Source organism: Amblyomma mixtum, chromosome 3 (genome assembly GCF_055824585.1).
Source record: "Amblyomma mixtum isolate Tamu chromosome 3, ASM5582458v1, whole genome shotgun sequence".
NCBI lineage: Eukaryota > Metazoa > Arthropoda > Arachnida > Ixodida > Ixodidae > Amblyomma > Amblyomma mixtum.
The window spans coordinates 41,083,012-41,155,100 of record NC_143014.1 but is presented as its reverse complement, the minus strand read 5'-3'; the positions used below and the strand labels follow the sequence as shown (position 1 = coordinate 41,155,100).

Here is a 72,089-nt window from a genome sequence, read left to right as displayed (position 1 = left end):
CACACCACGCTGCTCGAAGCTGGCCCCGAGCCGAGCGAGATAGCACCACTTCGCCGCCACCCGCGGGGAGAGACTTGGGCATCCAGCGTGGGCACGTGACGCCAGGGCCTGATAGTTTTATTCGTGTTTTTGCCGTTTACGCAGGGCCCCGGCCACTCGGCTTTTTTTTTTTTTCTGCGCCCACCTTTGTTTCGCTCCGTTCTAGTATCTTATCCGCCTAACGTCCCCACGCCGCGTGGCACACGACGCGGTGAAGCGCGCCTGTTTAACCGGCCGCCTTGGGAGGACTGGCTGAGCGCGGGACTCGCGCGCGGCACGACACTTGTACGCGACGTTGTCGAGTGCGCTCTGTACACTAAAAACATCCTGTTGCAGAGTCAGTGCCATCTGGCGCGCCTCCCGTTATTCACTTCGTCCCTTTCTGGGCGCCTGTTTTTGTCTGCGCCCGTTTGTCTCTGTTTACTTTTTTTTTTTTCGTGCCACTGGAGCGTTCCGCATCGCTGGACGTCTTGACAGCTTGGGAGTTGAGCAAAGTACGGACTCGGCAAAAAGATTTTAGTTAATGAAGCACCCTTTCATACGCTGCCTAATGCTGCGTTAGCAGCGTCTCAACGAGATTGCTATGACGCCGAAAAAAAAAAAAAAACTCTGCCCAAATTCAACCATTTTCACAGTATCGGAATTCAAGCATTTTTCGTTAGTCTCGTACAGCGAACGAAGAAATATGGGACGTGTCGTGTGTTAGTATTGTTCCCACTGTCTTCCATAATTGTGACCCGAGAAATGGACTGCCAATCCCCCACCCCCACTTAATAAACAAATCCTCTGTCATTCCTCTAATAAAAAGAAAGAGCGGTATTTTAAATACAAATAAAAATTATAACAGCGGCGTTCGAAGCGCTTGTCATGACCGGAAAATATATATGCTACCTCCTATTACGCTCTACGTTTTAGGGTCACTTCCATGTATGTCTAAGTAATTTGGTATCAACTTCGTTACTTCAGGCACACACTATCTCCCGACTTGCCTCAATGTGGCGTAATGTGCTTAATGTACTCCTTCACAAGTTACTGTACAAAGGCCATAATTTGGGAATTTTATGTAAAGTACTATTGCTCCAAGGTACACTATACGTAGGAAAGTACTATTAATGCCTTTGCGGTGCTTTGCTCTTTTACGGTCTTAACGACCGTAAATGATCATGAACACTGCGCTTTGCGTGCAAACATGCACCGGCAGTATTTTCAGGAAGTATCTGAGAGCGGGATCACTGATACATCACCCGTCTATTTTGTTCTCCGTTACCTTAGCGGCGATATAGGGTCAGTCTATTTTTGGCTATGCGTTCTTCGCAGTGAACACAAGGCTTTATGAACGCTAACCGCAGATAGCAGCAATTTCCCGAAGCTCCTGCAGAGGATTTTTGCTGTTAACTGCCTCCGGCTCATAGCTGTCGGTTGCCTGAGATCCAGTGCACAGTAGATATTTCAGCCTCGCACGTTGCGTTGGAAATATAGCTGTTAAAGGCAATGGATATGTTAGCAACAAGATCTATTTACTTATAAGCGTTGCTGCCTGTATGAAGCAAACAGCCCCAGCTTACATCCATTCATCGTGTGCATGCAGTAATATGTAGATGCGCAATGAGTTTACCAAAAATTTGCATGTACTCGCCGATCATTTTAATTTTCACGGCACACTTGAACTTACACATGCTACCATTTTATTAAAAGTCAATACAGAATTGACAGAAAATACGCTCATGAAGTTATGGGTCCGTAAGTTTTGATTTGCCACCAGTTGCACCCATATTTATTAAAGAATCGCCAAAAAAATATGACCCCACTTTAAATGGCCGCTAGATGTTGCCATTGCAGTCTTGAAGCCACTTGCGTCTACTTGCATAAGATTACGTGTTCTTGCTGTGGTAACAGACTGCAATGTACGCCATTTGAGTTGGTTCTATCTGGACCGGGAATTTTCTTTAATCAGAGCCGCCGCGGTGGCTCAGTGGTTATGGCGCTCGGCTGCTGACCCGAAAGACGCGGGTTCGATCCCGGCCGCGGCGGTCGAATTTCGATGGAGGCGAAATTCTAGAGGCCCTTGTATTGTGCGATGTCAGTATGTGGTCGAAATTTCCGGAACCCTTCACTGCGGCGTCCCTCATAGCCTGAGTCGCTTTGCGACGTTAAACCCCATAAATGAAACGGCGAACGATTTATTTAATCAGTACCAGCCGAAACTACATAAATTGATCGACTAGTAGAGGAACATATGAACTAAAAAGTTCCGAAAGAACACTAAGCGAGTTACACGCTCACGATAAAATAAAGCTAGCTCGTCCAATCATCTGATGTCTGAAGCACAGCTTATGGACAACTATCCCCGCCGTTGCAGCTCAGAGGCTACGGTGTTCCGCTGACCACGAGATTGTGCAAGAATGACCAGGTGCTGAGATTTTGTGGCACGTTAAAGAAATCTAGGTGGTCGGAAATAATCCGAAGCTCATCCCCGAGGGCGCTTCTGCGGAGGGGCCCGCTGCGGGGACGAATGGTGGCTCAAGCTGGCGCATAATTCATAGAGTTTCTTAGTGCTACCTAGACGGAAAGCAGGCGGCGCTGCACTTCATTCACCATGGAGAGGCGCAGGGATTCCGGGGAGATGAGGTTTCGTTTTTGGCTTGGCTATTGCTGGGCACGAAACTTGGATTCAGCTGTAACAATACAACTCTTCTTGAGGCAAACCTAGTACTTGTTTTAAATTTATCGAAGAGAAAAGTGTACTATTAAAATAATTTCATCCGCGCAGACGAGAGCATCACGGCGCAGCTGCCGATTCAGAGGCAGAATCCACGCTTTTGGCCCGACACTAGCCAAGCCAAAAAAGAAGCTTTGTTCCCGGCATTCCCGCGATGAATCAAGTGCTTCTTTAAGAAGCTCGCGTAGACAGTGGCGCAAGCTTTCCCTCTAGGTAATATTGAGAAACTTTACGGCAAGACTGGGTTAATGGAACTATAGGTCACTATAATGGAAAATCACCAGCCTTCTGCTGGTATGATGATGATGATGATTATGATGTTGATGATGATGCTATAACAACACACAGTGACGAGTGAACATAAATGGAGGGCTATTAACTTTTAACTGCTAAGCACATTCTTCCGATCATACCATGCTGTTCGGAGTGTGGTACGCCGCATGTGAAAACACGATTAGCGACGGCCAGTCGCTTCTTGAACACGCGCGGCTGGCTTTGGAAGCTTTCCACATAAAGGAAAACGCTGTAGAATGTATCAGTGACACGTCCGTGGATCTGTACGTAGCCGAAGTCAATTTTTTGCGTTCTCGTCTGCGTTAACAGCCCTTGGCATGACTATTGTGGTTAAAGATTGCATTTTAGCATGCGTGGCCAGGTGTATAAGTATGCGTTCCCAGGAAGAAGTAAACAGTTGTTAGTGCGCTTGTGTGTGTCTATGTGTCTTTTCTTCGTGGTTCGTCCCGTGGTTGCGCAACCTACACCTTCACAACATCATGTACCAACTAGGCCCAACCCAAGTTTTGTTGAAGTCGCTTCTTCGTTCGCTGCGACATTTTACGACATAGAGCTGTGATAAAACTCCCCGCTAAAGAGAGTCCTAGCCAGACGAACCAGTGCAATCAGCGATGCTGAGCAATCAGCCACCGGCCCCTCCTGTACCAGACAGCTGCATTTCGAAACAACAAACGCTGTACACTCACGGTGTTTTGCAATCGGACGGATTCGCGAGTTCTTTTTCTGTCATTTCGCGCCGCAATGAGCGTTTCGAAACAGCAGATTTCTAAACCCCTCGTTGACGAACAATATACCGCAATGAAAGTGTTGCGCAGCAACCTTTCTATTGCGACACTTTGTTTAGTCGTCTCAACTGTGTTTGTGTCGTCTCGACAGTCACAAACCGGCGCCGATCGTATGTCGACATTAAGTCGGATAAGCATATAGAGCGGCTCAGGTGACAACGGAGTCCAAGCAAAATAATAGTTTTAGGGGAAAAAAAAGAGAACAGGAGGGTAATACCTTCGCAGTTTCGTTGTTTGCACCGGCAGACATTTAGAAACACTTGTAGCGCGAAGCTGATCGCGTAAAACCCGCGGAGTAGCTTTTTTACTCGACAATTTCTTACTGCAGACTGCAATCGTAAACGTTGAACGCGTACTTAACAGGGGCGAGCTCTGTTTAAGTTTCAATAAGGCCAGCCTGGCTATATCTAACTCAGAAAATCGAATTTTGCCGCTCTAAGTCGGAACTGACGTGCAGGGCATGCTCTGGCTTTCGTTCTTCACTCATGTTCGGCCGCGGTGACGTGCGGACCTAGTGTAAGGCAAACTGGGACAAAAAAAAAGGCCGACGAGCGATTGCGGAGCCTCTTCTCGGAGTCACGTGACTGCTGGCACCGTGCCTCGAACGGTGCAAGCGCATGTCTCAGCCCACGAGAGTACTCCCAGACGTGACACCCGGCAAAACTGTTCTTTTTATCAAAGCACCAAGGCGGGCCGGTCTGAATATAAGACGAGCCGGTATGAATATAAGACGAGTCGGTCTGAATATAAGACGGGCCACGTTACTCGCCCCGATTATTTACCGCCATTTTTTTTTTTTTTTGACGTTTGTTGCGCTATCGTTTTGCTGTAGTCAAAGCGCTTTGCCGCTAAGGTTGGCTTAACACCAAAGCAGGCGTGTAAACGGAGAAACTACCTTGCCGTCGCCGACGTAAACTGATCCTCTCTTACCGAAAGGTAGCGCCAGCTACATGGGCGTCCGGAGGGGGGGGCAAGGGGGGGCGGTTGCACCCCCCTGGAAAATCACTCACTCGAACCGTGAGTGATGGCCGCACACCAGGGGCGGTGGTGCGCTCAGTCAAAAGGGTAAAAGCAGCCCCGCATGGTCACATCTGCGAAATGCCGCGTCCGGGCGTGCGTCGTTCCGCCGTTTTCAAACCACGCCATCGTTAGCTCTACTGAAGGGCGACCTGTTCCAGACATACAGCGGCACCGGCGAGCATGTGTTTCGAGCCGCCTTGAGATGGGTGTCTGTTTCTTTGATCTCTAGAGAGATAGCGACACGGAGGCAGACAGTGCACGGGGCATCTTGTTTTCGCCTATGTCGTTACGCCGGTCACCGATGAATTCTTAAGGAGGGAAGGACAAATCAGCCGTGTCCACCCCCGCTTTGTCGGGCTGCTCAGGTGCAAACGGGCGATGAGTTGGCGCCGCCGCCGCTCGCTGTCTCCTCCGATCCACGGGACAGCGCAGTTCGGTAGAAGCGCCGCTTTCAGAATCTTCGGCAAAGGGGATTAGCTGCTTTTGTTCACGCCGACGCAGTCTCCAGAGGCGCCCCCACACCAGCGTTCCTTGCGCCTTCTCCCAAAACCAGCGCCTTGGGTCAACGCAGCCCGATGGCGCCTGCCTGGCTCGCCTGTCACCTCTGGCTGGGCCTCAAATCACAACAGCGCCCATGTACTGTGCGTGTCAGTGCATGGTAAAGAGACCCAGGTGGTCGACATTACCCGGAACTCTGTACTACTCCATCCCTCATAGCCTGAGTCGTTTTGGGGCTCTGAACCCCATAAAAACACAAAAACAAATTTTCCGACCGGAGTGGCGAGTGTCCCTTCCCCTCGGAAGTTGCGCGGCGTTCCTTTCACCCCCAAAGTGCGCATTCGGGGATACTGCGGCAAGTAAGCCCTCGCACGTGTGCGCGCCTCTGTGTTTGTGCTTGGGTGTTTTTAGCAGCCGGTTGTCAGCGAAGCTGAGAACAACCAAGACAGCGGACGAGAAAACGACGAGCGGCGAGCAGTGTGTGTGGGGTTGCTCGACTGTGCGGATGCGCAAGCAAGATGGAGCGAGGTGTATGAAGCTGCGAGCGTGCATTTATCTTGTAAATAAGTTTTCGTTGTATATATAGTCATCTTTTGTTTTCAACGTACGCGTTCAACAGTTTTTCCAATCAATGTGTATGATGAGTGTGCACCGAGAGCGTGTAATGAAGCACAGAAGTGAATTTATCACACGTGTAATTACGCAATTCGCCCAGAAAAATCCGAGGCGCCTACAGTTGCTGTTCAAGGAAGACTGACTGAGTGACTGTAGTTGCGTGTTTGCGAACATATTGTGCTGTGTGCTGGTCATCAATCCGGGTGAGTCGAGGACCCGTATGCAGGAAGACTCAGCACTCTTCTCCACGAAGTGATATAGCATCTTTTTGCATTTTTTATTAATTTTAGTTGTTTCTTCGTTGATAAACTCCAATGTACCTCTCCTAGCCGCGCTTTAATTTGCTGTTTGTAATTTTTCTTTCATGTGTGCATTTTGTTTAATTTTTATTTATATATAAATAAATAAATTTATTCCGCAAATAGCGCCTTTTTGCTACGAACATACCCCCCCCTCCCCCCCCCCCCCTCGGGGCACCAACGGGGCCCCCCCCTGCAAAAAGTTCTGCGGACGCCATTGGCCAGCTAGTGTGTTTGGCTGACAACTTCAGGCCGAGGAGTACTAACAAACCATGACAGTTCCAAAGGTAAACGGTGTGGTTACAGCCGTATGAAGCGTCGACGGCGACACAAAGGTAGAGCTAACTCACAGCGCGCATTCGGAAATTTCTGATTTGTGTACTTTTTGCGGCATTAATCCTTTCTATCCTGTACTTTGCTTCGCTTCGCGAATGCCGTTCCAGTATCGTACCCGCTGCACTCGTGGGCCCTTCGATGTTTTTATTTTTTCCTGCGTACGGCAGACTGCGACCGGCTTCTTATATTTGAGGTCTATTTCCTCAGAAGATAATAGTACGGTAACTCAACCACCTACTCAATGGCAAGCACCTGCGTTCGCGCCGCCCTTCTGTTTTGACAGTTTTTATGCTTGCGCTCACGCTGACTCTTGCACCCCTTCTCCCTCAGCCAATATGCCTTGCACTGTGGTGTAAACCACGCCGGCTTCGATCAAATCACATCGCAGTGCCAAGATGTGACGTGGCGGCGCAATAAAGTTTAGTCGAAGTCTGCGGGGCATATGCTCCATACAGTACAAGTCAAGCTAGCTGCCTGATTCGTGTTGTCGTACCAAAACGTGTCGTTTCTTCGCTTGCCTCCTTCTTGTGTGTCTACTCCAGTCCACTAGGCACCGCGGAGTCTAGTTCACATTAGAATGCTGTGCAGCTATAAGAGTACGGGGCTTTTACGCTAGTGACATTCATGCAGAGTAGTTCTGTTTTGTAGTGTTAGTTTACCAAGCGCACACAGCCTACATGAGGCACGTCACGCACGCTTGTATAACACAGAAGAACAACAACCTTGGCCCGTGTCCATGTTCGTCGTGAGCGATGTGGCATTGTCCTAGGAGCAGCGAACCTTTACTTGCATACTTATTTGCAGACGAACACCGACAGCAAGGCGCGGCCGACGACTCTCCGCCTTTTGCATTCTTTTTTAAGTTCCTTCACCTTCCTGTCCGCGCCGTGATGAGAAAGGACGACAAACCGTACCGCGGCGGGATCGCATCAGAAGAAAGGGTGGTTTAACTTTAGGGTGAAACCCAAAACCGGCCACTGTCTCGCATTTCGGCAGCCCGTGCCACGCAAAGCAACCGCTGTCGCCCCATTGGCGCCAGCGTCCGCAGTGAGCGCCAGCCGAAAGAAAGAAACCGTTTTTGCATAGTGGCTACGAGCCAGGAGGAAGCACTCCAGTCGACGCGGCGGTCAGACATGTTTACAGCGCAGAAGACAGGGTAACGAGACACACTCCTTGGCTACGAGCGAGCGGGGTAAACACGTCTGATATGACGCGCGATATCTACGCACCAGAGCGTGTGGCCGCGTTGTAACGGCGGAGAGCCAATTGATGCTCCGACCAAGGAGCGCTTATCACCGGGAAGCAAAAAAAGGTGTAGTTTTTCCTAAGCTCCAGATAACCGCTGCCTAAGGGACAGAAATCTCCGAGCGCTGAAAACGCGCTCACGCCACTATGCCGCGTAAGGCCACCTTGAAATTGGAGTGATTTCTATATTAGTGACCTGAGCGCCTGCTTACACCAGAAAGATAGTGAAACAGTGAGGCACCGAGTTTCCGGGTGGTTGGAAACTTTCCGCTCTCAGGACCTTGAGATTAACGCCAACTTTTAGGCACGCAATGAGAACAACCAAGCGATAAGACGGCAAAGAGACGTGGCGTGTCAAACCAAAGTTGCCTCACTCCCCACGATGTCCCAGGAATATGTGTGCCCTCGTGCACTCTCGTGTTACTCAAAATTTAAGGCGAAATTCGAAAGTATGCCAGCAGGTGAAACGCTATCATGCAGAACTACCTTGCTCCGAGACACTCAAGTCGTGGCCGACGAGACGTGGCGAAGAGAGAGAATCGGTATTTGTTGAATTATTAATTTATTTTGCTCTCGCGAGGTATGCGCATTAAAGGAGAGAGGGCCATAATAACACCCCAACGAGCAACAACAGTTGCTGTGAAATCGAGAAAAAAAGCAAAAACAAAAAGAAAAGAATAATCAGGCAAAGATAGAGAAATTCGTAAAAAGAAAGCAAGCCGGTAAAATTTGGTGCATCAGAGATAATAACTGTATGGAACAGATTATCTCTATAAGAGCATGCACAACTTAACACATTAGACAAATTAGTATACCAACGACGCGAAGCTCGCAGAGGGAATGCAAGCCTTTGTCACTGCACGCGTGTTCTCGTGGCTTACAAGGCTCTTAAATTATGCCAGTTGGAGGAGGAGCAGAAGGGGAGTTGTGAAACTCCGCTTCGAAAAGCGACTAGTCCCAACTAACACTTTCCGGGTGCTTACAGATGGTAGCGCCATCTGGAAGCTGCAAATAATAGCTGTTGCCACTTGTCGCCATTGTCTGAGAAAAACGTTTAATGCATACAAGAAATCGCAGTTAGCTGGCTGGGCCCTCATTCCAGCAGCGCATTGACTTTTTCCGCCGCTCTTGCCCAGTTCGCCAGCGAAAGCTGGTCTTCCGAACGTGAGCTGCGCCTCCTCCCACTCCTCAGTTGTTGGATTACTGATTCTTGGAATGCCTGGATTGTTCATTATAAAGATCAGAAAAGCAGCGGGCCAAAAACTAAGCCGTGAGAGACTCTCGAGGTAAAATTAGCAGCAGCTGAAGAGCGACTTGAGATCCGCCTTGATCCATTAAAGAAATATTACGCAAGCGCTACGATTGGGAATTAACAAATTTCGAAACTTTGGGGGTTATTAAGAAGGATGTCAAGTAAGTCATTGCTGTAAAATTTTCTTCGAGTGCTCCTCAGCAAATTAGTATAATTACGCAGGGAAATAAAATACGTTTGCCATTTAGATACTGAAACCGAATTCTACTCTTCCCTGGATAAAACACGTTGTTGCGCTAATGGGTGCATTGCATTAAGAAATTAAACCAGTGAAAAAGACGCATGCAGGAAAACTGAAAAGAAGAACAAGGGGAAGATAGGAAAGAGGCTGGACTACCAGCTGTTTATTCGAAAGTGTGAAGCTCAAAAATAGTATACAAGGCACTCAGTCACATGACCATCTCACAATCGCTATCACATCAACCTTCCGTCATGGAAACAAAATTTACAATGACTGCAACACCTTCTGTCTTACAATTGATCTCACAGTTACCGTTGCCTAACATCTTTGCAAATGCAGCTTCAGATAATCATTGCAAAAAACAGTCATACACAATAAAACAACAAAACAGCAAAAAAAAATGGAACGCTTTCAGCGCATAAGTGTCAAAAAATAAAGAACCAACACGCAGAACGGAATTTTTTTCTTAGAACACATACACTCACTATCATGGCCTGCTGATTATGAAAAAGATGCTATGAAAGCAATTTCCTTACTTTTAAGGGCAACAGAGCAATCACTACAGCATGCGTCTGCTTTCTTTGCAATCAGAAAGGCCTCTAGAACCTCACGCGCTGTCTTGTCGCGACTCCTGCCAATTATCTTGATACAATAAAGCGCCGGCTCACATTTGCACTCTTTGCACTGAAGGGGCAAATTGGACCCAGTTCCCTTTTCTAGCGATTTAGAGTGTTCCCATACTGTACCGTTAATACAACGACCGGTTTGGCCGATATAGACCCCGCCGCAAGTCAGTGGTATTTCATACACCACACCGACTGCACTGTCCACAAAGTGTTTGCTATGCCTCTCTTCGCACTGGGGCTTCTTTCTTCGCCCGATACGTGCGCACAGGCCATTCAGCTTTCTCGGGGCTGAGAAAACGAAAGGCATGTCATACCTGACAGCAACCTTTGTTTTTAGGCTGTGGGTCACACGGTGCGTATAAGGGACCACTTGTGGTCTTCCTTCTCGTGGTTTGGCTCTGGTGCTTTTCTTCCCTTTCATTTTTTGAACACGGTCTCTGCTACTGCAGACACAACAGAACACTGGAAGCCAGTCTTTTGAAGTCTCTTGATCTGATTGTTGAAACTACCCTCAACCATGTGAACACAGGACTTGATCAGCGCAGATTCTAAACAAAGAGAAGCGATAGCCATTTTCGACTTGTGTTGGAATACGTCGAAACATAAGGCAGCAGTTCTCTCTTTGCTCTGGGGAAATACTTCCAACAGGCATGCCCTCCTGAAAACTTGATGTTAATATCCAAAAACTGCAAACAGTTGCTCTCCGGTAGTTCATAAGTAAAAGCAGGGCCTTTCCCTAGTTGTCTAAGCAGGCATAGGATCCCTTCTACAGTACTAGCATGCGTCAAGATACGGTTAGTTTTTAAAATCACCAAAAAAAAATCGTCAACTTATCTAAAAATTCGCAGGAAGGAGCCGTTGCCAAAAGAAGATGCTAAGGCATGGTTAATGGAAAATAAAAATATGTTGCATAGCACTGGGGCAACACAGGATCCTATGCAAATGCCTCTTTTAAAGAAAACAGCGGTGGCTCAATGGCTATGGTGCTCGGCTACTGACCCGAAAGACGCGGGTTCGATTCCGGTCGCGGCAGTCGCATTTCGGTGGAGGCGAAATTCTAGAGGCCCGTGAGCTGTGCGATGTCAGTGCATGTTAAAGAACCCCAAGTGGTCGAAATTTCCGGAGCCCTTCACTACGGCGTCCCTCATAGCCCGAGTCGCTTTGAGACGTTAAACCTCCATAAACCTAACCTTTTTTTTTTTTAACAAACATGTCTAACACTGGAGTGAAAGTGAAACTCTAAAAGCGACAAGAAACTTTCCACCCTAATACCTGCTGAATTCTGAAATGATGTAGCCCCATTGAAATCAATACACTCGCGTACTGTCTCAAACAGTTCTGCATGCGGCGCGGAATAGAATAAATCTTCAACCTAAATGGAAACGAAAAACCCAACGTCCGCTAACGATAAAGTATGGGAGCACTCTAAATTGCTAGAAGAGGGAACTGGGTCCAATTTGCCCCCTCACTGCCAAGAGTGCAAACGTGAGCCGGCGTTTGACGGTATCAATATTCTTGGCAGGAGTCGCGATAAGACAGCGCGTGAGGTTCTAGAGGCCTTTCTGAATGCAAAGAAAGGAGACGCATACTGTAGTGATTGTTCTGTTGCCCTTCGAAGTAAGGAAATCGTCTTCGTGTAATCTTTTTCATGATCAACAGGCCTTGATAGTGAATGTGTGTGTTCTAAGAAAAAAAAATTCCGTTCTGCATGTCGCGTTGTTTATTGTTTGATACTTATGTGCTGAAAGCGTTACTTTTTTTCCCTCTCATATTCTATTGAGTATGACTGTTTTTTGCAATGATTATCTGACGCTGCTTTTATAAATATGTTTTTGCACTAGAAGAAGGCAACGGTAACTGCGAGATCGGTTGTAATATAGGTGATGCGGTCATTGTAAATTCTGTTTTCACGACGGAAGGTTGATGCGATAGCGATTGTGAGCGGGTCATGTGAATGAGTGCCCTGTGTATATTTGAGCCCCGAACTTTTGGATAAACAGTTGGTAGTCCAGTCTCTTCCCTATCTTCCCCTTCTTCAGAATTCTCATTTTTCCTGGGTGCGCCTTTTTGGCTGGTTTAATTTCTTAGTGCTTCCCTGGATAACCGTGATTTCTTATGGAATGATTTTCCTAATGAGTTTGCACACCACGGCTTTTCAACATCAGCGCGAATACAAACTTTGCGTACATAGGATTTGATTAGAAAAATAATTTGGTTCCTGTACAAAGAACAGTTCTAATCTATGGATCTGTTGGCTCTGAACACCTTCTGAGGAGAGGACATAAACTCTCTCAATCACTGCATTCTCTCGTCATGAACACCTGAGACAAATAATACACTTCTACACTCAGCAGAAAGCCAACAATCACGCGCGAAAGTTGGCGAGTCCTTTCCGGCGACTTTTCCATGTTTGTAGCTTCCTCTGTTGCAAGCTCGTGTGTAGTTCTGTTCAGAGATGGCTACTGCTTAAATTCTTTCAGACGTCACGCAGCTACCATATGGCCGCGACCAGTTAGTCAACAGCGTCGCTCCGATGGGTCAGGAGGCTCTGCCCCCCGGTCGGCGGAAGAGCGCCGCGTGCAAAAAGTGACGAGAGGAGAGGGAAAGGCTCGAAGACACTGAAATTAAAATTTTGACAACAGATAACTCAGATTCTACCAAATGCATTAAAAAAATTCTTGCTGATGGATATTCAAGAAGCAGCGTCCTTTAACATCCCGGGAATACCGCACCTTTTTTTTTGAAGACGCTCACGTACCTCCTGGCTCCATTCTTCTGTTTCAGGGCTTTCGAGTAACAACCACAATTTGCTGTCGTGGCCACACTGCTATAAATCAGACGTCCAGCTTCATGGTTGTGGAACCTCCTTGCTCGTTTTGTCGTTCTACTTATGCAGCCGTAATTATCTATATACCCTGTAGCCAACGACGTGATTCGTACCGATGCCCGTCGTTAAGTTCGCCTACTTTCATGCGCGACTGCAAGCCTCGCCCTACGCGAGATTACCCATCGTCTCGCGGCTCAGATCTCGCAGCGAATTCAAGCTGAGCGCGCCACGCGTGACCTCCTCAGTGAACACAAGAAGGCAGATTAAGGGACCCGGCTGGCGGCCGGTAGTCACCGCCTGCACTCCTCAGCTGTACGATTATCATCATCAGTCTAACTACTTCCACATGTACGTCAAAGCCCCCTCCCATATCTGAAATTAACCCTGTCCTTTGTAAGCTGCGGCCACCTTATTCCCGTATACTTCCCAATAACACCTGACTCTCTGCCAACCCCTGCTGTACGCTTGCCCTCTCTTGGAACCCACTCTACTACCTTGTAGTCGACCATGCGCTACGCCATCTTCTGGTGATAGATTTTAATGGCGCAATGGAAGCTTGGCTCTAGCGCCATTTTCTCTTCGCATTATATATGCCCTGACCATGAAAGCGCCAATAAATGTTGCCCTAGTTGAAATACTAGGGCAAAATTTACTGGTGCTTGCTCCCTGGCCCACTCTGCTCTCTTCCTGGCTCTTAACGTTGCACCTATAACTTCCCTTTCTTTATCTTGCTGCGCTGTTCTCAACTTACGTTCTAGCCTTATCGTTAGCCACCAAGTTTCCGCCCCATAGGCGAGTGCTGGCAAGGTACAACTGTTATGCGCTTTCTTCCTGTGAGATATCATACTGGAAAGCTGCTATTCGTGACCCGAGAGTTAGCACATGCCAAATGCACCCCACCCCATTCTCGTTCTCCTAGCTATTGAACTCTCGTGGTTCGGATCTGTGGTCGCTACCTGCCCTAAGTAGATGTGTGTTCCCTTACCAATTCCAGTGCTCCGCTGCCCATCGTGATACCGCCCTCCTTTTGACGAGAAATGAACACCGCCGACGCCGCACACATGCACTAATGCCTTCAGCGTACGGCAACCCTTCCCCGTGATCTTGCCCGTAGATAAGGTCACGCTTCGGAGGGTACCAGTTGGGAAGCCCCTAACTCCGGTGGTCACTCGAAACTCATCTCACTTCTGAGGTTTGTTTACACGACCTGGACGTCTTGTGTGACTTTGCCGCAGTGTCCAAATTTACACCTACCATTTCTAGTGAGTGGATGCCTTGCGCTGAGACCAACCATCGAAAGCCTCGCACCAACGTTTCTCGTTGGGCAGCAAAGCATGCTATGGCGCGTCCATTCCTCCAACGTATTAAAAAAAAAAACACGGACAACGACGGAACCAACGCGGACTCGCAGCTTCCAGTACGCACAAGAAGCCGACCCGTGCAAAGCTGTGAAAGACCGAAGATTGGAACTACACATGGGCAACGACACGAATAGGAGATTCGTTTTTTTTTGTTGTTGTTGTTCACGCGTTTTCTACAAAAATGGCGCAGACTGTGTCACATGGAAAGCAGAATTCAACTTTGCCCCACATAGGCCTAGTTGTAATTGCTGTGCTGCTTTGGGGATTTTTGTGGCTGCTCACATGTTCTGCTGTTCTGGCATACGTACGCTGTTAGGCTTCGTGAATCTGCTCGGCAGACTTTTGCGCATGATGAATACTGAAGCGAGTGTGGTTTCAGAACGTGCGTGCGCTCCTGCTATCTTGAGCGCCTATCAAACGCGTATTACTATTTCCTGTAGATTTAAATTTTCCCTGGTAAATTCGAGGGGTGGTAAATAAATTTGCTTCCGGGGCCGGCAATGCTTTAGTAAGTCGGAAGCCTTACTTGCCCCGTTGAGCAAAAGGCATATGTGTGTGCGTGTGTGAGAGAGGGAGAAAGAGATATAGAGGGTGTCCACGCTAACTTTAGCCAAGGGTTAAAAAATAAAATCTTTGAGGTAGGCCAGGGAAACCACTTACATACATCTACCAACCGGCTTGTGCATCATAGGCGATTTTTTGTTTTGCAATTAATTAATTAGCAATTAAGATAATTTTTCTAAATTCGTAAATATTGAATTTAGGCAGAAAATGTGAACAGCAAAGTTGGAGAGCACCTTGAGAAACCCCTATTCCATTTGTTTGCGGTAAAGAAAACCTCACGTGTATCTTTTTTCCGAGCTCCAAAGAAAGCCCGCGAAATACAAAAAAAAAATCACGTGACTAGCGCATTCGCGCGCCGCGATTGAGCTGCTCTCAACCGTGGCTTGAGGGAACGAAATCAGCTGCTGGCAAGGCGCGACGACCACAGCTAGTGCGCCGGCAGGTCTATATGTCAACGGTGCACGGCGCCCGCGCGAGCCAGTCTACAAGCGTGACGGTGTAAGTTGTGAGCTATGGAATGGCCAAAGGTGACAAACACAAATGCGACCAATTTTATTCGCCACTGAGAGGCAAAAGAAGATAGGCAAGTATTTTACTTATCTTCTTTTGCATCTCAGTGGCGAATAAAACTGGTCGAATTTGTGTTTGTCACCTCTGGCCATCCATGTCATAGCTCACAATGTCCGGCGCGTTCGCTGGCCACGATTTATAACATAGTGTGTCGCTAAGTCATAAGGGAGTGTTTGTGCTCGCCGTACGTTCCTTTTCGGCGTGTGGTGTCAGCGGAGGCGGGACATTACGGCGTGGCTAAGGCAACGGTCAGCGAGGCGCTTGGTATGGTGCTTTCGGTGGAGGGCGCGTTCTTCCAGGAGCTTGCAGCCATGAGGCCGGGGTTTTTTCTACACTATATTTCTCGAACTGCCTTCACCGAAACATACGGGGAATGCGGTGTTTCCGTAGAACGTTTTTTCCCTGAGACGGAGGGCTTAAATTAGGCGCCGACACTAAACTTTGGTTGTATGTCTTCTTTGTAATAACGCCCAACTCGGCATGAACCGCCGCGGGAAATTCGTCGACGCTCAGTAAGTAAATTATAAGTGATTTCTTTTCTCTCTCATGTTGTTTCAATATCACCAGCCAAACAGTGGCTGCGACGTCGAATTTGAGTTTGGGTCAAGTGAGACATGCAAAAACAGCGATATTTTAGCTGCTTTTTCATTCGTTGTCATTCCGGCTTTTGCAATGCAAAGGTTTTAGTGAATTAAAATGAAGCAGCAGCGAAGAAGCAGCGTGGGGCATTAACACAGAGAGTTTCCTCGAAGTGCTAGCCCTCTATCTGCATTCTAAGCCTATCACGTTTGATAATCACGTCTATCACGCTCGAGTACAATGAACCATCTAACCCAAATAGAAGTTCTTCTAAACTATACGTTTGATAAAGGGCATACGTTCAGAGGCAGGGAATGTGCACCGGCACTTGTTTTGCACCACTTAGTGACCTGCTTCCACGCTCCGATCGTCGGCTAACGGAAGCCTTGCACGACATCAACGTGATACAGACTTTTCGCTTTGTTGATGACTTCCTGGTGATCTACTAGCTGCCTGACCACGGCCCACATAAGGACGTGGGCGATATTTTCAAGGTCTTCTCCGAAAACCTCAGAGACTTTGAGCCGATGAAAGAATTGCCACATAAGGGTCAGCTCCAATATCTCGACTTACGAAGCACGAGTCACCTGTGCTGGTGCTATGCCCCGTGATCGAAGAAAGGCCTACCACCACACACACAGTTAGTGAAATGAGCAGTACTGGCTACGGGCATGGCTACGGGCACACTAAAGGTTAGCAGATAGTGTCAGCAAGGAAGGCTCGAAGCCCAACTAAAACGTCTACTCGAAGCGGGATTCCCGGATGCCCTCATATCCAGCCTTGGCTTCAAGATTTTGAAGGAAATGCACCAACTGAGCTACCCGAAGTTATATCATCATCAGCTTGACTATGCTCACTGCAGGGCAAAGGCCTCTCCCATGTCTCTCCAATTAACCCTGTCCTTTGCCAGCTGCGACCACCGTATCCCCGAAAACTGTTTAATCTCATCCGTTCATCTAACTTTCTGCCGCAACCAGCTAAGCTTGCCTTCTCTTGGGATACCACTCCGTTACCCTTAAGGACCAGCAGTTATCATGCCATCGCATTACATGCCCTGCCCTGCGAAGTTACGTAAGTAGAGAAAACAGCAGTCATGCGGTACGAGCTGTGACCTGAAGAAAGTAGCAGGGTGACCTGGCCTAAGTCTCGTGTTGGCTGCTCCCAAGAAGCTTCTAAGCTATGCCAGATGCTCAAAATTCAAGGGGGCACATTGTTGACCTAAAGTGCGGTGAGGCGGAAGCCTTCCTTAACCGCGGTGTTGCTGCTTGTGTCACTGATGGGTGGTTAAGATGTTAAGCTTCGCCTCTAAAAGTGGAACGCGACAGCATATGGCTGCGCTGCCAGGGAGTCCACAGAACGCCATCGCCCGTTCGGCTCTACACCTTGCTCGTCTGTAAATTGGTTTTTGAAAAAAGAAAATGTACCTGTCTCGCAAATCTCGGTGAACCTCGCCGTAACGGGAAGGGAGGAAGATGGGATTGAATGAAGACACCGTATCCACTAGACGCGCCTCTGTTCATTCCAAACCATCGAGCTGGCATGGTGGAGTGGTTAGCATGTTCGTCTTGCACTCCGGAGACCCTGGTTCGATTCCCCAACTCGACCAATTTCCTACTCGGCTTTATTTATCTGGTCTGATTAGAATGGTTAATTAGGCTAATTGGTCAATTAACTAAGTAACTAAGCTCAGTCCCACTTAATTGGAGTATCACTATGCCATCCCTTTAATTGGTTGCGTGATTACTAGCCAAAGTACAATTCGCCCCTTTTGAAATTCGCGCACTGTGACGTCACGATCATTTCGACCAATTGAAAAGCGTGACATTTCTGTCGACAACTCCTGCTTAGAACGATGAGGCATTAAAGGCTTCCGCCTTAATAACGTGGCCCAAGGGCAGCGCGGTGCGAAAAGCGGCACGAGAAAAAATTCACCCCATGCGATAGTGAATGAAATCCCGCTCTATTGCGGAGTGTCTTTTGTGGGTGAGACAGCTGACGCTGCATCAATGATCGCCTAAGAGAACATGCCGTCACTATCGATAAACGCGGGATATGGCAGCACACTGGCTGAGCACTTGTCTGAATGTGATTGTTCTCTACACCTTGGATACTGCAAGATCCTGCGGAGATATAACCATCAGCATAAGCACGAGCTATATGAAGCCCGCGTCGCTGAAATGATAGGTTCGACATGTGGAAGCATCCCATCAATGGCTATTTCAAGAAAAGAAATAGAATATCTTGCAAACTAATGACGACAAGAAGTGACAAAAGGACTTATTCTTGCCTTTCGTTGTTATGTGAATGAGTCTTCCGGTATTTATTGCGAGCACTGAAATAAATTTTCAGTTGTTAATCAGCGCTTGTGCCTGTCTTTTCTAGTCTGTCCCGTTTTTCTCGCGCTGTTTCGCTACGGAATCAAGGTACCAACTGGCCCGGCTACTTTCCACAATTCCTAGCCATAGCATAACGCTGACGTCAGACAGCTATAAGCCCCTTTTCGGTGAATCAGACCAAATCAAATGAAATCAAACAGTTTATTTTCTTTCTAACGAAAAAAAGAGGAAGGTGAAGCAAAAGGCCCGTTATGCCTGACGTGGCCATAGCTCTCCTGTACACTTTGGAGTACAGCGCAGTGGGAAAAAGGCAACAAGTTATAGAGAAAAAAAAAGGCTCGCAGACTTCTTGAAAAGTGGCCACAGCAGAGCAACAAGGCATGACATAAAACCAAATTTCATCTGTACACAGAAAGAAATACACGAAAAATACATGACTGCGTCACGGTAGTTCCACCGATCTCAGAAAAATGTACAGTACAGCCTCCCTGATTTTTAATAATATAGCGCGAGCGTCGACCGAACTGCTGGTCAGCGCCTTATAACGGCGATAAGCGTGCAACAAGGCGAGAGTTCGCGCACGCGCACGAAGGCAGAGCGTCGTCTGCTAGGCTGTTCCAAGCACGAGGACACACGCCCTGCCGCAATATCAGTTCGCAAGATCCCGCCAAGCCGTAAAGCGCATGCGCATTATTAATATGTGAGACTGCATGAGACATGATTTCTTTCTCTCTTTTTTTTTTGTTTGCCTATTACGGGAGGCCAGCCTGGCGATGCAAAGTGATAAGAAAAAATAAAAGTAAAGAAATATAGCAGCACATTGAAACCATTGCCTGGATCGCGATAAGCGGGGTTCCAACCAGCTCTTTAATGAGCCTTGCAGTGTCTCGACGGTATAAAAAGGCACCGCAGCTCTCAAACGCCCACTTCGGCGGAGAATGCCTCCACGCGTGCCACTGGAACAACGCCACCGCGTCATCGCAATGTCGCTTTGCGGGAAGTCTCAGAATGAAATTGCTAAGAGCGTTGGAGTCACTCAGGCTACCGTAAGCAGAATAGTTCAGGCTTATCGCGACGAAGGGCGCATTTGTGACGCTCCTCGACATTTGAAGCGCAAGACAACGGAAGAAGAGGACCATGCCATTGTTGCTGCGGCTTGTGTAGCGCCCTTCATGACTGCTGGCCAATTGAAGCAGGTTGCTGGAGTGGACGTGAGTGACAACTTGGTGCGTACCCGACTTCGAGAAGCAGGTCTTCGCAATCGAGTTGCGGTGCAGAAGCCGAAGCTTTCGGCGACTAACAAGGAGAAAAGGCTACAGTTTGCACGCGACCATATTGAATGGATCGTGGAGGACTGGGAAAATGTTGTCTTCACAGACGAGTCCACGGTTTGCACAAAATGGAGCCAGCAACAGAAAGTTTACCGGCCAGACCTCATGAGGTTGGTGATTTATCATTGTTCATTTTTTCGATTTGGCTATGTTTGGCTTAAACCTGCGAAAGTATATGGCATTTGCTTCCCGGGGTGACATGTGATTATCAATGTCAGCTATCACTGTTCAAGAAATAGATGATGCAGCACAGGCGGGTAAAATGGTTCCTAAATAGAATTACTTATACTTGGTTAAATTTAAAAGATGTTTGCTGAGATTGTGGATGGATTATACTTCCATGTGAAGAGGGGGTGTATTGTCGCTGTAATATTTTCATTACGTGTCGTTTAATATTGTCTAGGAGTCATTGACACACTTTATGTTGTGTATAAAATTTTCTTCCACTGTTGCAGGTATGATCCACACTATGTTCAGAAGGTCAAGTCTAGTGGCAGGACGAGCGTAAACATTTGGGGCGTAATAACTAAGAACGGCCTTGGCCCGCTCCGTCGTATATCGGGCCGCTTCTGTGCTGAAGCATACCTGGAAATTATTGATCAGGAGCTTCTTCCCCATCTTCTGGACGGCCCTTTCACGGATGGTTGCTTCTACCTACAGCATGACCTGTCACCGGTGCATGCTGCACGCGCCGTGAAGGAACATTTGGAACAACTAGGCATCATGACGTTGTCTTGGCCTCCCCAGGGAGCGGACCTGAATATAATTGAAAATGTTTGGGGTATCCTCAAGTCCAACTTGTCAAAGATGAGTCTCCACGATGCATCGGCAGACGGCTTGTGGGAAGCCGTGAAGAGTGCATGGGATGCCCTTAAGGATGACGTGGACCTTGTACCCGCACTCTTCGACTCCCTGCCCAGGCGCATCGCGGGTGTTGCTCAGTCCGGAGGCGAGTTTCAGCGCTATTAACTTATATGTATGATGTGTGAGAGCCTTGAGACAAGGCCCTGTTTCAGTTCTAAAATGCACCAAGGAAATAAAGGTTATTTGATGAAAATACACAGAAGTGTTCTACATTCGCGGATACATGCAGCTGTGTCTTACTACCCCTTCCTCTCCTGAAAGAACGAGCTTATACACCCCACGCTTCTCAATGCATTCATCGCTCCTAACGTGGCGACTGCCATTTCCAGCTCAGGTGACGCATGCTGAAAGCGGCAACCTTCTTGCAGAAAAAAAAGGAGGCGCAACCATTCGTGGCTCCGTGGTTTTGCTTAAGTAGTTCAGGAGTGAGCGGGTAAACTTTACAGAATTGAGACAACAAAAAAAGACAGCATAAGTGGGCCTTGGTCCAGAGCCACAAAAACCGAAAAATGATAACTCGCAAGGAGGCATTCTCCGCCGAAGTGGGCGTTTGAGAGCTGCGGTGCCTTTTTATACCGTCGAGACACTGCAAGGCTCATTAAAGAGCTGGTTGGAACCCCGCTTATCGCGATCCAGGCAATGGTTTCAATGTGCTGCTATATTTCTTTACTTTTATTTTTTCTTATCACTTTGCATCGCCAGGCTGGCCTCCCGTAATAGGCAAACAAAAAAAAAAGAGAGAAAGAAATCATGTCTCATGCAGTCTCACATATTAATAATGCGCATGCGCTTTACGGCTTGGCGGGATCTTGCGAACTGATATTGCGGCAGGGCGTGTGTCCTCGTGCTTGGAACAGCCTAGCAGACGACGCTCTGCCTTCGTGCGCGTGCGCGAACTCTCGCCTTGTTGCACGCTTATCGCCGTTATAAGGCGCTGACCAGCAGTTCGGTCGACGCTCGCGCTATATTATTAAAAATCAGGGAGGCTGTACATGTCAACTATGCATTCTATGATCGTGTCAGAAAATCGGAGCTCGAAAGTTTGAGGACTATACATTTCATTTTTCATCAAGTAGCCTTTCATTATTTACTAAAATGTTTCAGAGAAACACTGCACTCAAGATCACACGAAAAATTATTTAGGGCGGCAGGTGCTTGATGGTTTATTTTTATGTTCCCCCTAGTTGGTACGAGTCCCAGGGACAAGTTTTCTTTGTGTTCGAAGGTGGTACTGCAATAAAGAACTGTCTAGAATGGTGCTACACAGTCACCGCTTTCCCTTACTTGGGAAATAATGTAGAAAAAAATCCACAAAGCACAACGACGTTCTTCTCGTACCCCTTTATAACACACTCGTACCAAAGAGCAGTTTTTGTCTGTTGCATGAGAGGCCTCTTATCAGTAACCTTCGATGTTTTCATTATTTACGAGGTGCTGCTACTTTGATGTTGCAACCTTGCGAAAGACTTTCACGAAAGAAAGCTACAAGCATGTCGAGCTAGTTTACTACCCGCGAGAGTAGGAGCTTAACTTTGTCTGCTCAACTTACGGTGTTCCTGAAAACAGTTCGACTTCCACTGCACCGTGCAGCTGCAGATATGCCGCCAAATTTTCGTGTGCCAATTTGCTGCAAAGAAGCACAGTTAGTCTACGGTAACTGAAAGTTCCGAGATAAGTGAAGAACCGAAACTTTTAGAGCATACTGATTGTGATTTGCAAAAATTTAAGCGTTCTCTGTAGACTTATTTCTCACACCAGACTTCGTTACACAAATTGGGCACTTCATTCCAATAAAAAGGGACCCTGTGTAGCAGCACGGCAACACATGTCGACGACGAAAAGCGCACCTGCTTTGGGCGTGCGATCGTTACTCTTATCTGAGGAGGAGGGGGATGGTGGGGCTTGGTCCGCTTCCTAGGCTTGCCCATGTTGCCTTCGGAAACGGACTCGCCTCGTGTCCCACTGTAAATTCACCAAGCTAGCCGGCAGCGGAGGCAACGCTCGTCGGCCATCAACGCGACACCGAAATCATAAGCTACAGAGCGGTGGCAAGGTTGCGCATTGCGGTGCGCTATAGGAGGAGATTGTTGGTTGCGGCACAACATGCGGGCCGCGCAAGCCACTGGCTGACGGTCGCTTTTGCGAGTTTTAACATGAAAGCATCAAGGAGCCCGTGAGGCGGAAAAGGGCTGCCGCGGCCCCATAGTGTTCTTCGTGGTGGAGGCTTGCAATGCGCGGAATCGGCGCCCCCTTCCCGCACGAAGCTGCAGATAGCGGCTGACGATAGGCTGCGGCCCGATAACGCCCTCGCGTTCTACTCTTAAAGGCGAAGCTTAAGCGTCCTCCAAGTTTTTGAGCTTTTTGGTTGTAGGAGCGGCGCGAACAGGAAAACTGCCGCGCGAAGCGCAACATGTTAACTCCCTGCGCCACAAGCTTCTGGTGCGTCTGTACATCCATTAGTAGGCTGGAAAGCCTTTACGCAGCACTTGCATTATAGGAGACCCGCGTCGATGTTTTGCAGTTAGCCAGCCCACTCTGTATTAGTTGCAGCTTTGATACCACGTGACTGATCATGACTTGCAGTCTTCCTCAAGCACAGACATCGCTGTTTGAAAAAAGCTGGAGAACGCTTAAGCTTCGCCTTTAAGAGTGGAACGCGACAACGTATCGCAGCCTGCCAGAGGGTCCGTGGAACGCCATCGCCTGGTCGGCGCGACGCCTAGCCCGTTGGACAAATCACTCGGAGTCTCTGGGAGACCTCTCAACAAACCCGATGCCACGAACGCCAGCATAGCTTCTGCGCCGAGCGAACGGGCAGCAAGCCGCAAGCTTCGTTGTGAACGCGCCTTGGATGTGTGCTGCGTTGTCACATCCTGCGTCCCCACATGGCCCCACTGCGCCCGAACGAGACGAGTGGGAGGCGCTGCCGTCGCGCGCTATTTGTGTACATTTCGAAGAGGAGGTTTTAGTGGGCGCCGTCTGATGGCACTACGTGCGCGCCAAGCCAAGAGGAAAAGTAGCGGGCTTCTGGGATTTTTCACTCACAGCCAACGCCGCTGACACCAACTTTTCTGCGACGCGGGGCCCTTAATGCTGTCGCATAATAAACAGATTATTACTATTAGACGCCAGCTCGGTTTGCAGGTGATGGCGCCACATCCGCAGAGCTCGAATTTAAGTTAACATATCTGTTATTGGCAAGTCTGTAGGCAAAATGCAAAGGTAATTTGTTATAAGTAAAATTGTAAGCAAAAATCCAAGGTAATTTGTCGTTAATTACCCGATGTCTTCTATACCTGTCGTCCGTTAGAAATGAGGTGCGCTTAATGGGGGGAATAGGGTGGCCAACAAAGTGGGCGCTTATTCCCGATCTCGATTGCCCACTACAGCCATATCCCTTGTAATGGGGTTCATCTGTAATATTTCCTTGAATGGCCCGCTTACTGGGTGATAGCTACCTGCTGCTATGACCATCATTACCATCTTCCGGCATGAACCACTGAGCAAGCTGGCTGCCATTTAAAGCAGGCCGCGGTGGCTCAGTGGTTATGGTACTCAGCTGCTGACCTAAAAGACGTGGGTTCGATTCCGCCCACAACAATCGCATTTCGATGGAGGCGAAACACTGGAGGCCCATGCATTCTGCAATGTCAGCAAAAAACCCCAGGTGCTCGAAATTGTTGGCAGCCCTCCACTACAGCATACCTCATAGCCCTAGTCGATTTGGACTTTAAATTCCATAAACCAAACCATTTAAGCAGAATTCAGACACCTGTACTCAATGCAGAAGGCAACGCCGGCAGGACGGCTATAAGAGCGCTTCAGCCATCGGCTGGAGATTATTTAAATTTATGCGCTACGGTGTCCCCAGATATTGCTATTACAAGTTTAATGATCATTAAATTTCCACTGCAGTGGTTGAAACAAAGGCGACTTCATTTGCAAGGGGCCCCGCCGCGGTGGCTCAGTGATTATGGCGCTTGGCTGCTGGCCCAAAAGACGAGGGTTCGATCCCGGTCGCGGTGGCTGAATTTCGATGGAGGCGAAATTCTAGAGGCCCATGTACTGTGCGATGCGAGTGCACGTTAAAGAACCCCAGGTGGCCGAAATTTCCCGAGCCCTTCACTACAGCCTCCCCCATAGCCCGAGTCGCTTTGGGACGTTAAACCCCAATAAACCAAACCAAACCATTTGCAAGGGTGGCAAGAAGCCGTGCACTAGCAGCGATGACAACGATCTGCAACTAGGCACCAGATACGTCAGAATAAACTAGTTCCGCCTTTCGTATAAGCAGTCCCAGCCAAAAATAGTAAAAAATGTGCAGCTCTTAGTTGAGTGCACACGGTTATTTCCTACTGACAAAGGCTCATACTAATAGCTGAACTAGTTGCTTCACCTGCTACTAAATTTCAGAACACTGCCAATGAAGTCAAGCCCACCTCTTCAATTTCAAACATTACTGACTTCCTTTCAAGCAGGTAGCATTATCCACAGAATTTTCTCAATCCCCTTAATGTTTTAACTTATTACCTTAAAACCATTCTGTATAACAAGCGAATGTACTGTTGCAATTGCATTTTGAGTAGTTATTGGCATCCTGGTACAGCCTTCAGACGGTGGCACCCCATTGAGAACAATATGTATGCTTCCCTTTTTCCATTCGTGAGTAGATTTGAAACAGCACTGACTACTGCTTAAGGTTTCCTGAATGCAGTGTTACCTTTGATTATGACCCACTTTCAGCAGCAGCAGCCAACCAAGCAAAAGCACATGGTAACAGACAGTTCTTCACAGCGTACTTTATTATGCTTTGCATATGGTACATGGGCTCAGATCTCCAAGAAATATATCATTTATGAGCACTTCAAGGAATACAGCATTTACAAGCTCTTGAAGGAGTACAGCATTTACAGGCTCTCTATCTGGATGCCAACAGAGATAAGAATTCATTTTCTTGCTAATCAAGACTCACTGGGCATCATAGTGATTTCATTGTAACGTCAATACAGGGAAACCTCGGTATAGCGAACAGGCAAAAAATCGTAAAATAGTTCGACATAGCCGAAATTTCCAACACAAAATTACGCCAGAAATTCACGCAACAGCGGCAAAATTCAGTCAGTGAAGGGACGGCAATTCATGTGATCCTTACTAGAGAAACCGAGAGATCCTTTCCAAGGTTTCAGCAGCGTTTCGAAGGCGCTCATGGCTATTCCGGAGACGGCAAAAAAAAAACCGAATGCAATAGTTTGGCTTTGCCACACAGTACCGCAAGCGCAGGTTAAGCGCCAGCTGAAGTGGCTTCCACATGTCACAGCCGTCGTGTGAAAAGGGGTGAAAGCTATCGCCGTTTTAACCACCTCCGCGACAGCCTATAGTTTTTACTGCAAGCTTGCGCTGCTGCTTCCAGGGTGCTGTTGACGGATGTCAGAGGCAACAACGCGTGCTGACTTCCAAACTACAACCCTACACGGTGCTGCTGGCGAGTGCGAGATAAAAGCTCAAACCTTGGCGCGAATGCTTGCCGCATTTCCACCAGTAACTGGTGTAGTGTAGTGAAGCCTGCGATGAAATCGAACACCGCTTGGCGCAAGGGATTTCGGTATGCCACATTGCCACCAATCAGTGGTGTAGTGTGGCGAAGCCTGCCTTCCGAAAGGACACCGTCTGGTGCGAGGGATTTCGATATGCCGCAACGCCACCAGTGACTGGTGTACTGTAGTGAAGCCTGCGATGAAATTGAACACCGCTTGGTGCAAAGGGAGTTCGATATGCCGCACTCGCACCAGTCAGTGGTGTAGTGTGGCGAAGCCTGCCTTCCGAAAGGTCACTGTCTGGTGCGACGGATTTCGATACGCCGCAACGCCACCAGTAACTGCTGTAGTGTAATGAAGCCTGCGGTGAAATCGAAGGCCACTCGGCGGAAGGGATTTTGCAGTAACTGGTGTAGTGTAATGAAGCCTGCGGTGAAAGCGAAGGCCGCTTGGCGCAAGGGATTTCGCAGGAACTGGTGTAGTGTAGTGAAGCCTGCAGGGAAATCGAACACCACTTGGTGCAAGGGACTTCGGTATGCCGCATTGCCACCAGTCAGTGCTGTAGTGTGGCGAAGCCTGCCTTCCGAAACGACACCGTTTGGCGCGAGGGATTTTGATATGCCTCAACGCCACCAGTAACTGCTGTAGTGTAATGAAGCCTGAGGTGAAGTCAAACGCCGCTCGGCGGAAGTGATTTCGCAGTAACTGGTGTAGTGTAGTGAAGCCTGCAGGGAAATCGAACACCCCTTGGCGCAAGGGACTTCGGTATGCCGCATTGCCACCAGTCAGTGCTGTAGTGTGGCGAAGCCTGCCTTCCGAAACGACACCGTTTGGCGCGAGGGATTTTGATATGCCTCAACGCCACCAGTAACTGCTGTAGTGTAATGAAGCCCGAGGTGAAGTCGAACGCCGCTCGGCGGAAGTGATTTCGCAGTAACTGGTGTAGTGTAATGAAGCCTGCGGTGAAATCGAAGGCCGCCTGGCGCAAGCGATTTCGCAGGAACTGGTGTAGTGCAGTGAAGCCTGCAGGGAAATCAAACACCCCTTGGCGCAAGGGACTTCGGTATGCCGCATTGCCACCAGTCAGTGCTGTAGTGTGGCGAAGCCTGCCTTCCGAAACGACACCGTTTGGCGCGAGGGATTTTGATATGCCTCAACGCAACCAGTAACTGCTGTAGTGTAATGAAGCCTGAGGTGAAATCGAAGGCCGCTCGGCGGAAGGGATTTCGCAGTAACTGGTGTAGTGTAGTGAAGCCTGCAGGGAAATCAACACCCCTTGGCGCAAGGGACTTCGGTATGCCGCATTGCCACCAGTCAGTGCTGTAGTGTGGCGAAGCCTGCCTTCCGAAACGACACCGTTTGGCGCGAGGGATTTTGATATGCCTCAACGCCACCAGTAACTGCTGTAGTGTAATGAAGCCTGAGGTGAAATCGAAGGCCGCTCGGCGGAAGGGATTTCGCAGTAACTGGTGTAGTGTAGTGAAGCCTGCAGGGAAATCGAACACCCCTTGGCGCAAGGGACTGCGGTATGCCGCATTGCCACCAGTCAGTGCTGTAGTGTGGCGAAGCCTGCCTTCCGAAACGACCCCGTTTGGCGCGAGGGATTTTGATATGCCTCAACGCCACCAGTAACTGCTGTAGTGTAATGAAGCCTGAGGTGAAATCGAAGGCCGCTCGGCGGAAGGGATTTCGCAGTAACTGGGGTAGTGTAGTGAAGCCTGCAGGGAAATCGAACACCCCTTGGCGCAAGGGACTTCGGTATGCCGCATTGCCACCAGTCAGTGCTGTAGTGTGGCGAAGCCTGCCTTCCGAAACGACACCGTTTGGCGCAAGGGATTTTGATATGCCTCAACGCCACCAGTAACTGCTGTAGTGTAATGAAGCCTGAGGTGAAGTCGAAGGCCGCTCGGCGGAAGTGATTTCGCAGCAACTGGTGTGTAATGAAGCCTGCGGTGAAATCGAAGGCCGCTTGGCGCAAGAGATTTCGCAGGAACTGGTGTAGTGTAGTGAAGCCTGCAGGGAAATTAAACACCACTTGGCGCAAGGGACTTCGGTATGCCGCATTGCCACCAGTCAGTGCTGTAGTGTGGCGAAGCCTGCCTTCCGAAACGACACCGTTTGGCGCGAGGGATTTTGATATGCCTCAACGCCACCAGTAACTGCTGTAGTGTAATGAAGCCTGAGGTGAAATCGAAGGCCGCTCAGCGGAAGGGATTTCGCAGTAACTGGTGTAGTGTAGTGAAGCCTGCAGGGAAATCAAACACCCCTTGGCGCAAGGGACTTCGGTATGCCGCATTGCCACCAGTCAGTGCTGTAGTGTGGCGAAGCCTGCCTTCCGAAACGACACCGTTTGGCGCGAGGGATTTTGATATGCCTCAACGCCACCAGCAACTGCTGTAGTGTAATGAAGCCTGAGGTGAAGTCAAACGCCGCTCGGCGGAAGTGATTTCGAAGTAACTGGTGTAGTGTAATGAAGCCTGCGGTGAAATCGAAGGCCGCTTGGCGCAAGGGATTTCGCAGGAACTGGTGTAGTGTAGTGAAGCCTGCAGGGAAATCAAACACCACTTGGTGCAAGGGACTTCGGTATGCCGCATTGCCACCAGTCAGTGCTGTAGTGTGGCGAAGCCTGCCTTCCGAAACAACACCGTTTGGCGCGAAGGATTTTGATATGCCTCAACGCCACCAGTAACTGCTGTAGTGTAATGAAGCCTGAGGTGAAATCGAAGGCCGCTCGGCGGAAGGGATTTCGCAGTAACTGGTGTAGTGTAGTGAAGCCTGCAGGGAAATCAAACACCACTTGGCGCAAGGGACTTCGGTATGCCGCATTGCCACCAGTCAGTGCTGTAGTGTGGCGAAGCCTGCCTTCCGAAACGACACCGTTTGGCGCGAGGGATTTTGACATGCCTCAACGCCACCAGTAACTGCTGTAGTGTAATGAAGCCTGAGGTGAAATCGAAGGCCGCTCGGCGGAAGGGATTTCGCAGTAACTGGTGTAGTGTAGTGAAGCCTGCAGGGAAATCGAACACCCCTTGGCGCAAGGGACTTCGGTATGCCGCATTGCCACCAGTCAGTGCTGTAGTGTGGCGAAGCCTGCCTTCCGAAACGACACCGTTTGGCGCGAGGGATTTTGATATGCCTCAACGCCACCAGTAACTGCTGTAGTGTAATGAAGCCTGAGGTGAAGTCGAAGGCCACTCGGCGGAAGTGATTTCGCAGCAACTGGTGTAGTGTAATGAAGCTTGCGGTGAAATCGAAGGCCCCTTGGCGCAAGATTTCGCAGGAACTGGTGTAGTGTAGTGAAGCCTGCAGGGAAATCAAACACCCCTTGGCGCAAGGGACTTCGGTATGCCGCATTGCCACCAGTCAGTGCTGTAGTGTGGCGAAGCCTGCCTTCCGAAACGACACCGTTTGGCGCGAGGGATTTTGATATGCCTCAACGCCACCAGTAACTGCTGTAGTGTAATGAAGCCTGAGGTGAAATCGAAGGCCGCTCGGCGGAAGGGATTTCGCAGTAACTGGTGTAGTGTAGTGAAGCCTGCAGGGAAATCAAACACCCCTTGGCGCAAGGGACTTCGGTATGCCGCATTGCCACCAGTCAGTGCTGTAGTGTGGCGAAGCCTGCCTTCCGAAACGACACCGTTTGGCGCGAGGGATTTTGATATGCCTCAACGCCACCAGTAACTGCTGTAGTGTAATGAAGCCTGAGGTGAAGTCAAACGCCGCTCGGCGGAAGTGATTTCGAAGTAACTGGTGTAGTGTAATGAAGCCTGCGGTGAAATCGAAGGCCGCTTGGCGCAAGGGATTTCGCAGGAACTGGTGTAGTGTAGTGAAGCCTGCAGGGAAATCAAACACCACTTGGCACAAGGGACTTTGGTATGCCGCACTTCCACCGGTCAGTGGTGTAGTGTGGTGAAGCCTGCCTCTCGAAACGACACCGCTTGGCGCAAAGGGAGTTCGATATGGCGCACTGCCACCAGTCAGTGGTGTAGTGTAGCGAAGCCTGCCTTCCGAAAGGACACCGTTTGGAGCAAGGGATTTTAATAAGCCGCGTTGCCACCAGTCACTGGCGTAGTGTGGTGAAGCCTGCGACCAGAACGAACACCGCTTGGCGCAAGGGATTTCGGTATGCCTCATTGCCACCAGTGAGTGGTGTAGTGTGGTGAAGCTTGTGCCCGGAACGAACACCGCTTGACGCAAGAGATTTTGGAATGCCGCATTGCCACCAGTCAGTGGTATAGTGTGGTGAAGCCTGCCTTCCGAAACGACACCGTTTGGCGCTAGGGAGTGCGATATGCCGCATCGCCACCAGTCACTGGTGTAGTGTGGCGAAGACTGCTATCCGAACACCGTTTGGCTCTGGGGAGTTCGATATACCCGTTTCACCGCCAACTGCTTTCGAAAAATATTTATGAAGAGTTCGATACAGCCAATAATTCTTAATAGCCGTGTTCGTTATGTCCAGGTTTGACTGTATAAGAGCATTTGGTAGCCCAAACACAACCAAAGCAAAATGTTCGAGAACAGCTTGGTACAACACCTGCCAACACAATCTGAGCACAAACACGCAGACGCAGCACTATCATCGGAGAATTACCTAGCCAGCAAAAAATGCATCACACAGGAATGGCTGCGCCAAGGCTCCTGTTCTACAATTTCCAAGCAGCAATGATTGCAAGCTGAGGAAAGGGCCAGGAGTAAATAAAAAAGGACGTTTAAAAAATGAAGAAAAATGCATACAAAGATGAGGAAACACATGAATCATTCAAGCCGTTCTGAATTCTCTGAATGGTACTACAACTGTGCAACAATACTACAATTTGAAGTGATTATGGGAGGTGAATATTATTTAACAAGACTGTAGTGATGACTTGGAAGATGTATGGTGCATCTTGAACTGGCAAGCACAAGAAAAGGATGAGCAAACTGCAGTAGTTCCTCTCTGGCCACAAAAACAAAAAAATAAAATGAAGAAAAAGTAGGTGAGCATGCTTTCATGCTCCGGCACATGATAAACACTCAACAGTCACATTATAGTGACAACAACAACAAAAACAAAAGATGGGAAGGACGGGACGAGGGAAGGGAGACCGGCAGGAAGGGAGACAGAGGCAGGAAGGTTTACTAGAAGAGGCACGCAGTTGAACCCCCTTTGGGGCACATTTACTTGACGTCCTTGATGTGATTCTTCAAGTACTTCATCATCCCAAACATGCGAACACGCTTTTGGCCTGTGGTACAATGCATGGAAAAAAAAGCATGAAAAACATCAGTAACATTAATAATCAATGTAGAACATTTTCATCATACTGAGCTAAAAAGATACATGAGTACAAATTAAAATTAACGCACTGCACAGAGAGTAAAGACCACACAACCTGCAGCAAGGACATCGCCATACCAGCAGAAGTACAAAGCATTACTGAATGCAAGGTCCTATAATGACCTGGCAGAAGGTTTACTACCAAGTATTTTTGGCACTTTATGCAAAATAAGCTAGTAAGTGTTGCTCAACTGTTTCTGGCACTTTCAAGGCCAAGCAGTTTAATATCACCTTACAGAGAAAATGGCAGAGGAAGCATTCAAGCAGCTTATTAGAAAATATAAAAACTGGGTGATTACACCTTAAGTGTATAGCATGATGCCACCCCCCCCCCCTCTTCCACCACTGCTCCCTTCATGATAAGCATTGCGGAGATACTGAAAATGGTCACTTGATGTGTCTTTGCAGTGTTTTTAAATTTCTCCCCAACATGAGACATAAATGCAAGAGCGCTTGCTTGGTTTTTATGAAAATTCAAAATCTAAACAGAAAGGGGCATGCATGCTCAATCGAGTATGGTAGGATGCTCAGTATTTTATTGTAATAAGTTAGCACGCATCACCCCTTAAAGCCCTGTAGTCTGTGTAGGTCTGAATATTAAGAGATCTTGGTCTCTTCACTAAAACCAACTAACTCTAAAATCATTGCCTCGGTTGTGTAAATTGTATAAAAGCAAACCACATGTCAAGCCACCACTAGCGGATTCACACAACTGCAGATGGTGATATATTTATGCACTTTCTAGACCACTATTTTGCCGTCAATAGGCAATCACCTTCGAAATATGAGGAAAGAATTGCGGCGAGCATAGCCAGCTAGAGTAGCCAAGAATGTGAAGAGCCTCATAATTAAAACAGCGCAAAACAGAGATGGAGAAGCTAGACGCAAACATCAGTGTTGATTCTTTCACCTCGCACTCTGTGCATTCAGGCTGTGTGTGCACCAAATTCAGAACCACAAACTCTTAATGGCACTCATGTTCCATTGTGCTTGCTAAGCGGCCGGTAAAGTGGTTTCATTCTCACTTAAGCCGTTGAATCAGCTACTTTGTACAGACTGCGGGAGTCATAAAATTGGAAATTATGTTTTTTTTTTCTTAGTGCACACTCACACAGACACGAGACGTATGCATGGTCTTCCATGTTTTCTGCGGAATGGAAGGCAGATATGCTTTGAGATGAGCTGAAAAATATCTGAGAAGTGCCACATGCATGCACTATCACCTCTCATTTGGCACACTAAAGAAAAAAAGTTTCTAGCACGGGTCACCATGCATGCAGTATGTGAGGTGCTGGCATGCAAGGGTGGATTTTAATGCCTTTCATTCGAGCACTCGCTCTCTACGGTGGAGCAGTAGAATACAGATAAAATATGCAGCTAAATTAGTATTGACAATACACACGCTTCTGTAAGAAAAAAGTTCAACCAGATTATGAGTGAATTCCTAGTTGACAGCTATAGCCGGCAGGCGACAGACTACAGGAGGGGAGAACGTAAGATTTTTTTTTCACTTACAACCAGCTAGATGCAATTCAAAAATGTTGAAATTGCAATGATCACAGCAGAGTCAATGACAAAGATTGCCTGTGATCATACTTACTGCATAGCTAGTCAACAAACACGCAACAACTGACAGCACAGTGCGCCGCTTGAAGAGCAATGCACATCCAATTCTTCATTCAGATATGGTGTTGAATGAAATACGTTATAGAGCAGCACTGCTGCTCACATACTTTAAAGGTGCCCTGCGACGTAGATAAAGCATGGGGTTTTTATTCTTTGTATGCAGAGTAAGGGACATTGTAAGTCTTGAACGCGCAATGAGATCGCCGAAATGATAATATTTGATATTTTAATCTCCACCAGAAATGCTTGTTTCGAGCCGATGGTGTCGCAACGCGGCGGCCATTTGCGGCAGCGGAAATGATGTGGCATCCAGATAGGGCGCTGCCTTTTTCATTGGTTGGGCGTCCAGTTTGCATATTGTTCCTTTATACTTGCGAAATGAATCCAAAATATTATGTCTCTGAGTACTGAAAGCTTTTCGCATGCCACAAAAACTGGAAAGAAGCAGGGAAAGCGAACGAAAACTAACAAGAATAAAGCTAGGGGCGACACTTTCCATTCCGCTTCAAACCTTCGTGGCGGCCAGCGCTGTTCGAAAAACGTTGGCTCGAACCAGAAAGCGCGCGCGTCGAGACCGGCCGTGACCATACCAAGACGGCAGCGAAAAAAAAAGCCAGTCGACACACCTTGCCCAAAATTGTGAAGAGAAAGGCCAGACAGAAGACATTAGTCGTGTTTGGGGAGGAGGGGGGCTACTGCCGACAGCCTTTCAGTCCGACTAAAAAGAAACTTCGGGGAGCCTCCTTTGTCATTAGTCACCCCTGCCCTGACTACAGCGCCGCGTACACGGGGGGAAGACGCCGTCAAAATGCGCGGCTGTCTACAGCCCCGACAAAGCAACAACTGCATGCACGCTTCCGCTGCGTGTGCGCTAGGCGCGGTTCTGATTGGTAGCGCCCAATCTCGGTACTGGGTGAGTGAAATGGGCGAGTGAAATGCGTTTTCGCCTGAGCTTTTCATTTTGAATTTTCAGAGTGGAATAACTTTCGTTTGCGTGCTCAGATTTCAATAATTCTTTTTGCTCTGGTCTCTGGAAAGCATGGCGAATCTATTTAATGATATTAACTGGTACTGAGGAAATCATCGCGGGGCCCCTTTAAGAATCCCTCAAAGCTTACATGTACACTTCACGACAGCACACAATGCAAAAAAAAGGCCACACGTTCACGTTGTCATCGACAATGTATATGCATGTCAGCCCCATCAGCAGTTTGTTCTACAGTCTGCGGCTTCCCTCGATAACTTCATGATTTCTTTCACATTCATGAAGCAAGAGCATATGGCTTTCAGTGGGGGGCAGGTTACTGTGAGGGGGCTGAGGCAGCCAGTCTGCATTTGCACCTTGCCACTGTGATAGTTGACTCGACTAGCGGGCTAGTTCCAGTTTCTGGCTGTGTTTTCAGTTTGGAAGTGGTGCCAGAGCCCATCAATAATATCAATGGTCACGAAGCTTCACCATCATGCTATGAGGAGCTTTGTATGCTATCAGCGGCGACTGCACTGTCACAGGACATCGAGCAGACAGCAGGGAAAGCGACCACCACGTGACCACTGTCACTTCAAGTTGAACAATGTTTCCTTAATACACTGCCATTTCAAATGCCGTCGAGCCAACTCGTCATTCAACTCGACTGCCCAACCTGAGCTGCTACAGGGAGCTTTTGAACGGCATTCAGTTCAGATGTAATTCGAGTCGACGGAACCCCGTGGAGACATTCCGAAATTCAGGAATGCCTTTGAAATGCTAGCACAGTTCGCACTGACCAATAACCATCGCCATCGCTTCGCCCTGAAAAGCTACTCCACTGCCAAATGCCTACATGTATACACTACCAAAATTGTACGTTGTTACAACTCCGGCAATGACAACTCAGACTCGTGAAAACTGCAGTGAGTTTGATCTAGAAATGTCTTGCAGCAATGCTCTGTCTCTGTGCGCAGCCGGTCATGCTGCAACACAAAATATCGCCAGTATGCTACAAGCACCTAAAATCAAACAAAAAGAGGGAGACAAGAGAGCCACGTATGTTCTCACACAAGGCATGCGAGTATGACAGCTGCGAAGTTACCACAATCGCTGCAGAAATGTTTACCACATTTATCCGTCATCTGAATGCCAACATTTCCATGTGTACTCAAGAAGCAAAAAACACCAGGAATTGACACAGAGCTTAAAAAGTGGCTGTATCTCATTATGTTGTATAGTATGGCAAAGCAGACTGATGAAAAATTTTGTGGACCATAGTCATAACAGCTTGTGATTAAGAAATACCTCAAACGTTAACAGAACATAGTCAACGGTCCTTAATTCACCCTCACTAAAAATCTGTTCGAACTGCTGAAATTTAAGTCAAAGGACAACTACAAACCTGTGGAAAATTTAGTTACACGCCTGAAATCCCTAAAGTTTGCAGCCATACTGAAGCTCAAAACTGTCAAAGATTTCCAACACTGACACGCACTGTGAAGTTTTGCTAATAATGCCTTTACACACTGAGCACCTTCCTGTAAGTGTAGCTTCCACTTTGGCAGCAGCTCCCACATTGTAGTCATCCCCACTGCTCTCTTTTCAATGCTGTGCAGCACTGCACAAAATCGAGCTTGTCTGGACTATCAGCTAACGCTCTCGCACAGTCTCCACAGCTCTATAGTTTCAGTAGGACAGCCACTGTTTTTCTCTCCATGGTCCTTTGCATACTTCTAGTGTCCCCTTTCCTTTGTGATAGTTCCCTGGTTTCAGCATAAGGGGTGCTAGGAGACTATGAACTTAAACGTCGACCTGTTAGTGCAGGCCTCACAAAGTCAATATAATGTCTCTTTTTCTGTGCCTTTAGCATGACTGGGAGCACTTACAATGCACCTGTCCACTCTTTGAATTGAGTTTAAATAAAGGTTTCCTTTTTAATGCACTAGCACTAGACGCCTTGCTAGCGAAAACCGTCCTCTCTGGGGGGTGAAGCCTCAGAGTAACTAAGGTAAGCTTGGAGGAGCGTCGAGTCAGCTGCAACCAATGGGGAAAAAGATGAAGAAAAAGAAGATGAACAGCGAGAAACGTGACTGCATGCACGTGCAGATGACAGTAAGAGGTGAAGGATGAAGTCGCCAGAGGAACGTGGAGTGCAGCAAATTGTAAATCATGGCTGAAGCCGGTCCTTTGACAGATTCCGAAGCCAAATGATGTGCACGGCAAGCCGACCAGCAGCACGAAAAAAAAAAAAGAGTGCCAATGTGAGTCAACTGACCCAGTGGGCTATAGCAAGGTGCCAAACTGAAGCAGAGCGGCGAAGACCATACAACCTTGCGAAACGGGATATGGAAACTGATGAAGAGGCGAATGATGAAATCGCTGAAGGAATGTGCAGTAGAGAGGTGCGTACAAATGGCTTCAGAAACCGCCGAACAGAGGGAAGGGTGACTCAAACAGCAACGAGCAGCAAGAGGAAAGCTAAGGAACGACTGCAGGAACATTTGGGTGCGACTCGAATCTTCAAACTTTTAAAAAACAAAACAATGATAAACAACGCTAAACAAGGGCAAATTTGCTAGCGCACCTAAGTTGCATTTAGCTTGAGGGGGGCACATGGTTCTAGGCCGGAAAAAATTGTGAGAAAAGTGAATTTTGGAAAAACAGTTTTTCGTACTAAACATACTTTGAACTATATGTTCACAAAATATCCCCACTCAAAATGATCCCAAAGTAAGAAAAATATTAATATTTAAAGAGTCGCGCAATTTAAAAACAAAGCGTGAGCTTCAAATGACGTTCCATTTGCGATTGCAATTACAATGCCGCTCGCCGATCGCCACCATTCTGCTAGTTTGAGAGCTCATTTCGCGCCTTCGACACCCTCAAGTTACCACATCAGCGCAGCCAAAGCTATGGACGTTTTCCCATGACTCAATTTCCTGCTACCCAATAAGCGCACACACACTTCAAGCTTATTTATTTCCATTTTACAAATACAGTCTCTGCCTTATGGGTTCTTTCCCTGGTTTGCATTGCGCAGCTGATGTAAGCTTGGCATCAATTTATTTACGAAGAGTAGAGCTGTGCAGTGATGCTATTTTTACTGCCTTTTACTTTCTGCATTAAATTTAGGCATGTGCGAATAGTGGTTTGTTGGTTCGAAGCAAATAGTAATTTATTTCAAATAATTTTGAAGCGGATATTTCAAATACTTCTACCACACTAAAAGGGTAATGGCAGAACAGGCATTTTAAAAATCAAGTATTTTTCGGATAGACAAGGTCATTACAAATTACATGAAAAAAAAGAGAATGCATTGAAGCTTTGTCACATTCACTGAAGCTGTGCCAACACCCTGCAGAAATGGCCATGGGAAATTGGGGGAGTCGACCAACATACGCAGCCGACGCATTTGTGGGGTGCGAGACCTATCTATGAGACCACTGCTTTTAAATGATAACCCCATGAACACCTTCTAGGTGTACGCACCGCGCACCCAGAGTCACCCCACATCAGGCGTTGGATAACGGCGCCTATCTCCAAGTGCATCGTGGTAGCTCCCATTGGTGCTCGTGCCATCGCACTTGATTCGGAGATTTCACGCGAAGGAGATGGGCTGCGGCACCTGCAGCCAGCTCAGACTCATTCCGCGGAAGTCAAGGGAGCCGCGCATCCTTCAATTAGAGAGATTCAGCATAGCACGGTCAGCGGCAGCTATTGCAATCAGCTTCTGCGGGAAGGCCACTGCGCATGCGCAGGTTGCCCTGAGGACACCACAAGGGGCCAGGCGCCGGCCAGCTGTTTGCTCGCCTGCCCCACTGGAACCAATCATCGCCTGCACAGTGGTGGCGCATGCAAGCAAATGGCACGGCAGAAGCCAGGTAGGTACAGATGTGGGCACCGCGCTTCCGTCTGTTAGCGTCTGTTGCCGCGGACACACACAGACTGGCTCCGGCATACGCGTGGGAGTGCAGGCATGCGGCACAGTCTGGGCTTTGGCTTTGGTTGCATGCGTGCTGCGGTGCCATCCGGAAAGAGCCCAAATAAAATCACAAAACTGCTTGTAACTCAAATTCTAACTGTGCTATTCAAATAATTGCATATTTGGATTCTACATAACCAAACATAGTGATTTCAATAAGAATCCTACCGTAACAAAAAAAATTCTAAGACTTACACGCCCTTTAGCCAGATAAATTGAGGGTAATTTTTTTTAATATATAGTGGCTGGCTTGTTGGTTTTTTTTCTTCACAGTTGACCACTGGCAATAGTTTGCACTTTTGGAAACAGCCAACTTATGTAAAGAAAACTAAAAAAAATTAGCAAAGCCAATATATATGGGAGCAATGCTTCCAGTGGTTTTCTGCAACACAAGGTTATTCAAGTATAAGAGTGCAAACAATGAGTAGAGCCAAGTACATGTTCAAAGGTGTTCTTACCAAAAACCTTCAAGAGCTGAGGATCACAGAGAGCAAACTGCCGGTTTGATGGGTCCTGAAAGGCAAGTGGACAATTAGTGCAACGTATAACATGCACTTTCATTGCAAAGAGCAAAACAAGAGAAACATCTGCTAAACAAGATTAAAAATGGGCAAACTTACAAAAAGGTTCCGCTCCCGAACAATTGACCACATTTTCTTCACAACATCGCTTCTTGCCATCTGCAAAAAAGAGTGACCTCTATTTTAGAACCATAGCATGATACAACAGCAAAACTATGCAGCACAATGTACCAAGATAATGAACCACCGCAAGATTTAAAAAATGCCCCACTAGGAATAGATGCCAATTATTTTTTTCTGATTTTTAGTCTCGAACTACTTGCCAACTGCCAGCTGCTGCAAAGGTATTTACTTTTCACTGCTGGCAGTCCATGAACTACTTGTACCTGCCAGATGCAATCCAGCAGGGTAAGTGATGCTCCACGCAGGCGGCCATACTCAGCTGGATGTGCGTTACAGTGTGCTTTACCTCCCCCACTAGATAACACTGGTCATACAGCCTCACAAAAGCTCAGCAGCTGCTGGGCTGCTACTATTATTACTATTACTACTACTATACACCGACAGCTGCCGCTGTAAAAACCTGGCCCACAAGAAACGGGTCCTCCGGATACATACCTAGCGCTCAAAGAGTTAAATATGAGAGCTGTGTAAAGACGCGCATGCAATCTACTGGCGGGGGTACCGGCAAGGATGCGGGAGTGTCTGTCCACACTGAGAATGGTGGGAGGACATGGAAGGTGTGCACAGCGGGATTCCTGCCCATGCAGTCAAAAGTTCGAAATTAAAAAAAGAGGGCCATTTGCCAGCGGACTGCGTGCAAGCAAGCAAGCATCTGCTAGAACAGTAGACTCTCATTAATTCACACCTCAAGGGACCAGAGATTATTGTTTGAATTATCAGAAGTGCGTCTTAATATGATCCACGACTAAATGTGATTTGCTTCATGGACATCTAAGCATACGAATAGTAATTCAGAACTCTTTCTTTAGCAAAAAATAAAACATGAGTGAGAGGCAATGATGCTTTTACTCAGGTTGTATGGATGAAAAAAAGAGTTATCAATAACGCATTGGCTTCCCAATACAGTAAAACCACATTAAATGGCACATCAAGGGATTGAAAAAAAAAAAGGCCCAAATAATCCGAAGTTCTGACAGTCGAATGGCTACAAAAAATCACTCAGAAAACAGCCTTGCAGTGCAGCACATTTAACTGAAAAAAAAAAAAAAGCAATGGTCGTCTGCTTTTTAGTGAAAACTGTGCGGCAATGACGATTTTTCACAACTACGTACGTCATGGTGAATTTGTTTGCCCACCATCATGAATATCAAAGGAGAACTGCTTTAAAATAGTAAGGCCTCCTTCACAGGCATGACACAGTAGCGGTGGAGCCACCACACAACAAGCAGCTCGCGATGACCATGAATTTTTGGCACATGACCGCACGGAGGGAAGCGAAGAGAACACATATTTGCGCGGGAATAGAGCGACGTCTAAAATAAAATAAGGCGGAGTGTTAACGTGTTTAAACCGAGTAAATGTGCAAAAGCACTTGAGGCAACACTGCCTCAAAGGCAACTGCATGCAAGACCTTATCATCAGCCACTATCGGCAGCCGCGTGTGGGGAGGGGGGTGCCAGTTCCACGCATTGACTGAGCAGCTGCACAAGGCCTCCAGCGGCTGGCGCTCCATCAAAGGTTGAGGCTTCACACATACCTCGGGTTTTTCAGCATTGCTAGCGAAGTATAGCACTTTTGTATTAAAAGACCAGTGACGCCCAAATCAGCATCAGATCCGGGAAGCAGCTGACCTTGGCTCCCTGATGCGCGGCCGACAGCCATTATCGTCGCAGGCTGGTAGCGAAGCTCAGAAAACGAAAAATGTAACCTGACGTATCTGACCTCGGCCACCGCTTTTTCGCGTGCTGAGAGCATTGAAACAAGCCAAGAAGTCTGAATTAACCGAATTTAAGACAGTCTGTGGCATGAATTAAGCAGCTTTAAAATGCATTGAAAATACAGCAAGTCAACCAAAATTTGAATGATCTGAGTCTGAATTATCGCGAGTCTACTGTATCGCGACCCTCACTGCCACATTGCCTCTGCTCCCAGCCTGGAAGCTTCGCACAGTTACAGCTGAGACCTTAGAGAACTCATGGTGGGACACGAAGCAAATCCGTTCTACAAGGCAATGCCGCCTGGTCAAACATAAGGAGGGGACACGCAGGAGGAAGCACAGCTCCAAGTCTAGCTACTGCCCCCCCCCCCGAGATGCCTTAGCAACGCAATCATGCGCTCACTGCACGCGCTTTTGTTGGCTGTGTTTTTTGCGCTGCTGTGCCACTACATGGGGCTCCTTTCCCTGTAACTAAATGCCTGGCTTGCACAACGGAGTTTGCTCCGCAAAACAACGTTAACCAGAAGGTTCAGATTTTTGCAGTTCACGATAAGTACACAGAAATTTTCAACACTATGCTAATCTTGGAACTCCATTCACCTCATAATATTTCAAAGCTTTTATGATTTGAAGTTACTGAGAAGTGCCCCTACCTCTTCTTTTCTGGAGCAAATAAGTAGCGCAAAAAAACTTAGCAACACCAGCTGCAGTGCAGTACAAGACATGAACTGATCTCAGGAACACTACGTATTGCGAAGATGAAAGTGAACAGCTGCCTTTGCAGCTAATGAACCTTTTACTGTGAAACTCCTAGTCACTAGACAACATCGTCAAAATAAAGAGTGGTCAATAAACAATGAAGACACGAAAGCCTGCTTTTGAGAGAGACCTCTCATGTGACTAAATTAAAAATCTGCTCTCCAGCAAGAGTCTGTTATGAAGGTCTTCAATTGCATACAGTAGGCACAGGCAAATTCCACACGGCGATAGTGCATACTGATGGCTCACACATTATTAAAAAAAGAAAAAGAAAATGCAATAAAAAATTTGGTGCTCCTGCTCCCTGTTACAAGTAGTATGCTAAATAAAATAAAAGATGGTGAGGGATGAACGCAGGAAAGAGCCGTCAAGGGCGACAGATTAGGGCAAGAATCACTGTATTCAGCACCACAGTACTTCAGCTATCAAAAATACCGTATTTACTCACATAATGATCTCACTTTTTTTTTCAAAAAATCGACGCAAATTTAGGAGTGCGATCATTACGCGGGGTAAATTTTTAACAAAAAATTTTTGAGCCCCGAAAACGCAAACAAGTTGCAGGTCAGACTACCCTTGTCACTCGGGCGCGCTACCCGCTACCCACTAAACACGGTTATCGCGAACCGAGCTCGGCGATCTCAGCTTACGTCGTTAACCGAGAAGATAGAAAAGCGCACGAGCTGGCCCGCTTCAAGAACGTACTTTCTTCGCACTAAATCACGTTCCAAGAGCAACGCATCAAAATAGGCAGTGTGTAAGTACTGCGCGACGGCGCTTTTATGCAGCCTTCGATCTCGTCCGATGGCGCAGCAACAGCGTACAACAGCAACGTCCCGCGGCGCTCAAGCTACGCATTTTACCACCATTACGCCGAAAAATGTCCGGTCCCTGCCGCATCGTTAAAGTAGGCGACAAATTCAGAACGCTCGCGGCACCAGATTCCATGAGCTTACTGCAATGGCGCCGCCCGCGAGCGCAGCGGACGACGGCGCTCTGTACTCCCTAGTCGTCGCTAGGCCTAACTTGTTTCGTATCGAAGCCACGGTGGACGGCGCTTTTGAACTGACCAACGCTATAATGAATGTTCTACTTATAGTGCTGCCTTACTGACAACCTAATTGTTTCGTAATAAAAGAAATATATACGACTGATTTCAGCGACGCCATAGCAGCGGAGCTGGCGTGCAAGCAGATCGGGTCACTCGCGCTGCAACGGCGGCAGCTGCTACGCGGCTGCGAACGTAAAACTAGCTCGTATCGCAGTTATTACTCCTACCAGCAACTCGGTGCAGGCCAGTGATCCTTTAAGGAGCATTCATTTTTTACCTTCCCGTATCCCAGGGCTTATTATTTACGAAAACAATAAAGTTTGGCCAGATCACCGCATCACTTCGTCGCACCGCAACCCAGAATGGTGGCGAGCCTTGCGACAACGGCGAACTGTGATTCGAGATTACCGCAGATAAGTTTGGCATCCGCGATTAAGCATAACCGCCCGTGTGACTGCAGGTCAGCCAACAGGCGGCTGCCGCTGCAATGCTGACAGAGCAACATGGTTATCTGCACGTGCCATCTGTCAGACAGATAGCAAGTACGACCATCGTCGACAAACTGCAGCGGCAAGTTCAGGGTGCGATCATTACGCGAGGAATAAAAAAAATTGAATTTTGCCGACAAAATTCGGGGGTGCGATCATTACGTGAGTGCGATCATTATGCGAGTAAATACGGTACATCTTTCAGTAATTCTAGCACACAATTCAAAACAGCTGCATTAAATTATTTCTTTATACACCATATAGGGTGAAAAAAATATCTGCCTATATTTTCAAGTCTACAGCTGCACTGAAACATAACAGCAGCAGAAAGAGCTTCAGCTGTGCAGCAACATAGCGTAACATAACAAACCATCTTTTGACAAATAAAGACAACAGGGAAGCCTCTCATAGCTTATTGAGCCAAGCGGACTAATTGCGACAAAGATTTGCCCTGTACTGTGTACACATTATTGGACAACATTATTAGTGCAACAGTACAGACAAAAAGCCCATGCTAAAAAGTGATTCAACAAAACACCTCTCTATTGCATGACAAAAAAAAAAGCAAATTAGCACAGCATTTCCACAGCAGAAGCCCACAAGCACTACAGAATTGTGAAGGCCATCAGCGAGCAAATACCTGTTCAGCACCAACCACTGCTGCAAGCTCTGGAGAAAGAGCACACTTCCTGGAGTATGCAGACTCTGCAATAAAGAATGCAAGCAAGAATCAACTATGCAGCAGCAGTACAATGAATTGGAAAGTTCAAGCAGAACAACAGAATACCAAAACGTGCTCAAAAACATGCCCATTAACAGCTTGTTTACGATTTTTTGATGCAAACTGGTACAATGTTGCTAGGCTCATTCATATGAAACCTATTGAAATAAGCATCCACCATAAGGTGCAGCAGCTACTGTAGCACTATGGGGCACGAGTTTGTGGGCTGGGACTGTAGCATCAGCAGCTACATTTCAAGAGAGGCAAAATGTAGGAACACCTGTGTAGTGAGTTTTCAGAGCACATTAAGAGAAGCACAGGTGGTCAAAGGCCAGTACAATCTGCACTGCAAATTTTGGTACTCCATGGTATCTACAGGTCAATTAGGAACTCAAATTGAGATTTTTAATTATGGGGTTTTACCATAATCAGCAGAATACAACATGCCTGAAGAACAAAATAAAACTAATGCACAAGTAGAATTTTGGATTTTATAGCAAGACTTTGGCATTATAACAGATAAACCAACAGCGACTAGTAAGAATCCTTTCATATTGGACATTTATTCTGATCATTTGCAAGACGTCAATACGACCTCAAGATCACTCATGAATTAAATGCGTGTGTTCATTGCTTACGGTCATAAAATCCTAAGATGAACCCATGTTCTAGTTTCACTAGAAAGTTCACTTATTCTGTCACCCTTTCCATTATTGCCAGCTAAACACAGTTGTAAATACTGTAAACATATCACAGAGCTAACAGGATGGTGAAAAACGTGGCTACAATGAGTGTTATTTTGATAAAAGTAGAAATCATTCACGTGTTAAAATAGATGACCATAGGAAAAGCGAAGGTACTGAAAACAGACACTACCAAAAAATTTTTGGCTTGCTTGAAATGCAGGGAAAAATGGATGCCCGTATAAATGCACATGTTGCATCTGGCAAGCATTTCAGTGCAGCTGCCATCATTGCTTTGTCCAGTCCTCAAAACAGGTCATAAGGCTGTTAGCTACCACTTTGATTTTTGCCTTCTTGTACCATATCAACAGATGTTAGGCTCCAGGTGTAAATATCAGTTTATTCAGACACCACACTTGTTTTCCTTAGAAAAACTGCCATTCTGAGCGTGTGTTAATTATGCAGGGCAACATGCTTAGGAAAAAAAAAGTTGTCATGATCGAAACAGGAAAACCGACATCTGGTATGGTTCACCGCAATAAAAAATATTCATTATATATAAAAAAAAACACACTTTACTAGCGGCAAACACTGCATTACCACATGTTACTCCAAATAAGAATCGCAAAGAGATATGAGTGCACACACTGATGTGATGAGGTGGCCGGCTGGCTGAAACGATAGTTCAGCTGACAGTTCAGAACACATCCTCGCATGTCTGACCAGCAACCTTGCATGAAAACTAGCACCCATAACTGTTTAGCAATGGCCATCAATGCAAGGTGGCACCCATCAGGCCTGCTTTTCTGCTATCATCTCTGGTGAAGTCTTTAGAAAAAAAAAAAAAATCTCATTTTAACATGCATGTTGATGGTAAATTGGTAACACAACTGGTAACAAGTAACATTCATAACAAACAGTGGCAACTTCCAAATCACCATTTGCTAGATTGTCACAAAGCCGACAAGGCCTAGCAATGCCCAGCAACCATCACACCACCAAGTGCCTGGAAGGCTGGCAGGCAGTGCGTTGTTGCAGGAATCTTGCTGACAGTCTGGGTGCATTCTATTCTTGTCGTTGTGAAGCAGGCAAGCACAGCTATGACATTCACCAAGTCCATTCCTTACGCAGGTAAATTACTCAGCAGGCTGTAATGATGGACTTGTAACCTAGCACTAATAAGGAAGGGAGATGCTTATTATCTCCCCCCTCTACACTTTTACTAACTACCATCCAACAGCCTCTCCTAAACTCTTTCCTTTAAAGAAGAAGAGAGGGAGGGGTAAGTATTTTCCTCAAAAATGTTCCAAAATGCCAGAATTTTGCGTGAAAGTCCTGGAATGGCACATTTAATCATTTACAGGCATTTCCAGGCAAATGCCTAAATTTTCGGGCCCTAGGTGGTACAGTCAAACCATGCTGCAACGAGAACTTTGCTGAAGCAGGTCTCTCATCACAAAATCTGCCGAGAACAGTGACAGATATGACCAGACGGTGCATGAATTACCTCCACAGATCAGCAAGCTTTGGTTACTTCACCCTTCTGACATCAGCATCATGGTATCATTTCCACACTTCATTAACAGCTACAACATGACTTCATCCGCATGAACTCCAGTAAGATTCCAATTGCTTGAGGTTTTCACAAATGGCACCAACTGATGAAATTATTCAACTTTATACATGCCGCTCAATACTGCGGCAGCAGCCGCAGTTGCCTTATCAGCATGATCGCGAAACTTTTCTCTGTGTTTATGACCTCAAGGAGGGGGGGTACTGTAAACATCAAGGTGATTTCACCTACATTTATTTCTTATTTTGGTTTCCGTTTCCAAGTCTTCACGCAAGAACTACATCTAAAACCAGGATGTAACAAAAAATTGAGATCTTTTTTCAATTTTGTTATTTCCATGTTCAACTGTATATAATGCAAAGGGGGGGATTGATTCTACAAGAAAACCAAAGCTTTGCAGCTCAGTGTTATTTATAAGGCAATACTGTACTTAAGAAACGTGTGCAACACAACTTGGGCCTGGCAAAACCACCAACGCAGTGTTGCTGCACCTTTGCTGTCTGCTACCACTGCTTTCAGCTGCCCAGTGCTGTGAACATCCCCCCCTTTTTTTTCTCTTCCCTGCTCCTCACTTTTACAGTCTTCCTTTCCCACAGCGACCTGTGCTGCCTTCTTTTCCCGTTCATAGCCAGCATTGCTTTTTTTTTCTTTTGCATGCCGCGTTCTTTGCCTCGCAGCCTCAAGGCCTTCAAAAAGTTGGCTTCTCCTTGCAGCTCACTAGCCCTTAGGTTAAGCGATCTCAAAAAGCACCGGTTTATAGTTTAAAGTTGATATCTATTAGCCTCCTCCTGCTCACCTTGTGATTATGTTATCACCTGTCTTAGACCATGCGCATGCCGCAATGTTGTCATTCCGCAGGAAGTACGCCACCATGGACAGACATTCTTTACTACAATCATTCCTTTATTAAAAAGTCTTTACAATAAATGAAAAAAAAAAAGTAGTAGTAATGTCGACTACGGAAGGCGAAACGAACCTCAGCTATGTCAATTTTACTATAGCAGGGTTCTACTGCATTGTCGTTCATACAATGCAACAGCATTTTCAATCATAAGGTCTAAAACTGCCTGTGCAGCACTCTTTTCATACTAACAGACAGCATTAGTATTTTTTTTTCCATGTCATGATCAAGAAATTTCCCTGCATTAAAAAAGAAAGCTGCTATTAAACTGCACACAGAAATGGACTCTGCTTATTCTAAGTTGTCTTTGCACAGCCATTCAGACATGGCAGGAGCAATACTTGTTGGTGCATGTTTCCAGAAAAGGGTTATAGCACCGAAACAGACAACACACAGAAAGCCAGTCTAGAAAGCCAGTCTAGCTTTCTGTGTGTTGTCTGTTTCGGCGCTATAACCCTTTTCTGGAAACAGCAGGAGCAAGTGGAACTAAATCCAAAGACCTAAACTGAATGGTTATGTTGTTGACAGAGCAACAAAAACTGTGATTAAGACACTTCTGCTATCTGTTTGGGAGCTCTGGAATTCCACCAGAAAAGTTCGTTGAAGCACTGCACAGTCGCAAACTGCTACACCCTGCAAGATGGCAGAAATAAATGTGACAAGTTTGGTTACCTCGCTTTGTTCCAGACGACTTCGTAGTTTTTTTGGCCTTTGCAGGCTCTTTCTTGGCAGGCTGAAAATAACATACAACCATCATGAGCACATGCAATACAATTATTTCAACAAAGGAGAAGGTTGGATAAGCTGGCCTTAACCAGAGTAGGCTCATGAGTGTGCATCAGTAAAACAAGAATGCTAACTTTTCACAACCTCTAACACCTTCAATTTAATGTTGCAGAATTACATTGCTCTAAAGTCTATTTCCTTTAAACGTAATTCAATCACATGACACCTAGACTAATTAGGCCAGTACAGCAGAAGTGCATAAAGCTTATTAAACCAGAACGGCTTTAATTAACCTTACAGATAAAAAAAAAAAAACTGGCAGATGGTCTAGCATGGCTAAGCATGGAATATTGTGCAGTAGCACTAGTTATAAAGGGCACTTAAGGTCATTAAGTGTTAAAGGCCTTTACCCTGAAGGCATCTACCTTGAAGGCCTTCACCTAAGTGAAGGCCTGCCAGGTGTACACACCTGACAGGTTGCCCACAACACTGTGAGCCACTTGCTATAAAGCAGGCTTCAGGGACATATACAGGGTGTCCCAGCTAACTTGGACCAAGGTTTATAAAAAAATTAAGCGTTCTTCTGAACTGAAATCACGTGGATGTTGTTGAGGTTTATCTAAAGTTACAGTACCAATTTTTTGCTTCTCCTATTTGAATAATTAGTTGAGATAAATAAATTAACTTTTTAAATATAGCTTGAAATGTTCATGCGTCAATAGGAAAGTTGTGGAGCTCCACAAATATCGTCCTACCCAGGCACTTCTAACGAGACAGACTTAGCGTGGCCGTTTTTATTCGGGAAACACGAAAGCCCGCGGAGTTTAAAAAATACCACGTGACAGCGCGTTCCGTGCGCCCGGATGCGCCGCGATTACACCGCTCTCATCCGTGCTTTGTAAGAAACATCACCCGCTTCGGGCCTTTCGTGCTGCCCAAGACGCGATGTGCTTGGTTCCAAGATAAGCGCCAGTGGGTACGGGCGGGAGTTGAACGAAAGCGCAGCTCCCGTTTCTGCGGCAATAACTGCACACTCACGTTAGCAGAATGCATGCGGAGGAACGATGACAATCTCATGAGTTTGAAGTTGGGAGCAAGATCCCAACAAGCAAAGACGCATATAACAATCCTGATAACGTCGTGTGAATTACGCTGAAAAACAGGTGCCGCGCTTTCATTCAACTCCCGCCCGTAACCACTGGCGCTTATCTTGGAACCAAGCACAACGCGAAGCCCTGTCTTGGGCAGCACGAAAGGCCCGAAGCAGGTGATGTTTCTTAAGAAGCACGGATGAGAGCGCTGTAATCGCGGCGCATCCGGGCGCACGGAGCGTGCTGTCACGTGGTATTTTTTAAACTCCGCGGGCTTTCGTTTTTCCCGAATAAAAATGGCCAGGCTATGTCTATCTCGTAGGAAGTGCCTGGGTTGGACGATATTTGTGGAGCTCCACAACTTTCCTATTGACGCCTGAACGTTTCAAGCTGTACAGTGGAACCTCGATTATACGACGTTCAGGGGACCGGGCGAAACCGTCGTATAATCCGGGTGTCGTATAATCGAAAATGAAAGAATGCGGCCAGTGGCGCTCGGCCTTGCGCCGAAAACTGTTGACCGGCTTCAAGCCCGCGGCAAGTACGCCAATCAGATTAAAAAAGACAAACCCAGCATTTGTTTGAAACAGATTTGCAAAAAAAAATCTTTATTACCGTTTAAAAAAAATCGGTAATTTTTTTTTTGCACCTTTGCCCAACCTCGGCGCATCAACTTTCTTCAAGGGCTGCCACTTCCGGCAGTAGGTCGCCAACATCGTCGCGCGCGCAAGCAAAGCGCCGGATGTTGTCGAGGCTCTGCAACACGTCCGCGTAACTAGGAATGGGAGCGCAAACCTCTGCATCGTTGTCCACTTCCTCTTCGTCCGAAGTTTTATCGTCGGGGCACATGGCATCCATTACTTCCATTACAAAAAGCGCCGTGGACGCCGCTGTCCTCGCTTCGGCGAGCGTGGCCTCGCCCGCTTATCTGGAGCGGACGCATCTGTTGCTGCGACGACGCGCGTCTTATCTTTTTTCTTTATCTTTCCTCTGATCTTTTAACTCTCCTCTATCTGCACTTGGCAGCGGTGGTGGCTTGGTTCGAGCCAGTAGACGGGCCCGTGCACTTTCCTTTTCATCCATCTCTCAGTCGCAACAACAACGCGCAGGCCGTGCCTCCTCGGGACTCCGACTGCACAGGCTCGACGAAAAAGAGAGCAAGTGCACTTGGCGGCCTCGGCAACGCTCTCTTCCGCGCAAAAAAGGGGGTGCTTAGATTCGCATGCAGTTTTTTCTTTTTTTTTTTAAGAATTTTTTTTCAGAAAATAGGGGGGGGGGGGGGGGGGGGGGGGGCTTAGAATCGCGAAAATACGGTACATCCCGGCCTACGTTTGCTGACGACCTTTTTTGACGGACGGTACGAGCCAGCCGTCGTACGAAGCGGGGTCCTTCTAAAATTTGCGTCGTATAACCGAGGTTTTTAATGCATTGTCTCTATGGGGGTTTTGCCGGGACCGCACAAATTCGTCGTAAAATGCGGGTCGTCGCATGACCGGGGGACGTATAATCGAGGTTCCACTGTATTTAAAAATTTAAAAAGTTAATTTATTTATTTCGACTAATTATTCAAATATTAGGAGCAAAAAAATGGTACTGTAACTTTAGATAGAGCTCAACAACATCCATGCGATTTCAGTTCTGAAGAACGCTTAGTTTTTTTATAAATCTTGGTCCAAGTTAGCTGGGACACCCTGTATATGTATGCATGCCCGAAATCAGAAAATGCACGAAGTAGTTCTACCGCATTAAAAAATTGCAGCACATAAATGAAGCACTCTAAGAAATGCATACCCAGCATATAGCCATGTTGCTCCACTTACAATAAACTCTGTGTAACTGAAAAAACAGAGTGCCTAACTTGTCTTTTCACAACTGTGTGACTTAGAATGGGCATTCCGGACTACCATTTAGCACTCAAAACTGCTCATATCAAAACCCACTATTCCAAATCGCTGCTATGTCAAAATAAAAAGTGTGCTAGAAAATTCCACAATAGAGTGCAACAGTGCAGTACAGATATGCCAAGCTTACCAGGAAATGTAATACAGCAGACTCTCATTAATTCAAACTTCAAGGGACCAGAGAATCATCAAAGTTTGAATTTTCAGAAGTGCACCTTGATATGACCCAAAACTAAATGCGACCGTCTTTAGAGATTCCTATGCATACAGACACTATATTGGATCTATTTATGCAAAAGTGCTAAAAGCTTTAGCAGCACATGTAATATGGGTGAAAGAAGTGTAGTTGAAAAAGAATTATCAATAATGTGCTGGTTTCCCAACTGAGTAAAACAACATTAAGACGCCAAGGAACAAGAAAATGGTCTGAATTGCCCGAAGGTTGAATAGTCGAAAGGCTACAAAAAAAAACTTTCAGAAACAGTTTCACACCGCAGCAAATTTAATTGATGAAAAAATAGGCAATGGTCATCTGCTTTTAAGAGAAATGCGTGGCAATGACGATTTTTCTCAATTCCGCCATGGTGCATTGCATGCCCATTGTCGGGAATACCAGCCTCCTCACAAGCAGCAGTGCCCATGTAAGGAGGCATCACCACGTAACGATCAGCTCGTGATGAGCGCGTATTATCGATGCACCAAGCAGATGGAAGCAAGGGAAATGAATATCTGTGCCCAAAAGGCGAGATGCCTTCTAAAAAGAAAGAAAAACAAAAGACACAGCGACACACCAGTTAGCAGCCGAACCAGCGCAAAACTGGGTTTGGCTCGCTGAAGCGGGTTCAACAGTTGCAACCATCGTGGGCTGGTAGCGAAGCTCAGAAAACGAAACTATGCGGTGACAGGGTGACTTCGATCGACATGGCCTGCCTTTGGACAGCTTATGAGTTAACTGGTTCGAGGGGTCGAATTCAGCTCACGCGGCAACGGAAACCTGATGTATCCAACCTCGGATGCTGTTTTTTCACACGTCGGGAGCATAGGAACAAGACAAATTTTCAAACTTTCTGTCTTTCATCGAATTTAAAAGAAATCACTGTACGAATTTGGCGAGTTTAAAATGCCCTGAAGATTTAGCTAGCCAACCAATATTTAGAAATTAGTTTGGATTAACCGACAGTATGAATTTATCAGTTTGAATCTAGAGTCTACTGTACATTGAACAATATACAGTCGACGACCGAAAATTCGGACGGCTGATTTTTCGGACGTGCTTGATTATTCGGACTTTTTCGCAGCACCGCGACATGGCCAATAGAGCCAATGAATAAGAGCGCCTGAAATTTCGGACGCACCGCAACTGACCACCCGATTTTTCAGACCTCGTTCGCACTCGCCGCCAGTACCCAAGCCGCCATATAATCTTAGAGTGGAACCTCACGAATTCAAACTGCAGGAGAGATCGAAAACTTGACCAAACAAAACGAAATTCAAGCTTAAAGGGAGCCTCTTAACTTGCGATGCTGAAATTCTGCGCGAGTCGGCACATTGCACCCGCGTGGTTTTGAATTCTTATTGTTCTTGAATGTCTTCCGCCACACGAACTTGAACCATAGTCCGAGTTCACGGAACTCATTTGTGCCGAGTCTTTCGTCCCGAATTAGGAACGCGAATACAATTGCGGAGCGCTTGATCGCGGAGGCTACGCACGCGCCGTGGCCTCCGCGATCGAAGCGCGTTTTTGGCACGCCGCCGGAGCAGATCGCGGCGGCCATGGCGCGAGCACAGGAGCTTCCAAGTGCCGTCCATGGATGGCGGCCGAGGCCATTATCACCATCAACAACTTTTTTTCTCCGCCACGATTTTCCGCTATCCACATCGGCAACAGTATCGCCAGCTCCAGCTTTTTTTGGCTTGTTAGCGCGTTCGCCATAATAGTTGTGATGGTGGCTTTCGTGTGCTGCCGCCGAGCTTTGCAGTTTTAGAATGTTTTGCAAGCACCTTAAGCTACACGGCTGGGAGTTAGCTCTCGAAACACGATAAGCGTGCAGCGGGCAGGAAATTCAACGTGGCCGAGAAGTGCATCCGAAGATGGTGCAACCAAAAGAGAAACACCAGCTGCAAAAAGCGCGCTTTCCGAGGCAAGCCGTGCGAGTTTCCCGAATCGGAAGAACAGCTGCTCTTCTGTGTGATAGAAGTGCAAAACAACGGCTACACGTTGACAGCGGACATGCTGCGCGGCTTCTTTTAGGATGAGTGTGCACTAGAGCACAGCACCAGCTCAAGATTCGAAATACTCCGCGAGTGACGACTGAACGTAGAATAAATGTCGCTCATTCCCTGGTTGGTGTGTTTTTACTTTTAAAAAAAGTTTGCACATTGCATGTATGGTCCGTACCCCGAAAATTGGCCCTCGAATCTGGAAAAAGAAAGTGCGACTCTTATACGCGTTTATACGGTATGTCGTGCGGCGAAATATAGTCATGAGGAGCTTTAGAATGTGTGCAATACAGCTGGCCGCTTCCTCCGGCACATTGGTATTAAGTTAGTGATTTTTTCGCTGAAATTTGATTTTCCAGACTGCCCGATTTTTCGGTCGTTTTCGCAGTCCCTAGAGAGTCCGAAAAATCGGTCGTCGACTGTACCACGCCACACCAGCACAAGCAGCACTTTCTCTCAAGTATTTGTGTTGCACTGTTGCATCATTTTTCATGTGTAGAACATTGTTTTCAGTAAGTACAAGCAATTACTATTTACTGCATTTTTGCCCAAAATATACATTGTTTTTAAGCCTGCAGTGCAGCTTTTTTTTTTTTTAGCACCAATTCTCGAAGTGCCCAGAAGAAAACATTGAACTGCAGCAACTTGTGATCCCTTTATTTTGAATAGCTAGTTCAGAAATTACAAAAAAATTGCTACGTAATTGCAGAATATAACGTCCCTAAGCGACACACGTGGGATATGAGGGATACCATAGTAGAGGGCTTAACTTGGGGTTCTTTAATGTGCGCTTACACTGCACAGCACACTGGCGTTTTTTGCATCTAACCTCCATCAAAATGCAGCCACTGCTGCTGGGTTTGAACCCAGGTCTCCGGCTCAGTAATGTGAGTGACACTGTGATGCCCACCACCACCACTGCTCCACACATCCTATGACACCCAAGAACCCATAAGTTTTTTAAAAACTTCATAATCCACTTGGCTCTCACAATTTACAATGCATTGAAGCTCGAAGTGACCACCCTGCTGCTGCTACCATTATAAATGCTGAACGGCGGGCCACTTGGAGCAACGTGAAACAAGAGCACGAAGGCTATTACCTGGACTAACAACTGAAGTTTAACAAATAAATGGTTGCCAATAAACCAACTCTTCCCATAGCTTTCATCATGAGGGAGGGAGGGGGGGGGGAATCTGCAGCACAGAATACTGAAACCAGAGAAATGCACCCCAGAAGTGGCTGGTGGAAAAGTTCACACAAGTCAAAAAAAGCTATAAGCAACAGAATGCATGAGCACACAAGATTACCACCGGTGAAGAGGGTCACCTGGCGCTTCACAGCTACAGATGCGCTGTGCAATGCGTTTAAATGAGTTTTCCATTTAAGGCAATGGAAAAATATGAACGGAATGCAAAATCCCAGAGGACAGGTAAAGAAGCACGGGGAGATTCTGGTGCACCACTTTTTCTTTTCATGAATAAGGAATCTTAACTCTTGAATATGTACAGGTGCCCCAAAAGTAATACGGAGCACGCGAGCGATGGCCGAAATGGCAAAAACTGCATGCCAGCGCGCTCTATCAGCAGATGCACAGCAAAGAGCGAAGGGGCGTCGGCACATCCGGCTGACCCATCTAGATAACTTGATGCTCACGTTATCGCCGCCACGAGCGAAGTTGCGCTGCTACCATCAGTGCTCGCCAGGGGCACTTTCAATACATCATGCAAGGATTTGTTGTTTGTCCGCGCCGTATAGAAAGTGGCGTTCGGCAGATTGCATTTTTTGCTTTTTCAGGAATGCCACCATTTTCAGCCTGCGAGACCGCCGTGGTTCGCTCTTCGCTTCACGGCGAGTTTGTGATAATGAAAACAGAGCAAACTTCACCGCATCTGCCAAAACGTTGCTCGCGTGCTTATACTCGTCACCGCACCAACTCGCCGACATGTGTAGCAATAACTTCGGCTGTTCCGCAGAAAAAGATAATGCAGCCCCTGACGAAGCATATATGCGCATGGTGCCGATGGCAAACATTTCTGCACGGCCCGGACGAACAACAAACCATGAGGTATTGAAAGCGCCCCAGGCGGGCAGGGATGGTAGCAGCGCAGCTTCACTCGTTGAGGCGATAACGCGAGCATCAAGTTATTGAGATGGGTCAGCCAGATGTGCCGACGCCCCTTCGCTCTTTGCCGCACATCTACTGATAGAGCGCGCTGGCATGCAGTTTTTTCCATTTCGACCACCGCTCGCGTGCTCCGTATTACTTTTGGGGCACCTGTACACACACTGTCCTCATTTGCACTGTTAATGGTGCATGCATGGCAAACTTATACCTGGTGGGCTGTCAATAAAATCTCAATTAGAAATTCAGCTGATAATGTCCTGTGCACTCCACTGTCTTCGGTTGTATCCATTTAGATTATAAACAGGCCTTTATAAACATGGTACAACTCCCCATCTCTCCTTAATGTTATTACTGCATTTCGCACAAGCTATTAGGTTTCAGCATAGTATGATTTACAAACCGGTACCACACTCAGCGACGTGCTACCTGTGCATGCGCACTTCCAAGAAGCACCAACTGCACAAGCGCAATGGCCCCAAAAGGCCTAGGGCAGGTGAAGTTGGGTCCCCATGTAAGCACATCATGGTGGCATGTCACAGACAACACCGTTCTAAAGTTCTCAGTGCTAAACACACTGAGAGGGTGCTCACCCTAGACTTCTTCACCGCACGGCTACGGCTTCGAACTTCCTCATCCTGCAGCTTGCGAGCCAATTCCTCATCATCGCCATCATTGCGGTCCTGCAAGATCAACAATATTACATGAATATGTGCACAAGAGCAGCACTAGTTTGGTCACCTTGTGGGTGGTGGATGATTTAAAAAAAAAGTTGCCCAACTTCGGCACATGCGAGGTTGTCCCATGGCGACTGTACAGTAGAACGTCATCAATTCAACCTTCAGGCGGCAGTGGAAAATAATGTCCGAATTATCTGAAGGCCCGAATTCACAACTGTACCCCCCCTTTCAAACACACAAAATAAAAAGCTTCCAGAAAAATTTATTAACATGAAAACCAGGGTGGCGGTAATCTGCATTTGAGACAAAAACTGCACAGCAATGACAATTTTTTTGAAAAACATCAGATGCATTACTGTGTGCACACTCGCAATCGTTAATGCAGAACTGCTGCAGAATGACAAAGGCCTCTGTAGCTTCCTCCACAGTGCAACACGGTAGCAGTGGAGCCGCCACACAAACTGCATAATCTCGTCTGAAAAGGTGCCACCACACAAAAAGCAAACAACGCGTGGCAAGCATGCAATTTCGTCCCAGTAAATGAAACGAGAAATCAAGTAGACGGAAGAGGGAAAGATCCACAGCAGTGGCTCAGTCGTTAGGGCGCTCAGCTACTTAGCCGGAGAACCCAGGTCCAATCCTGGCCAGAGTGGCCACGTTTTGATAGAGGTGAAACGCAAAAGGCGCCCCTATTCTGTGCAATGTCAGCACACGTTAAAAAACCCCAGGTGGTCAGAATTAATCCCGAGCCCTCCACTGCAGTGTCCTTCATTGCTTTGTGCCACCGTCAAAACCCCCCAATTACAATTTTTCGCATCAGACGGCATTTCGCCTTCTGGTGACAAAACTGCAAAGAACTGCACTCGGCTGGACGATGCATGGCCAGGCCGCCATTTCCATGACCTGGAGCAAGACTCAAAAAAGAGAAACCGAAACTAACGACATGGACATTAGCACGACCACTTGCTATGTCGTTCACATAGTGACGCTGCCACTGGCAGGGAATGCGTTAGAATTCACCAGCAGCATCCCAATTAAAAAGAGTCTGATGCCACAGCAATGGGCGTTTGCTGGGACCACGTCGGTAATCCGAATTATCTGGATTTCCAAATTAACGGGGGTCGAATTAACAAAGTTTCACTGTATTAATTTGGAGCTCAGCGGCACAAGTACACGAAGTCATTAATATAAGAAGCCATGCTATCAGTCACTGACAGCTATTTACACCTTATCAAGCATAAAGATGCAACTTTTTTTTCCATGCAGTCTTTTAAAAGCTGTATAACCTCAGTTCCACTATACCGTATTTACTCGCATAATAGGCGCACTTTTTTTCCAGAAAATCCGGCTCAAAGTTCGGGGTGCGCCTATTACGCGGGGTAAAATTTCCGGAAATTTTTCGACCCGCAAAATTGAACACACCGCGTAAACGCACTCGTGTACGGGCCGCACCCCGTTTTCGCGAAGAAAATGTTAAAAAAAAAAAAAAGGTCCGTGTAAGGGCCGCACCGAAACTTTCGGAATGCACGCGCCGCGCCGAGGCCTCCGCGATCGGCTCCGGCTGCGCGCAACGGGCGCTTGATCGCGGAGGCCACACGCGCACAGGAGCTTCCAGACGCCACCCAAGGCCAAGCTCATCATCATCATCGTTTTCCTCCGCCGCGAGCTTTCGCTATCTATATCGCCATCAGCATCTCCAGCTCGTTTTTTTTTTGTTGTTGTTGTTGCTGTCAAGTGCCGGGATTTGCGGTACCGCGATAGTTATCGTGGTTTATGGCTTTGCCGCGGAGCGCTGATGAGGCTTTGCCGCGGGCAAGCACCTTAACAGCTACACGGCTGGGAGTTTGCTCTCGAACGCGGCAAGTCGGAAAATACGTGCGGCAGGTCGGAAAATACGACGTGGCCGAGAAGTGCGGCAGTTGCGACTGCGGCGTCCCTAAATTTTCGTACGCGACTCCAAGCGCCGAGGTTTTCGCGGGCCTAAGTCGGGAACGTTTCCGGCTGGAGATGAAGCCTTCCAAACAGACGTTTAAAGTGAGCATCCCTGAAAACTGTGTGCGGCTGTTCTACGCGATGTCGTTGTACGTGCTGTGGGTCCGCAGCAGCTGCGACGGCAGCAGCACTAGTAGGGACTAGTAGTCAGTTCAGCAAAAACTTTGTTAAAATAAAGATTGGGAAGCGGGGGGTGGCGAGGCGTCGGCCTGCAATCGTGTAAATACAGTATTGATCACAGTGCCAAGTTCGGGGTGCGCCTATTATGCGCGAAAATAAAAAAAATCTGATTTTTCGCGCCCTAACTAGGGGTGCGCCTATTATGCGAGTGCGCCTATTACGCGAGTAAATACGGTAGTTTGCGATTATAATTGATGCTTTATATAAAATACCATACTCTTAAACGCAATTGAAGAATGAAAAAATGCATTTTTACGCACCAAAAACTACACCAGAGCTATGCGGTACTACTGCAAATAATAATAACAAAAAAAAGTCACAGGTGATTAATGTGATTCATGCAGTGTTATGTATGTGCTAGCATTACAGTCTGCCCGACATTTGCGTCTCCTATACCCAGCTTCAACTGCTAGATGATCTGTTTGTGCCAGTGCTTTCACAATGGGTTGGTGGAGGCACCTGGAGGTTCGATCAAGGTGGGTGGAGGCCTCTGGAGAGTGGAAGTTGGTAGGTGGCAAGGCGGGAGATACATTTTCTCTGGGATTGACCACGACGTTTCCTCTTTTCCATACCCTCTCCTTATTCTGATAGGCCACTGCATTTCCTCTTGTCCCTCTCATCCCCTTCTGTGATTGGCCTCCACATTTCATCTTCTCCACTCTCACACCTCCTCCGCACATTTCACTCGGTGGCATCACACAATACCAGACAGACAGATTTTGCAAAGATGGTGGTAGTAATGCGAGCACGTTAAAAAACATCAGCATGCATCAACAGCCCCTCACTCAACACATGGTGGCATGTGGTGGTGATGTGTGCTAGCACTCCCTTCCATGGTGGGCAAAACTGAGGGCATAGTTTATTTTTTAAAAAATAGCGATGGCAAGCAAAAATAACCAGCTATAACCATCATATTAACGTGCGTGTGTGTGCATGTGTATGTGTTGACACTTGATGGCACCCATAAAAGATGGCGTCTTCATACAACCTGGCAGCTGGCAGTTAAATTAATGATTGGTTGCACAAGGTTGCTCAATCCGGGATTGCACAAGTTCCACAAGTGGCAGCACCTGCCATCGCAGGGCAGTGCCGCACCGCTTAACTGCTGCACCACAGCGCCACGAGCGGTATGAGGACTCCCAGGGATCGATGAATGTTAAGGGGAGACTCTGGTCTTGAAATGAACATTTTTATTATTAAAGATAATGAAATTCGGTGTGTATATGTGTTTCTTCTTCCTGTTTTCAAAAACTTAATTACTTTCAGTATATCGGAATTAGTTCCCATGTTATAAGAAAATAACTGAAGCCTAATTAGTTAAATTCTTATGGGTAGTTAAGACAACATTTTTTTCAGTTTCGATTGAAATGGCACAGTAGCCAAGGACCTGTTATTTGGTGCTATGCTAATTATACTGTTGAAGCATACCATCAAATAAAAATGTTAAATTTTGCCCTAGCGCCATAATTATGAAGTATACCGTATTTACTCGCATAATGATCGCACTCGCGTAATGATCGCACCCCCGAATTTTGTTGGCAAAATTCAGTTTTTTTTATTCCCCGCGTAATGATCGCACCCCGAACTCGCCGCGGCAATTTGGCGACGATGATCGTACTTGCTTATCTGTCTGATAGATGCCACGTGCAGATTACCATCTTGCCCTGTCAGCATTGCAGCGGCAGCCGCCTGTTGGTTGACCTGCGGTCACACGCGCAGTCTAAATGCGGCTATGCTTAACCGCGGATACCAAACTTAACTGCGGTTATCTCGAATCACGGTTCGCCGTTGTCGCAAGTCTCGCCACCGTTCTGGGTTGCGGTGCAACGAACGAAGTGACGCGGTGATCCGGCTGAACTTTGTTTTTGTAAATAATAAGCCCTGGGATACGGGAACGTCAAAAATGAATCATCCTTGAGGATCGCGGGACTGTACCGAGTTGCTGGTAGAAGTAATAACTGCGATACTAGCTAGTTTTATGTTCTCAGCCGTGCAGCCGCTGTTGCCGTTGCAGCGCGAGTGACCCGATCTGCTTGGCCAGTTCCGCTGCGAAGACATCGCTGACATCGATCGTATATATTTCCTTTAATATGAAACAATGAGGTTGTGAGTAAGGCAGCGCCATAAGTAGAACATTCATTATAGCGTTGGTCAATTCAAAAGCGCCGTCCACTGTGGCTTCGTTACAAAACAAGTTAGGCCTAGCTACGACTAGGGAGTACAGAGCGCCGTCGTCCGCCGCGCTCGTGGGCGGCACCATTGCGGTAAGCGCGCGGAATCCAGTGCTCCGAGCGTTGCGAACGTGTCACCTAAGTACATCAAAGATGCGGCAGGGACCGGACATTTTTCGGCGTAACGGCGGTAAAATGCATAGCTTGAGCGCCGTGGGATGTTGCTGTTATACGCTGTTGCCGCGCTATCAGAAGAGATCGAAGGCCGCACTGCCTTTTTTTAACGTGATCTTGTAACGTGATTTAGTGTGAAGAAAGTATGCTCTTGAAGTGGGCCAGCTCTTGTGCTTTTCGCACTCTACCTTATCGGTTAACGACGTAAGCCGAGATCGGTTCGCGATAACCGCGGTAGCGCGCCCATGTGATAAGGGTTGTCTGCCTGCGACTTTTGTGCGTTTTCCGTGCTCAAAATTTTTTCTTACCTCGCGTAATGATCGCACCCCTAAATTTGCGTCAATCTTTTGGAAAAAAAACTGCGATCATTATGCGAGTAAATACGGTAGTTAGGCGACATTATGGTTCACAAAATTTCAAATGTTTGACTCAGCCAAACAAAAACAACATTGCTCGAAAGTTAGTTATTTCTGAATTCAACAGTATAAGAATAATTGAAATTGCACCATAAAAACATAATAAAAACTTCCGTAAGGCTAGTCATGTTGGCAAAAAACACAAAGCTGAGAAAATCGCAATTGAAATGCACGCGCCAGCCATTCGGAGGTTGTTGTAAAGGCCTCTAAAAACCAGCAGAATGTGCATGTTCCACAAATATGAGTAATACCAGGTAGTGAGGAACGGGTCCAGCTTTCAAACGGTCATGGGGACTGACGGGTGCTAAGTCCTGCTGCATTTCACTCCGAAATCACCATTTCTGGGCTTCGTAGGCGCGAAATATATTGATATTGAAGTAGCCGAAGGTTGAATTTAGACCTTAAACCTTTTAGGCAGGAACTTTATATTGATACCGAATATACCATTTTTGCAAAATCAAAATTTTCGCATTTTTTGATCATTTCTATACCCGCGTCTGCTTTTAAGTAGAGAACAAAAAATTCTGCAGATACGAGCATTAACCCATTAGCTAATACGTCATACCCTAAAGCGAAGCAGGGCCCGCGGTACGGAGCGAGCGCGCAGGTCAGAAGGGGTGCGTTGGCATCGCAGCAGCAGCTACATAGAGCCATGCAGAGGTAGAGCGCGGCATTGGGTTACATCACGATGCGCGGTAAGTGAGCAGGTGGGCTTATGCCTTCTCACACATAAGAAATCGTAAGTGTCTCTGGAGACTTTTTTTATCCACACAACACAACATCTTTTCTCTTACCCTCGTAACGTGGGCCCATGATAAGTACAGTATTCATCATTAGATACCAACTTGACCTAACTGCTACCCCAATGAACATGTCAAACACCCTGAAAGAGACTCTGAAGGTGATTTCGTGTATTCAGCAGTAGCCTTCAAAACTTAATGCTCACTACCTCTAGCTCATTTTCAGAGCATTTTGTGCAAGCTTAAATGCATTTTTTCCCTCTAGAAAAACACGGTCAGTCAATCTAGCCACCTGCTATCTTTCACTCCCATTTTGACCCCTTCCTTCACAGCATGGTTGAGGTTTCCACTGAGAGACACACAGTTACAACGCTTTTCCTTTTCGCGCAGCCTATTTTCATTTCATTTCCCGTATTGTCAAAGCAGCAAGTGATGTCGTTCACGACATCAGAATATGACTTTGCTCCGAGACCAAGACAAACTATTTGAAACAAGTGACACCACAACCTGCTCATAACAAAAAATTAGTCACAAGATATGCACGAAGATAGTACAGCAAGTATAAAAAACAGTGTGAAAATGACCATAACATCAGCAAGAGCAATGAATACACAAACCTCAGGGTGTGAACTAATGGGATACAATTTTACACATCTCATATGCGAGAAGGTACTAAGTTGCTTGTCTTCTCTATTTCTACAAATAAATACTCTGGCAAGACATGCTGTGGTAAGTGAATTTCATTTCAGTCCCTCTCTGGGCTTAGGTGGTTGCAATTCAGGAGATACACAAAATACAACGTGGCAGCCACTAAACAAAAGGATTTTAAAACAGGTGCTCAGCAACAGCAGTTCACCCATCTTTGGAGGGAGACTACTCTTGTTCAAAGTAAACATGTATTATTAGAGGGCAGGTAATCACAAACTGTTTACACGAGACCAAAATCATTTTGTTGCACTACATAACATTTCAAATACACTGCTGGGCACACCTCAGGGCAGAACTGCCACATACCCTCTAATACCATGCATCACACCACCCGTACTAACACTTTTATTGCATCTTTACTACTAGAAAAGGGGCTGTAGTGACTCGGAGGTTATGGTGCTCGACTACTGACCCGAAAGACGCAGGTTCGACCTCGGCCGTGGCGGTTGCAGTTCAATGGAGGCAAAATGCTAAGGACCTGTGTACTGGGCAATGTCAAGGCAAGTTAACGAACCCCAGATGGTCGAATTAAATGGTGCCCTCCATTACGACATCCCTCATAGCCTGAGTCACTTTGGGACATTAAACCCCAGAAACCGAAAGATCTACTGCTATCCTAGCTGTTCCCTATTATGTTGTGGTGTGCAAGTTCCTCGCATTAACTAGCTTCCATTCATTTTGTTTCACTGTTCAACTATAGTTATGCACAAACATGTATGCATGCCACGCCTCCATCACGTGGAAGCAAAGAAACTGCAAAAACTTACTTCATCATCATCATCCATCTCACTTGATGAGCTGCCCGTAGGTGACGCAGAGCTCGTAGCGCCGTTTTGCTCATCACTGCCTTTGGGTTCCTCTTTTTTCTCGGTGGGTGTAATCAGCTCCATCACCAGGTTGTCAATTTCCTTTTTCCTACCAAAACAAGTCACATGAATTAGAAAAGTTGCCATAATCAGTCCCAATGTGTCGCAACACAATAAGCAAAGCACAGCACAACTCCAGAAATGTATAAAACAAGAATGCATGCATAAAGCAAAAAAATGACATCTGCAATTCTTTATGCTTTCCCTTTTAATTCATATGCCTATTGCAGCTTCAGTAAAACTGACATACATAAGAATTGCACAGAAACATTGAAATGAAATGCCACCTGCTGCAGAATACTCAAAAAGGCAGAACAAAACCTCCCAGAACCAGCTGGAGGTGCACCATTGCTGCTGGTGCACTGCAGGAAAAAAGGATCACTTTTATTCCAACCCAACACAGCTGTTACTCAAAAATTTTAACTTTTTCCCAACATAATAGTATAATAGGTTGAACTCTAAGATCAAAAAGGAACATTTTTCTGCTGCATTTGGCAACAATCCAAAAGATGAAATGGTATGACCCCAAACTAGCACAGAAGCTTGCTTCATATCAAATTTCCTGGCCTTGTAACTAGGATGGATCACTGAGTCACTCAAGATTACGAGAGGAAGGGTCACCGATGTTGAATGTTGCACACAGGGGCTTGCCAATAACTGCTGTCACTGCTATCACCTACACCCCAGCAAAAAATGCCATAACAGAGGGGACTGCAGAGTCAGTCAATCAATACATAAGATAATCAAGTCTGAATACACTGCTCGACAGCTCACCCTTAAGGGCAAAGCAATCACTGCCCTTGTATTGTAATTATGCGCTCTTTTGTCTATATTTCAGTTCACGCTGCAGCTAGTTCCATTAAAAACTGAACCAACTTGCCCTAAAAGCTCTTCAGCTTTACTAGGCACTTGCATTATTATTTTTTGCATTTGTATGCATAATCTTCAAACAGGAGACTAAAACCTGCTTGTTGTCAACTTCTAGCATTTGTAAAATGAATATTCAATGCTTATGTACTGCCTTCTTAAACTCCGACTTGATGTATATGCCTTGTTCAACTTAGTTAATTTTATTGCATGTGCTGTCCGTTTTCTGCAACCACCTCAAATATGAGGATACCAAAATGTTCAAATATATTTAATTAATAGATAAAAACTTTCCAAAGGAGGCTGAAAATTCAACTTTCAGTCTGCATCCCGGCCAATTGTTTAACAACTGTGTGGAGTTAGGACCACAAACTTCACACGCCTTTATCAGCTCTCATCCACACACACAAAAAAAAGCATTCAAGTCTTTAAAGCAAAGACAAGCTCTTATGCTATACAGTCATGCCCCCTTCATCTGGACACTTTGGCTCCCGAGCAAAAGTGTCCACACAGAAAGTCATCCGCAATATTGAATCATGAAGAAAAACAAACGGAAATATAAAAAAAAAAAAAGCTTTATGGTTACAGACTGCTTATGAGCATAGTGGCGGGTAGTGAAGGAGAAATCGGGCAATCTTGGAAGTTCCAGGTGTATTACTCTGATCGCCATTATCTTTAAAATCACGTGGTGCAGGCTGAAGCATGTTTGAAGTGCCTCGTGGTCCATGAGACGCGTGATGGTACCTCTTGGCGTGATAAATTATCTCCTACTACGGCTGTTCACATCCCAAGAACTCTGTACTCATTCGGCAGCTGCTGAATGTAGTTTTCAACGTAGCGTGCAGATAATTTTTTTTTTTTTTTCAGCCATTGATGCAATGCGAAATGGTAAGGCACATTGCCAGGGCACCTTGCCACTATCACACTACCCATCACTATCACTTTCACACAACCTTTTGTTGATGTTCTGCCCTCAAAATACAAGGGGCAGAACATCTGGTCAATGCCCTCGGGATTGTGTCCTCATCGCTGTCCATATTAACGGGACAAAAATATAGGGGTCCCAATGAGCTCTGTGCGTTTTCACACTCTGTTGTTTGGACAGCATGTTTCCATACTAACGAGGCGTAAATACACTGAAAAAGTTTGGTCCCCTTGAAAGTGTCCATAATTTGAGTTGTCTGTATTAACGGGGTTGTATGAACGAGGCACAAATGTACTCCAGGACCACCTCCTACAGCTATTCTGTGGTGGAGGCTATGAGCACAAGGTGATGACATCGTTAAGTATACTCTTCTCACAAGCTTACAAAAAGCCAACCTGACTGGTGGCTGTTGCGTCACGCATATAGCTTCTGCTCTATGTCCATATGAAGTCAGTAAATAAGGCTATGAGCTCAGTGACTTACCAAGAAATAAAGCATTTGCTACAGGTCGTACTTAATTTCACGATTATCAGGAAACATTAGCCCAAGCTTCCCGAAGCATTTGCAACACTTGTTAATATCTTCACCAATGTGGATTCCCCAAACCACACACAGGTTTAGTTTATTCACCAAACTGACAGGTACGCAAGTGCAGATAGCCATAACAGCATCAGCATAACACTGAACAATATAAATACACCAGACAAAATAAACATCAATAATTACGCAATAATTTAAACTAGCATTTCTCAAGCCAAGAGATGTTTTCTTGCAATACTAACACTGATTCCACACAGATTAAACTATAAATTGTAAATCACGAGGTTTGAAGTGACAATGACCTCCACACTGATTAGTAGACCTCTCTGACACAAGTAATACATAATGTATACAATCAATTTTAAGTTACGTTTGAAATTAGCACATGCAACAGAATAAGTAGAACTCAGTACGAACTAGAAAACAAATAAAGATCATGCCAAAAAGCGAGCCCACTATAATGGCAGTGAGAATTTTCTAAATATAAGGAAAGGGAAAAGCTCATCAGGAAACTAATTTCCACTCTGCAATAAAATAGCTCACATAATTTGATATTGCCAGCGAAAATATTAAACTTAACAAATTTACAAATTTATTACCATTAAAAAAAAATGCACCCCTTACATAAGACTAAGGTTATACAGAAAAGGAGACAGCCCAACGAAGACCTACAAAGCAGGAGCATACTTCTGGCACACTTTCAAGACCAAACTTGGCTCATGACACACACGGTATGGAGCCTGAACCGGGTAGAAAATAACATTGGTTGCAAAACTGCTCCCATTCTATACATGCCATCCAAAAGGGTAGCTGGGCTGAACAGCTTTTAAATATTAAAGCCTGCGGTAAATAACAACAATGACAAGAGTAAATGTTTTGGGTACACTAATAAGTTCTGTGCTTATGCACCCAACAGCTATATATTGGATGGTCCCTAGCTGAAAGCACACATCATCTGAACAAACAGAGCCCAACAGTAATAAAATAATGCTCAATGAAATCCCTGTCAAGCTTGATTAAAAATGTCAGCTTATATGTTCCAAGTAGGTAAATGCAAGCAGCCTTCCCAAACAAGCTCAACTCACATACCACCATTATTCAATGCCTTAAATATGTGGATTTACTGCTTGCCTGAACAGAAGCATTAAAGAAACAATCTTATCTTTAACTTAAGCACATGTCATTTTGTCATTGCAATTCTGGTGCGCCTAGCACGCACAGGTTTATAAACATACTAGGTAATGAAGATTACTATTTTTAAAGCGATCACACGCTGCTGTGGAAAAACAATAACACAGCTAAACAAACAAAAATATTAGTGGCGATCACAGTACCAAAAAGTATTTTTCAAATGCTTCTAAACCACGTCTGGCCGTTATCTCGCGCGAAAGTCTCCTTTTATCGTCGTCTTTCTCTAACAGTCAGTTACGTGACAGCAGCATACGCCAACATTTCATTCGTAAAAGAAAAAAAAAACTATACACAAAGCTGCAAACGGTCAGGCGCACGAGATGAAATGGACGCTCGACACATTCAATGCACGAGCTCCTCCCGACACCTTGCCGCGTCTTAAAAATACACATTTATCTTTGCAGCACGCAGTATTCTCGAGACGAGCGAAAAGAACGAATCGCAGAACGGCACGTTCCCGTAAAAGATACAAAGCTAAAGGTTTCACACGAGCGCAGGGCGCCGCAATGCAAGCACCTGGCTCACACGCGGGGCTCAGGCTCGATCAAAAACGCTTGACACTTCTGCGCTAGCGATGATGCCGAGTGCGGATGAAATGCTAAGAAAGCGACAGAAAGCTAGGCGCTGACAATCTAGCAGTACGGTGCCGAACACGACAGGCCGTAGACAGTTGGACAGTAGCGGCTTCATTCCTCAGCTACAATCCCACGCGCTCGCGACCACCGAACGCAGCCGAAACGACGATGTTACGCTAACGTTCTAATTTCACACACTAGTCTAAGCCCCGCGACTCACAAGTTGACAGGCACTCGACAGACGCGCACGGAGGCCAGCGACCATTCGGAGTTAGCTTGTGCAGTAACTGATGTCACTTGCGTCGCAGCGGCTCGTGCGACGAACGAGCTAGGCAGCATTTCGGCGGGCGTTTTTTTTTTTTCTTTTTCTTTTTTTCGCCCAGGCCTCAATAACCACCTGCAACGGTTCAGTTTTTGAAGTATGAACAGTACACGCCAAGTGGCAGTTTAACCACAGCAGCCACAAGCTTGAGAAAACAATTACAGAAGGCGCGATCGCGAACGGCGTCTATCACCACGAAATGCTTCGGCACGCGACAGCTAAGCCTCGCATCTCATACGCGCATTTTGACTGTCTATATAAAGCAGCTTAACGACACACTGCCCTGAGCAGCTGACAAAACAGCGAGTACGATATCACGTACGCAATGCTCACCTGTCAGTGAAATCAATGCCATACTTCTCTTCTAGCTGTTGCCGGATTTTCTTTGATGAAAGAGTGCTCAGATCGGCACCTTCCAACATCTCTGGAAGCACATCACAAGCACGCACAAAATTAGCACGATATCTGGCAGACCATCTCTTCGCATCTTTTCCGATCACAAGCGCTAAAATGAGGGCACGTAAAAACAGACATTTTTTTACCCGAAATTGACTTTCGAAGTTCGCTAACCGGTACCTCCGCCATCTTGCCAGTCGGAACACACGTGCTTCCAAGGTGCTGCCACCTGAGCTGCTACTTTTGCAAGCTGTTTACCAACAGAAGAGCGGCAGTAACAAAATAATATCAAAACTTATATACGCAAAACAACTTATAATACTTGGTTGCACATTTTGTTTTGAGTATTAAGTTGTTTAACTTATGCGCAAAAATATTTGCAATATGCATTTTGCTCAGCAAGCTTTCGGTTTCGTTCTTTCATTTACGGTGTGGCCACTTGTTCGTCACACTTTGCTTTATATATCGAAAAAAGCATCCTTATATCGGTAAAAGCACCCAAATTCTGGCACGGGCATATACGGGTGTTTTTCTTGCTGCCCCATTGTAAAAACACGCTTATTTTCTTCTTCGGGTGGCCTGCGGGTAAGACGGGATGCGGGCACTGCTGCTGTGCCTCCTGCAGCTCTCCCTGTTCGCTTTGTGTAGTTTTCGTTTTCTTTGCAGTTCTTATGTCCGTGGTTGCTTCCTTTTCGTGCCACAGTACCCGAGACCCAATATGAAACTATTATATTTGACCAAGGCACGGAAGCAGACAGACATGGTGGAATAAAGCTGAGGAGGGAGCGCGACGCCAAGCGGCCAGCCTTCGCAAGCCAAGTGCTCGTGAAGCCGCTCTTCCTCCCGTTTTTTGCTCTCCCTAGTTTTTCCTTCCTCCAAGGCTCTCCCAGTCAGTCCCTTATGTTTCGGTAGTTTCAGTGTTGGATGGGTGGATGGATGGGTGGATTGATTGAAGTTTGAAGTTTTTTATAGGATAGGAATCGAGCGCCCCCCTTGAAACGGGGGGGGGGGGAACCATGCTTAGCTTTTTTTTTCTTTTTTTTTTGTACAACTGTGCTGTTAACATGGTTGTTAATTCTCATTAAGATTCGCCATCTTCTTTCACTACTGTTTCCTACACTTCTAACCTTATGTCACCTCTCTGCTTTTCAGCAACCAATCCTCAAATCGCTTTTTGCTAACATTTATTTACATGACCAATGTTATTTTTAAACCCTAGAGCCTCAGGAAGAGTGACTGTGCCTGCATCGACATCCGGATGGATACCATCACATTTGAGTATGAGGTGTTAAATTGTTTCTACAGATCTACCACACACAGCACATGGGTCATCTTCGTTGATTTTTTTTTTTTTGTACCTGCGCGTTCTAAAAAACCCTGACCTAGCTTCAAAGAGTAGGGCACTGCCTCTTGAGTTATCATAGAAAAATTCTTTCCTGATCTGCCTTTACCAGTATCTATATAGTTCAACACTATGCTTCTTTCCTATTGAATTAATCCAATTTTTAACTTCCGCGTATTTAACCTGCCGTTTGGTGCTCTTTCTTACTGGTTACTTTCCGAGTTTTTTTCCGCCACTGTGAGTCAATGCTCTTTCTGTATAAGTATTTAAATACCTTAGCTGCCCACCTGTTATCGTCCAATTTCCTCAGGCGTTCTTCTCTTAGCTTCCCGTGCTTCGAACGATGCCCAGCCCATATCCCCTTGTATTGCCTCGTTTGTGGTTTTGCAGTGGGCACCTAGTGCTAATCTTCCAACCGCTCTCTGATTTACGTCTAATCTCGACTGAACTTCTGCCCTTAAGAAGAGAACCGCATTGCCGAAAGTGAGCCCCGGCACCATTATTCCTTTCCAAATACCTCTCAGTACTTCATATTTGTTGTACCCCCATAATGCCCTATGTTTCATTATCCCGGCGTCTCTTCGTCCTTTTGCCCTAAGAGATTGTTCATGCTTCTCCGTGTATATCTGCCCTTCGTTTAGCCATATCCCGAGGTATTTGTATTCGGCCACTCTGGGTATTTCGTGGTCTTGTATTGTAAGCACCTGATCAGTTGTATCGCGAAAATCATCATATACCTGACTTAGTTGCGCTAAAACTGAAACCTAGAGCGTCTCCTTCGTCTCCACAACAATTAACCAAAGTTTGCAAATCTTCCTGGCTATCTGCTAACAGTACAAAATCGTCCGCATACATTAAACCCGGGAGCCGCTGCTCAGCTACATTTCCGCTTAATCTGTACGACAGATTATAACCTAGATTACGTTCTTGTAGCCTTATTTCCATATTTTTCACATAAAGCATGAACAGCAGTGGTGATAGAGGACAACCTTGCCTTAATCCTTTGTATACCGCCACAGTTGTGGTACTTTTTATCCCTTACCATGTAATTTCAACTTTGTAATGGGAACGACCGGCAGCCGTTCACGCGGTGGGACGAAGAGGTGAACGAAGTGCTGCGTTGGTTTCAACGGCCTCCGACCTGCGCTTCGAATACGCACCTGTACAACTTTATTATCTCGGTAGATTTCCGGTTGAAAATCAATTACCTCATGACCGATACCTACATCTTTTAATATGTTCCACAGGAGTTCCCTGTTCACGTTGTCGTATGCACCGCTTATGTCCAGAAAGGCTAAATACAGAGGTCTGTTTTCCGCCTTAGCTATTTCTATGCATTGGGTAAGCACGAACAGGCTATCATCTAAGCGCCTACCCCTTCTGAACCCATTCTGAAGTTCTCCGAGTATCCTATTACCTTCTACCCATGACTGCATTTTTAATTTCACCGCCTGCATTGCCAGCCTATATATAACAGACGTTATCGTAATCGGACGGAAGGATTTCATGTTCATCTTATCTCCTTTCCCTTTATAAATCAAATTCATTTTACTCTGTCTCCAGTTATGCGGAATTTGCTTATTTGTTATGACTGTCTCCAATGCTTTTATCAACGTTTCCTTGCTTCTTGGGCCAAGTTCATTAATCAGCTCAATTGGAATTTCGTCTATCACTGCGGATGTGGTTTTAGGGATATTTGCTTCCGCCTTTTTCCAGTTAAGACTAGTCAGTCCTAAGCTGTTCTCTATTGCGCTGTCGTGTGTTGCTCCCTCCCTTGGGGAGATTATCCTATTGCCGTTGCTAAATGACGCAGCTATAACTGACGTAATGTAGTTCACAGCGTCGTCTCCCTCTAAACATTTTCCCTCAGCATCTTTAATCTGTTCCTGCTTTCTTTGATTTGTTTTTCCTAACCAGCTTATATGGTTCCAGAGTTTTCTTGGCCCCTCTTTATTTGCATCGCGACCTTCAGCCAGCCAGTGATCAGAGGACTGCTTTATTTTAGCCTGGACGAGGACCTGAACTTGCTGTTTCTTTTGTCGATAAGATTCCAATTTTTGGCCTATTTCCTCTTCAGATAACTGCGCCCTCTTTGGTATGTTTTAGTGTGCGCGTCTGGGCAGCCCGTGGCGTGGCCGTCTATGGCAAGGAGGTTGACCTTAGAGCACTGCACGGGCCTGAATTTGAGGCCCGAGCCCGGCCCGGGCCCGCGACCTGAAGCCCGAGCCCGGCCCAGGCCCGCGGCTTCAAGCCCGGGCCCGGCCCAGGCCCGCTAAATTATCGCTCTAGTGAGCCCGGCCCGGCCCGTGAATCCCGGAGTGAAGCCCAGCCCGGGCCCGGCCCGGCCCGCTTCACAGTACCGCTTGAGGTATACTGCTCACTCTGAGCAAGTAGACTGCTACTAGACCGATAAGAAACTGGCCGACAAAGGTTCTGAGTTTGGCTTGCAGAAACTTGGTTCTTTTTGACCCAGAAGGAAGCGATTAAGAGTAGTGCTCGCCAGGCCCTCTTCTGGACACTGATCTCGTGTACGTGCGCAAAGGTAAACTCGGAAGTTCCGAGAACCAAATAAAAAGGGCTGCATACGCGCGTAATAGACTACTTTGCATTCCCCTATGATTTTAATCAGTTATATTTTGCCGCCCGCGAAGTATAAACATTAAAGCTGCCTAGCCAGCAGTGGGGTGACATTTTTTTAGTGAACGCGATCTCACAGGTTTAACTCTTAGCCGAACTAGTCGCTTTTCAGCAGAAACGAAAAGCTAAAAGGCTTGAGTATTTCACGGTGTGTGTTTTGAAGACTATAAGAGTCCTAAACTAATATGTCCTTCCCGAATGCAATTCTAATAGTGTATAGGTATGTTTTGGGATGACGAACTATCAATGGGCGATTAAGACCGGTTAAATTTTACTCTCGTTGGTGGAGCAGAAGATAACGCGCGAACCACGTGATAACTTACGGGGCAAAACACTTGTCATGTCAACCAGGCTGAAGAAGCAAGGAGGGATAGATGTGGTTATCAGATCAGATTTACAAACTCTCGCGAGCTTTTGTGACTATTTCATTTACGAGACGTTCCGGTCAGCTGATCAAAAAGAAAACCAAACGCGCTTTAGTTTGTGAATTTTCTCACACGAGAAAAATATAGCTATAAAATGAAAGCGATGTTTTTGGGGCTTAAGGGCCCAAGGGGAGTCAGGCTGTGAGAGACAGCGAAGCAGAGAGCTCCGGATCATTTCGACCACATAGGTTTCTTCAATGAGCAATGATAATACAAAGTACATGGCTGTCATGCTTGCCTCCTAAATAGAAATGCGGCCGCCGAGGCTAGGAGCAAATCCTGGTTCCCCGGCTCAATAATCAACACCTTATCCACTAAGCCACCGCGGTGCGGAAACAAGGAAATAAATAAGTCAATCAATAAACCTTAGTTCTTTTCTCAGCGCTTACTATAACCCATAGCTCACCTGTGCCGCTGCTCCAATGCCGCAATTGTGTACTTCACTCTGCAAT

General features: G+C 46.5%; 1 protein-coding gene across 1 annotated transcript; it reads right to left on the bottom strand.

Moving 5' to 3' along the window:
* Nucleotides 1-25,180: 25,180 nt before the first annotated feature.
* LOC149349862 (uncharacterized) lies at nucleotides 25,181-67,480 on the bottom strand. Its single transcript, XM_089578836.1, has 9 exons — nucleotides 67,380-67,480; nucleotides 67,171-67,261; nucleotides 62,319-62,466; nucleotides 55,084-55,173; nucleotides 47,100-47,160; nucleotides 43,190-43,254; nucleotides 38,451-38,510; nucleotides 38,289-38,343; nucleotides 25,181-31,163 (listed from the first exon to the last, which is right to left on the bottom strand). The coding sequence occupies exons 1-9, from the start codon at nucleotides 67,420-67,422 to the stop codon at nucleotides 31,096-31,098; spliced, it is 681 nt and encodes a 226-aa protein (XP_089434962.1). The 5' UTR covers nucleotides 67,423-67,480; the 3' UTR covers nucleotides 25,181-31,095.
* Nucleotides 67,481-72,089: the final 4,609 nt, after the last annotated feature.

Excerpts from the sequence above, each read along its gene's own strand:
- LOC149349862 (XM_089578836.1), bottom strand. The coding sequence starts at position 67,422 with ATGGCGGAGGTACCGGTTAGCGAACTTCGAAAGTCAATTTCGG. Across the intron at positions 55,174-62,318 it reads AGATGGATGATGATGATGAA|GACCGCAATGATGGCGATGA; the intron begins GTAAGTTTTTGC and ends TTGATCTTGCAG. Across the intron at positions 38,344-38,450 it reads TTCGGGAGCGGAACCTTTTT|GACCCATCAAACCGGCAGTT; the intron begins GTAAGTTTGCCC and ends CTTGCCTTTCAG.